The following is a 72,089-nucleotide window of genomic DNA, read 5'->3' on the forward strand; positions in this document are numbered from 1 at the left end:
CATCCCTTCACAATCACTGTGTACCCTTCATCTCAAACTGGTTAATTGAACATGACTATGAGTTCATAGTGCTCAAAGGACCTCCCCAGATATTTTGGGATGTTGTGGAGCAGGAGATTCCAAATACAAAAGGGGTTCCAGCCTGGTACTTGCATGGTTTACCTGTGAGTCGCCTGTTAAATCTCCTGTGAGTGTGGTTGTCAATTCAATTAAAAGACCTGAATAGCAGCGACAAAGTCTAGCAACATTTTCATACATACAGTATGAAACATGTCCTGACACAGAGACACACCTAAACACTAGCAGCAGTGCAGTTACTTCTTTTTGTGGTCTGGTCAGGAATTTATTATAAGCCCCTTAAAACCCTGTTCGTATGCATCACTTGCCTCCTCTCCTCTGCTTTCGTCCTTGCAGGCAAAGAAACAGAACAGACAATAGCACATGCATTGATCACCAAGGACGTATTTCTATCACTCTCCCTCCCTCGGCCTCTCCCTCGGTCTGTCTCTGTAATTTCTCTTTCATGGCTGTTTTTCCTGCGGTCTCCCGAGACCTTCTTAGTCGACGAGAGAAAACATAAACTGAACATTAAAACGCCCCGCAGCCCTTTAAACACTTGTCATTTGTCCTTTGTACAAATCATGGCGAGAGTTGCTATAGAGACTGCGCTTTTTATCTATCTTGTTGTGTTATTACTAATTCTTTTTTTTTTATATTAACTTTGCTGGTGAGAAAGAGAGAAAGAGGATGAGAAAAACAGACAGTGAGAGAGAAAACCAGTCGAATATGAGTATGGGGGAATGATCAAAAATGAGACGTTTAAAAATCCAGTTTGCCACAGGGTGAAAGATGAGAGATGAGTGAAGGACATGTACTGTGGATCTTTGTGGACAGATTGGCTAATAAAAAGCTTTTTTCCCCGTCAGATGGAAGACGTGATGTTTAGTTCACAGTTTAATGTATGTACACTCAACAAAAATATAAACGCAACACCTTTGTTACTGCTCCCATTCCCCATGGGATGGACGTAGAGACCTAAAATTCATTCCAGATACACAATATAACCATCCCTCCCAAACAGTGGTCACAAATCAGTCCAAATGTGTGGTAGTGGGCACATCTGCTATATTGAGATAATCCATCCCACCTCACAGGTGTGCCACATCAGGATGCTGATCTGACATCATGAGTAGTGCACAGGTGTACCTCAGACTGCCCACACAAAAGGCCACCCTGGAATGTGCAGCTTTTTGCGCTATTGGGGGTCTGGGGACCCAGAACCGGTCAGTATCTGGTGTGACCACCATTTGCCTCATGCAGTGCAACACATCGTCGCATGGAGTCTATCAGATTGTCAATTGTGGCCTGTGGAATGTTGGTCCACTCCACTTCAATGGCTGTGCGAGGTTGTTGGATATTCGTGGGAACTGGTACACGCTGTCGTATACGCCGGTCAAGCACATCCCGAACATGCTCAATGGGTGACATGTCCGGTGAGTATGCTGGCCATGCAAGAACTGGGACATTCTCAGCTGCCATCTGCCCTGAACAATGTGAACCATGATTCATCCGTGAAGCGCACACCTCTCCAACGTGCCAGACGCCATCGAATGTGAGCATTTGCCCACACAAGTCTGTTACGGCGACGAGCTGGAGTCAGGTCAAGACCCCGATGAGGACGACGGGCATGCAGTTGAGCGTCCCTGAGACGGTTTCTGACAGTTTGTGCAGAAATTGTTTGGTTGTGCAAACCAATTGTTCCAGCAGCTGTCTGGGTGGCTGGTCTCAGACGATCTTGGAGGTGAACCTGCTGGATGTGGAGGTCCTGGGCTGGTGTGGTTACACGAGGTCTGCGGTTGTGAGGTCGGTTGGATGTGCTGCCATATTCTCTGAAACGCCTGTGGAGACGGCTTATGGTTGAGAAATGAACATTCAATGCACGGGCGACAGATCTGGTTGACATTCCTGCTGTCAGCATGCCAATTGCACGCTCCCTCATTGCTTGTGGCATCTGTGGCATTTTGCTGTGAGACAAAACTGCACATTCCAGGGTGGCCTTTTGTTGTGGGCAGTCTGAGGTACACCTGTGCACTACTCATGATGTCAGATCAGCATCCTGATGTGGCACACCTGTGAGGTGGGATGGATTATCTCAATATGGCAGATGTGCCCACTACCACACATTTGGACTGATTTGTGACCACTGTTTGGGAGGGATGGTTATATTGTGTATCTGGAATGAATTTTAGGTCTCTACGTCCATCCCATGGGGAATGGGAGCAAAAACAAAAGTGTTGCGTTTATATTTTTGTTCAGTGTATTTTTCCGTAATGAGGCTCTGATTCTCACAGTGGTTTTACCATGTGTGTCTGCCTAAACTGCGTGTTTCTCCCATTGTTTTAGCGTACGTAGTGTGTATGACTGCCTGTAAGACTGCGTGTTCATTAGATTCCTGGTACCTGCACCCAGCCATGGGCGTTTAATTCAGCAAGCAGGCAGGGGCATTATCACACACTACCATCACTAATCCCCATGGAATGAAACACCGACACTTTGATGTCTGCCAAAGAACACCGCTGTAGTATTTGGAGGCGAGACCCTGCATCACGTACAAACCGCAATTAGCAATCTATAGCTGGACTAGAGCCAGGCAGAGTGGTGGAGGTGCAAAGAGGGCGGGAGAGAAGAAAGAAACAGCAGAAAGACACTGATGATAAAGAGCCAGAAGCAGGATGGTAAAGCATAAAAGGATGTATACTATGCATTTGTGTGAATATGTGTGTGTGTGTGTGTGTATACTGTCAATGTACATATACGGGGGTTGAAGTTGCTCGCAGACATATCATCAGTCTTTGCCAATGTGGAAGTGCTTCTTCAGTGATCAATGCAGGACACACACTGACACATACACGGCACTGATTGATACACATGCATGCGCTGTAACAACAGTGTTTCTGTCTCAGTAACAACCTGCCTGGAGCTTAAAGAACACAGGACAGTAAAGGAAGTCCTGGACAACAGAAATAAAGGCAAGTGGCTGCTGGGTAGAACACAAAACCCTGGACTTTTTGTACTTGACGAGGACGCCGAATGAAAAATTCAGGCCCTCCAATGCCGACAGGCTCTGAGAAAAGTCCTTCAAACACACGCGCACACATGCGTACACAAAACACAATTCCTCATGACACCTACACACATTCTGGTGAGAGAATGATATCGGTGCGTGCCAGTGTGAATGCGTGTGTGTTTGCGTGCATATGTGTTTGTGAATGCGTCACACACTGGAGCACGCAGGCTATAATACATACACCTCATGTAAGAGGATAAAACACCAAAAAAAAAAACCCAAAGACTTTCATCAAAGCAAGTGAGAGAGGATGTCAGAGATTTTTTCAAAAGATGAAAGAGAGGGATATTCTCTCATTTCGGCTCATCTCTCCCTCTCTCTCCCTCTCTCTCTCTTTCAAAATCCTTGAAGTATCATCCATGTTTCTATGACGAAGAGAGAGCGAGGAAGAGAGAGAAAGGGGGGTAAAAGTTATTTACGTCCCACGCTGTGTTATGTGGCCTGTCACTTCTCATTTTCTCCCAGGGCTGTCCAACTGGAAGACTTCAGTCAACTCTCTCCAAGCCTGTATTTGCTGAGGTAATTACAAAGTGACAGCTTCAAATCCTCTACCACACACACACACACACACACCCAAATATGGGTAAATATGGGAATATGGCTCTGTGGCCTCTCAGATTCTGTTGTTATTATTTGACTCACTTGGGTATAACACGAGATGAGCATCTCTTATTTCATTCCTTCAGCAGCTCTTGCATGAGTGACCCTTAAGTATTCCAAACTGCACTCAACACAATCCCTGGCCGATGATTAATATTCCTCAAAGTTTATAATAAATGAAGAAAATTGATGTATGTAGTCAGCAAAATGTAAAGCCTTTCTGTCGACTATCTGCATTCCCCATAAAACACGTGGGCTGCAACACGCACATGCATGAAAACACTTCCACCTCCTGTATCCACTTAGAGGTGATTGTAAGAACATCTTTGATCTTTTTTTTCCCTCCTTTCTTCTTCAAGGAGATGTATTGCCTGTACACATAATCCATGACAGACATAATGTGATTTGGTAGTATCTCTAAATGGCAGGGAAAACCAGCTGACAGAAATTAATAAGTTACTGCGGCTGTAAAGGAATCAGAGTAGGAGGGGTTGGGAGGAGATGGTGGAGGTGGTGGGATAACCTGGCAGCAAAACACACAGATCATCAAATTATCTTTTGAGGCATATTGTCATGGTGAAACTCATACACACACGGAGCTCAACCTGCCCTATCTGCAGCGGCACACAACGCCGGTCTGTCGTCTCCAGTTTGTATCATTACCACAAAACACGACCCTGATAGAAGTCATTGGCTTGATCCTGTGAAGACCTGAAGACCTATGAGGACTTCTGTGTCTTGTTTCTGTCATTACGACCCCGATCTCCAGAAGGAGTCATCAACTTAAGTGCATCATGAGGGCACATGAGTGGACACTAAGCTGCTCACAGGTTCTCGTGAACTGCAGTTTGCATGTATGCATTGCTATTTTCACTCTGGCACTTTTTATTATCTTGTGTAAAATGTAGTTTTTGAGGACATTTCTAATGTTAGATTAGTTTATATGCTCAGTTCTATCACTGAGTAAAGTAAGAGTGTTTGACTTGTTTGACTGTTTTGCAAAGTTACAAAACTCATCACATGTTATACTCACACAAGTTCTCACCCAATCTGGGAATATTTGTTGCTGGACAGGAAGATACCATTCAACAAACACGTTGTTCAAAGCATACTGACTGCCAAAAATTCACAACTTTTAAAACCTAGATTAGTATATAACGCACCTACACATTCTGAGATTTCAGCAATCCAAAATCTGCAAACAAAAGTTGCAAGATGGATCTAATAAACATGTTTGAGACATCAACTTTAATGCGAGCCTGTAAGATGACAACGCTAGGCTGCGATGCACCTCAGCAGATACTCCAATATATACTTCATATGACATATGATAACAAGGATGTTTCTCTATAGACTTTCTTCTTTGCTGGAATTGCAGACAGTTTTTTGCATGTTTTCCGTCCATCAAGTAATTTTAGTTTTCCTCTTTTTTTTTTATCGTCTCATTGTTTCATGCTCTACTTATTGTTGAGTCGAAGATTTAGGTTGGAGGAGTCATGTTATTATTTTTATTATTATCCTAAATTACTGATAGTTTCCCAATCTCTGGTTGCAAGTGGCCAACTTTAAACCTAAGAAGTGGTCTGCTGGATTGGTTAGTGTCGTCTCACAGCCAAAGGTTCTCTTTTTGAACCTCTTGGTTACCGGGGACATTTCTGTGTGCGGTCTGAATGTTCTCCCTGTGCTTTATTAGTGATTTTAATTTGACTGTAGATGTTGAAATAAGAGTAACTGGTTGTCTGTTCCTGTTTGAGACTTTTACATTCCCAAACTTCTCTGATTTGACTCGTGAGGGCTGTGTGATTTGGTTACATGTGATTGATAGTGCTGGCAACATTAGCAAACAGGCCACAACTGTCATCAGATGTTTACTCAAATTTCACTCTGTCCTGACTGATGCACTGAATGATATCACATCATCCTTTGCAAATGAGCTAAGCCAAGTTCAACACGAGAAAAGTCACAAATACAGAAATCACTTAATAACCAAAACTGTTCCAAATTAAGAAGAAGATCAAGAGGTCTCAAGAGAAAAGGGTTTTTCTGGGCCACCAAGGTTCCAGCTTCATCTATTTCATGAGGATGAGTAAATACATTTACTGCTCCATATTTGGTTTGACAGCCCATTAAATCTGGAAGGGCTTCACCTAAAAAAATCCTTACTGAATCTGAATCCAGACCAGAGAAGCACACCTAAACCTACCTGACAGATGGTCTGAGACTGGCTCATCACAAACTGTGCTAGTCACACTGTAAATTATACTCCCACTGAAGAAATCTTATTTCAGAATATGTGTCAAAAACATCTTTAGGGATAAACATAGAATAACTAAAAAGTCTGACTTGATGCAAACTCTAGCTGTGGATTAGACAGAAGATGCTGTTTAAGGCTATTGCAGACTATCTAGATCGTCAAACTCCCATTAGCCATGCCTCTGTGGTCCTACCCATTGTTCCTCTATTCTCTAAATCAACATTGCACCTCGATACGTGTGATGAACAGCTGCACATAGATGAGGAAAGCATTACGTCAGTGCAAGTTTGAACGCAGTGCAGTCTGATCTAAGTGCTGGTGGCGGCAGTTGAACTGTGTAAAGCACGTGTGCACATATTTGCATGCATGCATACTTACATACTTGTACAAGTATATCAGCCAATACGAGTGGTGCACAAAGCCCCCCCGTACAAGTCAGAGCAGCTCGATTACATTCTGATATGTACATTGACGTACAAATAAATACACTATCTTGATTCATCTTGCCATAAGAAATTTAAAAGGCAAAAACAAGAAGAAAACGACGCCGGACCGATGCTGAGAAGTCAATGTGAGCATCGGTGAAGGGAAAGGATTTTCAAGGTGGCTGTGTCGTTTATGTCCAGTGGGGACGGCTAGGACAGATGTGGCTTTATTTACTGCTGTTAGTTTGGATATAAGTGTGCGTGCATGTGTGTGTGTAAAAGAAAGAGGGCATGAAGAAGACAGACAGAAAGAGAGAGTGCGAGGGAGGGAGGTATGTCAAGCTCGCCAAACTACTCAGCAAGACTGATTTATTTGGCAACTGTTGGACGGTGGTCTGACTACAAGAGGCCACCTACTCCAGTGTCTGACCTGTGACCTGCTTCAACTTCTGAAACGAACTCAGCTGTCCTTGCTAAATCTACAGCTGGACAGGAGGGATGAATTCTTGTTGGGGAGAACACACATACATAAATACACCCATAAAACACACACACGCACAAGAGTACGAGCATGTGTCCTACCACCCTTATTCTTCCCTGTATACAAAGAAAAGAGAAAAAAAGTCTTTTAAATCGTTGCAGTTTAGTTGCGCTCATCAGTGCGGACTGATTCAGATTGATTGTAGCGTGTTAACAATCTGTCTGCGTTAACTTTATTAGATAGCAACAATTTGTCGACCTTCTCCAGCCTGTCTGAGAATGACCGCCATCGCTCCGAGTCAGACCACGACGAAGACGGGTCGCCTCCCACTAGGCAAAAAGAGACAGACAGATAGAATATCCATTGTTGCCAGTAAAAGCCACACACAGTAAAAGGCGGGAGTAGTTTGTATCTGAAGAGTAAGGCTTGTGTAAAAGTGCTTTAAGACTTCTACTTCTGACCTTTGTAAACAATTTCCTGATGCATTTATAGTCTCAGTCACTCATTTTGGTTCATAGTAAATAAATTGTTCAGCCTTTTCAGTGTCAAAAGAAGGATAATGCGCATTGGCTAAAGTCATGGTGGCTATGTACAGATTTTATACTGTGTATGGCAAAATGCAGGTTGGTTACTTTAGAAATCCCTCAATCAGCTAACGTGATCCCTGATGCTACCTCATGTATTAACCCTGTAAAGCCTAAACTATGAAATAACAGTCAGAAAATTCTACTGGAGTGTTTATGAAACTTCTGACAATTAAAAAAAACACAATTTGTTTATCTTAAACACACAAAGACATACAAGAGGGTTAAGATTAATGTTAAGGAAATCCTATTGACAAGTATGACACAGTTGGTGCTACAGGGTCAGTCTGGTCTCACAGTACAGCACAGTGTTGAACAACTGAGACGCCAGACAATACATACAACAGTACAATATAACAAAGCTAGCACTACCTGCAGTTCACTCTGCTGCAGGTACCATTAATAAAAGTTTTTTTTTGATGCTATGCAGAAATTCTTTGTTTACTTTTCTTTGTTTGGTAAATTAGATTGTAATTTGCCTGCATTGACATTGTAACGTGTTTACGCACTGCCTGTTATTCACCATCTCTTATTCTCGCCTTTTGCTATACAGATGGTTCTGGGCTGTGACCTTGGACACGCACACACCCTAACACACACTCGTGTATCCATCTGCTTGCACTTAGATTGGCTTAACCCTCATTCTCTCTCTCCCTCGCTCTCTCATTCTCTGTAGTTCTCATCTTTTCCTCCCTTTGTCATCCCTATTGTTGTTTCCATTCCTTTGAAACTTAAAAATATCCCAGCCCGATTGTGTTCTGTACATTGGGTTACCATGGTGATTGCCATGCAGAACAAGCAAAAGGAGTTTGTGTTTGTGTATGCATGTGTTATGTGTGTTCGTGTGCCAGTAGCAGTGCTATCAGCCAAGCACAGAGTCCAAAGCTATTTTCTAAGGAAGCAAAAATAAAAGGAGAAACACCCACCATCCCCTCTCTTTGGTTTTCCTTACCCCCTTTTCCTTCTTCTCATCTCTCTCAGTCTCCATCTTATTTTCTGTCCCTTCTCCCTGCCCTTCATCCTTATCTTTCTCGCCTGGCCCGTTCCCCTTTCTCTTGCCGTTCCATCTTTAACCCCACGTCTCTCTGCACCAGCCTTCAGATGCCCGCCATTGCACTACCGCACCCCATGGCAACAACCAAGAGAGGGAGCGAGGAGGAGAAAGCAGAGACAGATTGACAGGAGACTGCTCAGAAGGTCTTTTGGGAGTTGTACTGTACATGGTGATAGGGACTTAATGGCAAACCTCATCTGGCTGACACATTGCAGCCCTCTGACGACAGCAGCATCACAACATCAAGGTTTCAGCTTACACCCAGCTTACACCCAGCTAAAACCAGCGGCCTGTGAAACCAGCGCACACCACACCATAGTTTGCAACTGACTTTAATGAGGGAACCCACTCTGTGCTCGTCTCTGTCTCCTATTTTACGTTTTCATGGCGTCTCTCCTTGAAATATGAGCATCTAACTGTGACTTTATGCACATGTATATACATACTCGGTGAAGAGTGTGTCATCAAATTCAGTTGATATTATACTGCCATATGACATTCCATCGTGTTTTGTGTACATGTAATCACGCACATATGTTGTTCTCTCTGTGTGTTTGAGTATGTTTAGAGTTCATTCCCACTGATCAAGGGAGCAATAGGTTCCTTTAATCTAAGGGTGGTCCCCATGTGCATTCTCCACCCTGGGTTGATCAAGGGCAGAGCAGAGGGAGGAGCAGCAGAAAGAGCCTGGTGGGTCTGTTCGACTGACTGAGTCAGCGTGTTAAAAAGTGGATTTCAGCAACCTATTACACATAGCCAGGGATTACCAAAACCACAGCATGATATTGATTGATAAATTTCTTCCTAGTTTCAGTCTGTTAGGTGATAATGTACATCCCAAGGGAGTTATCAGATAACAAAGTGCTGAAACAGATTCAAGAAGAGAGGCAAAACAGAAGGCCTGATGCTTCTGCCCTATGGTGAAATAAGTAGAGAGACTTCTGGCTTGCGTATTAACAAATACTTTTAGTTTATTAAAGGCTGTGTTTTTGTCGTTTTAGTGATGTACTGTGTGAATTATAACTACGTGGCAAGAGTGAAAGATTCAACTCAGTTCAATTCAGTTTTATTCGTATAGCTACAAATCACAACAATGTGCTTTATACTGTAAGGTAAAGACCCTGGAGCCAAGACCGAAGCGAAAAAAGTAGCTCATTGATTAGCCACCTGTGGTTGGCTCCATAAGCGAGTCAACCCCCAGAGACTCTCATGTTAAAATGTCTGCCTCACTGGCATGAATACACATATTTACAATCTGACACAAAAGCCAGAAAATGACTATAAGCACGTTTTAGTTTGTATGACCAGTTTCTTCATTTTTATAACTATACAGAGCTAAGTCTGTCAAGGTTCTCAGTCATCCAGGTCATCGCAGTCTAAGGAGCTCCACCTTTGACCTTAAAACTGAAGAAGCTTCTCGGATGAAAGGTGAAATGTCTTCAACTTACCGAAGTCCAGCTGCTTTTCTTTCCAAGCTCCTTAGACTATACAGAGCTAAATTTTTACAGGTTTAAATTGTAATAAGATGACTACCTATTTCAATCACAGGGAGGTGTGTGTGTACCTCTTTTTGCCCAGTTCCATGCTAGTGATTGCCAGCAAAATCTTGCCACCTCTTGCCAACTGATTGCGGAATACACATTTCCCCCCAGCGATCAGGATGGTCAACACTGTGAAAAGACGTATGCTGCAATAAACCACAAATATTCTTTAAATCTGACTGACTGGTGTGTCTTGTTGACTGGATACCATTCATCAGGTTCAATTCAATTTAGTTCAATCTTATACCAATAATACAGAGAAAATCCCAACAATCAAACAGTCAGACGACCTCCTAGGACCACCTGGCAACACTGAGAAGGAAAGACTCAGGAAGAAACCTGGCCCCTCCCTGAGCCTGGTTCTGTTGTTTAAAACTGCTAAAACTCTACAGCACTGTTAGATGATGTGATGCTAAGATAATTACTAGTATTCAAGAGAAATGAAAAGAACAGAATTACCCCAGCTTCATCTTTCACATTACCCAGTTAATCCAAAATTATTAATCATGGCATAAAAAAAAGCCAGAAAAGAAAAAGAAGGACACTGTGGTTAATATGTAAAAAGAGAGGGATAGTGTAGCTCTGTGTTATCAGTCCTATCTTGGCAGTCACATTTAAGAAAGTGGATGGTGTCTGGATTCTGCTAAGCTTCTTCCAGGAAGTCCCGTGTTTCCTTGCTTAGTAATTACCTCTCATGGAGACTGACCAGGGTGAGAAATAAATCTCATCGTGTGTGGACTGGATAATAGGAGATCTATAGGGATAATGGCTTAGCAGGTGGTAGACACACACACACACACACACACACACACACACACACACACACACACACACACACACACACACACACACACACACACACACACAGACTGAAACTGTTTCTCAGTGAAACTGGTAACAAGCAGAGAAATACAGAGTTGAGACAGGCGCTTACTACTCAGCTCAGTGATGCAGATTCCTGCAGCCAAATAAAGTCTCCACCTTGCATATGTGTACACATGAAATGCATCCTTATTTTCTAAAGCTTGTAGCCCTTTGCAGCCTGATCACTTCTGATAAGGCTGTTCCATATCAACCTCCACCTTCTCAAAGAAACTTGTTTTAATGAAAGTACTTTCCTGAGTTTGGCCGATTTACTGGATTTTCCTTTTGCTCTCATCTCACTCTCTCTCTCTCTTGAGCTGGAGCAGCAGTGGCAGCAGCCCATTTTAAGAAGTGCTGACGCCAGGGCACCCAGCATTTCTGTGTGCATTCAAGGAATGAGGAATGTATCTCCAAACAGCTTAGAGAGAGGCTAGGAAGAGGGGGTAGAAGGAGGGAGAAGGAGAGATAGCTAGAATGAGCAGAAGGAAGGTTAGGACAGAAAATTAAATGGAAAAAACGGGTGGTGGAGAGAAAGACAATTTTGTAAAGAAAGAAAAAGCACAGAAGTGAGGACGCCCTGATGCATTGTACGGCACCTTCACTGTGAATGCTCCTCTGCCCTGACAGTAGACTGCTGAATCCCGTTTTTAAATGCTGACATTGAGCTTAATGTTGACAGCGATGTGCATATAAAGTTCAGAATGTTATGCAGAAAGAATTTGCAAACAAGCTGAAATCCATATGTGGCGGGTTATACATACGGTACAAAATATGTCAAATTTATTAGAAAGGGTATAACAAGTGACATATGGTGACAAAATGATGGGGGCCAGATCAACCCACAGACATTCCCAGACCTCGCTAATCCACAGCAGATGATGCCTGACACACACGTGTGCTCCATGAGGACAGTGGCTTTGATGAAAACCACCGCAGCCACACTACCATGAATATTACTTCCTGTGTGCTGATTTACTGTACGTGCATCTGTGGCATATTTGTACTGACCGATATCACGAGCTGGGGGAAAACCCTTCCTAAATTCGCCTTATTTTGACGCAATCTCAGAAAAATCAAACATCCCCTCGTCAGCCAACTGGCAGGAGCGCTGCCTTTGGTCAGTTAATGTGAAGAGTGACAGACTCTTCCGAAACAGCAACAGGTCAGGCCAAACCGCAGCTCTAGCTTTCTCACGGCTGCTCGATCACCCACTATAAACACCACATCCTCATCCATCCGTCTATCTGTTCGTTTATCCATACTTGCATCGGCACTTGTCGACCCTCAACAACCTCACAGATTCACATGTTAAAGTGTTGACCTCTTACACAGTCTTGTTGGGGTAAGCCTGACAGGCCAGAGGATGAAACGGGGGAGCTGTCATTGATTACAGGTGATTGGAAGCAAACGGTTCATGGAAAGGAGACTGTTGTGGAATACTATGAAATAAAAACACAGACACTTGTTCAGAAAAGAGGGAAAAAAACATTTAAGACAAAAAAAGAGCCAAATGCTTACACTAAAAAATGCAAACACAAATTTGTGATGAGTTTCATGTTGGTGGGGGAGTTTGGAGATTGAACAAATGGGAAAGGAGAGCACACTGAACATCACTTGGTGTCTCTCACTGTTGACTGAAGTCCACTGAGTCTGCTCAGAGAGCGAAGTCCTCCATTCCCCCGGTTCTCCGTTGTCATCCTTTGCCATGTTTGACTCTCCACTCTCCTCTTCAGGCACTCCTTGGCCATTATGGGAACACTGGGCACTGCTAGCTAAGCCACCTTGTTGACATCCTTCCCATGGCTCGCCACCATCACCTCGCTTTGTACCCTGAAACGGACAGGAAGAACACATCACCCACGGAGGTAAGCATGGGAACATTTCATCATAGGAGAGCACAGGTGACAATGGTGGTCTGAGACAGGTAGATGTATTCTATTATTCACAGCCCAGCAAGGGCGTCAGATCTCCCCGGTGATCGCTACAGAGGCTGGTGTCAGAGGTGACATCAAACAGACAAGAGCTTGGTGACAGCCGCCGACTACGCCGCCGATCAGGTAATTCCCAGGTGCCCCCGCAAAGGTCTCCACTCTGGAGGCACCAGTGGGATCAGGAAAGGCCACCTGGAAACACAGGTCAAAGCTTTGATCCAATCAGAGGAAAAATCCAGAAGGGAGAGGCTTTTATGAATGCGGGCAAGAGGGAAATGGTCGGCTGTCATTTTGTATTTCGGGAGCGTAACATGCAGCCAAAAGGAATCCAGCACCAGCAGTTGCTCCATCATTATTTCATATGCAGCTCACTTTAGATGCTTCTAGACTAACACACAAGGTGGAAACAAAAAAGGGCCCATGATAATCGTTATTGTTAAACCGCATATTTTATGAGGTCCCTCCCGATTAGAAAGTCAATTGCTGGTTATGTATTCACGCAGGCTGTGAAAAGGCACTGAGAGAATGACCCTCAAGCTTGACCTTGCACGCTTTGAACTTTTTCTCCTCAGCACCCCTCCTGTCTCTGTCTCTCTTTTTCTTTCTCCCTCTCCTTCTGCCTGCACTTGGTCCCAGGGAACGAATGCTTTGATTTGGCCCGTCCAGCTGCATAAGTAAACCACATTACATTTTAGGAATGTAAATAACAGAAAGTGCTTTTGTGAAAAATTCATTGGATGCTCCCAGCTGGACCACATAATTATTTAGAGAGCATATGTAAATACCTCTTACGATTATGGAGGAATGCATGCAATTTCCCTTTCAAGGCCCTAACTGGTCATTTGGTCTGGAGATAGGAGGTCACAAAGACAAAGAGGGAAACTATAGAAACACTGTGTGCCATAGCAATAAACCACGGTGATCTGATCAAGAGTTCCAAGTGCTCTTTAGACCCCCAAAGCGAGAGCCAGCGTCTATAGCTGGAGTGTCATATATATATATATATATATATATATATATATATATATATATATATATATATATATATATATATATATATATATATGTATACAGAGCATCCTGCGAGAGCTCCAGGCTGACACAGCTGCAGAAATGCTATGATATCATTGCAACTTAATACCATTCGTCAATGTTATGAGAGATAATTTGTCAGTACTGTCAGCAGAACGCATCGTCATCCCCGCTCACTAGGAACGCATCCACGTCAAGCTGAAAAACATACATGGTTTGTGGTTGTCAAACACAGTTCTGGACAAGATAACCCTAATCTTGATAGCATGATATCCTTAGACGAGTATATTCTGATAAGATCAAATGTATACTTTACACCACACAGCACATCTGCCAGATGTCGAGACGGGGATGAGCTCAGATTGGCTGCCATCGCTCATCACTTCCTCCTCGCTAAGAACTGTGCACACAGGCAGGGCTGACTTCCTGACTGTCTGGAACATTGCTTGTCTGTGCAGAAGAAGGGACATGTCTTTAGACTGACAGGGCTGCTCTTTGGAAGCAAGTATCTATTCTTCTATCGAGAGTAAAATATGCACACACAAAAAAGAAAAATCGCTTTGCTAAATACAGTGACTTTCAAACTTCTAGCTGAATTTCTTCTCATGTCCTTCTCATGTCCTCTACCATATATTCTGCTTTCATGCAGACTAACAATGATACAGACTCCGAATCCCCCCCCGCTTTCCCATGATCAAATGTTACAACACTGACAACCAAGCATCTCCTCAGCAAACACACAACTTCCCCAAAGGTAGGCTGATATGATATGAGTGAATATGTGGATAGCTGTGATCTTTTTCTCTGTCAAACATCAGTGTTTTCTCCCAAGACAAGAGAATGGTGACAAGACAGAAAAAAAACACACTCAAACAATAAACTGTGTCATTGAGGAGGTGATCGAGGAATAATAATTAATGATGGCCATGCAGCAGGACAAAGATACTCTCCAAAGACCAGACTGCTTTCCCCCGAGGGACAGAATGGGGCTTCAATTAACTGACAGGCGGATGTATTAGAATTTCTATCATGGGCCTTGGCGAGCTAGTGAGATTCAGGACTACAATGCTTTGAAAACCAGTGTGGTTTCCCCATCAAACGCGTCCTCTAGGGCCTTTGATCTGCTGGGGGGTATGTGTCCTTGGAGATATGCGTCTACTTCCTCAAAGCTCTTTGTTGCCAGCACCTCATTTTCCTGTGCTGAGGTTTAGTGCAACAGCAACAGCAGGCTCTGCCGCATTCATTCTCAGACAACAGAAACGGCACATCCACATCATGACACACCAGGTGATTTTAAGCATGCATGATGCTTGACACACTGGTGTGTGTGCGTGTTTGCATAAACATACAGAATAAATGTAGTCGATGAAGTACGATCATCTGAGGACAGTTTGTACAGAAACTATTTCTATGAGTTTTGAAATTTACAACCACCTTGTCATTAATTAAACCATATCAAAACAAGATCGAATTATTTTTGATAATATTTGATAGCCAAAGTCATCCCTTTAGCTTTCTATACATATAATTCAGTGGAATCTCTTAATAGTGATGTACGTGGACATTTTTTCTCATTTGACACTCAGTTTATCATCTCCAGTCTACAGCCAGTCTTTTGAAGCTCGCTGTGGAGTAAACTGATATCAAGACTTCCTTTTTCAGTTTACTACTACTACTAATAATAATCATAATAATAATATTCTACTAAAATTAACTTGACTGTTTCCCTGCATGCAATCAAAAAACATGTTTCTGCTATCCTGCAGATTCATATCCATATGCATATGTGTGTTAATAGAGTCTATAGTGTTTGACAGCTGACAGTCTATAAAGAAAGAGTTTCACCAAGAAGCAAAAAGGGGAAAAAAAGAGAGAGGGATGGCACAAACAAAGCATCCTAAAGTGGATGCTACAAGTGTGTGGTGCACTTTAACTGTCAGAGATAGAGATCTGTTGGATATTGATGTCATCTTTCTATTTCACTGCCAAGGCACATTCTCAAAAACTCTCAATAGAAGAATGGCAGCGAACATGGAGACGTGATCTCTGTTACGTCTGCGCTAATTGTTGCAAGGATAACCTGTAGAAAAACAAGTCTAAAATTTTGACTCACTGGTGAGTTAAATCAAAGGAACTCCCCTCCCAACATGAACACATGTCAGACTGAATGAATGAAGTGAAACAAAATAGGGTTAGTGGTGGGGCGATCGTGGCTCAAGAGTTGGGTGTTCGTCTTGTAATTGGAAGGTCGCCGGTTCGAGCCCCGGCTCAGACAGTCTTGGTCGTTGTGTCCTTGACACAAGACACTTCACCTACCCCCTACTGGTGATGGCCAGAGGGGCCGATGGCGTGATATGGCAGCCTCGCCTCTGTCAGTCTGCCCCAGGGCAGCTGTAGCTACAACTGTAGCTTGCCTTCACCAGTGTGTGAATGTGAGAGTGAATGAATAGTGGTATTGTAAAGCGCTTTGAGGGGTCCTGAAAAGCGCTATATAAATGAAATCCATTATTATTAGCCTGATAATCAGACAGAACTGCTGCATCCACACCTAAAGCTGGATGTGCTGAAACACACAAGGTGCATTCACCAACATATGAAATTTTGTTCAGTGTAACCCATAACTCTTGAGTAGTTTCCAGTGTACGAACAGGTTAATAAAAGACATGACTGAGATACCTGTAGGATTAAATTTGCTTGTCCCACAGTAGTGACAGCGGTTTCAGGTTTGTACAGGTTGCTTTTTGTCTCTTTTGAATCCCTCAACTTTACAGAAGTCCAGCACTAATCGCAGTACTATGTAGGAGGACTCCTTTGATCCACAATCAGCCTAAATGTTTCACAAGGTTTTGCATTAAGTTTAACTAAACTCAACATTGATCCCAAACCTGCATTTCTAAGAGGCCAAAGTTATTATGGTGGAAGTTTCATCACAAAAATTCAACATCAAGGGATTTTTCTGCATGAGGCTTTGAAATCTTGAAATTATGTAACCTTGTTCTACTTCCTACTCTCCACTAAAATATCAAGCATGGCAAAAAAACCCCAACTTGCTACAATCAATCTAAATGTTGGCTGTAGCAAGATAGCTTTTGGGGTAAAAGCCAGGCAGCCCCCTTACTGCTGCCAGAAACCCCCCCACATGTTCACTGACGTCAGCAGCCACTCTCACCGGCCGACTCTCCCTTGAACTGCTCGGTCAGTTTCCTGTTAGGTCCCGACACAATATGCACGAATGCTCCATCTTGCAGCGTTGCTTCCCTGTGAAGTGGTGTTCAGGTTACATTCCTCCCAGCTAAAGCCCTCGGCCCTCCCCAGCCACAGCCAATCTGTAAACTGTTTACACTTCACTTCCCACACCTGGACCGGGGCCAAGGCAAATCTGGAACAAGGCCCACAAGAGAGAACCAACAGATAGGCCCTTAGACTTGAGCAGGAGAGGAAAGATTGTGTCTTGGGCTGGAGTGGAATATTGACTCACCACCAACACCGCCCTGTTCTCTTTTTCTCTCTCCTAGAGTACAAGAGGAAGTTTGATCTGGAAACAGATCCATTTGTTCAACAGTCTGCTGGCCCACAAAACTAAGACATGCTGTGCTCTCATCACATAAATATCTTATTAAGATTTCTGATAACTTTTCCGATCATACAGCAACATCACATGGGACAGACTCCAGTGTTTCCTTGAGTTTTACTGATAGCGTGCTTCTCAACGCTCCGTGCAGATAGATTATATTTATGTATTTATGCACCACCCCTCATATGCCTCCCTTTTTGAAGTGATTAAAAGTCCCTTGAAATCACACGACTGATGCACCAGTGCTCTGCTGTACATCACTGCATAAGAGAGGATATCATAGATAACTTGTCTTTGAGTCGTGCTACTTCTGCCATGTCATTTTTTGTGCGCACTACAGCTCGTGTAAATGGAAGCCCAATCCCTGATACATTTTGTAAGTGTGATGTAAGACTGAGACAGAAAGAAATCTTCAGTTCCCCTGTGTTTGTGGGGGAAAATTAGGATTAGGAAAACATTCAATTGAAAGGATAAGTGAAAATCTGTTGAGTATGTATTATGACGTAAGAAAAAAAAAACCCACAAGAAATTTGTGATTTAACAAAGTGAGGTACTGCTGACACACACTTCGTGGACCCATTATGGTTTTCCTAATTTTCCATCGTATTCCCCCAACAATGAAACAACCCCCTTTGAGCAAGCACTTGGCAACAATAGGAAGGAAAAACTCCCTTTTAACAGGAAGATCAAATTGTGACTGGTTGGGCGTTGGGGGTGGGGGCAGCACAAAAGACATACTATGTAAGAGAGACAGAGATTAATAATAATTAACTATGTGAGACCAAGGAGTAACTAAACACTTGACACACTAAGCAGGAAAGTGCATGAGGGACGGGTAAAGAGGCCATGCTGCTAACGAGTCAACTACTAATTAAGCTAAGTTAGCGAATCCCTAGAAACAGTAAATGAATACTGTGAATATAATTAGCAGGTTATTCACCAAAGAGTGTGCTTTGGAGAAAAAACATATGAAAACTATGAAATAAGCCATTATCTAAGTTTTTATTTAAGTGGGCTACACTGTACCGTTTGTAAAAGGAACAGGAAGCGATACTATACTGCAGAGAGAGTCAACACCAAGTTCATATATAATATATATGCACTGTTACAAAGGTGGATATTCATATTAAACATGGGTTTAATGTGAAGTGAACTTTAAGCTTCAAATAACATCAGCTTAAAGCTCAGGCTTCAAACTGCTCAGGTTTTCTACAGGAGCACTGGAGCCCCACCCACCTGCTGTTAAAATCTTTTGTGTAGGAGGGGCAGCCAATCAGAAGACAGTTGGATTAAAAGAAGGAAGAAGACCTACATTGTCCTATTTCAGACCAAGGATGACAGCAAGTCCCATTATTTGTGAAAAAAGGATTATTTTTATGCAGTGACTCATGCAAAGCTCCTCTAGCAGAGTCTAATAAAAAAAAGGAGTTGATTATTATGTAATATATGCTCTTTAAATACTATGTTACTGTGTTTACTATATTAAGCTATGCTATTAACAGAAAGTCTACAAAAGTGCGCCATGTGAATAACAATTACTATGGGTGATGATTACATTTATTTCTGAAATAATGAGAGGGCAACATGAATTAAATACACTGGGGAATAGAGACCCACATTCTGTGTTATGCTTTGTAATAAAGTTTCACTAGATGAAGAGCAAAAATGTAGCCTTTTACTCAGCAGTGAGGGGAGAAGATAAATCCAAATTTAGTGGACTGTCTGACAGTCCTGCTACAAAATACTGGCCACATTTACGGTACAAGACTGGCTTGGACTATTAATTGCCCCTTTGTCCGATTTGCTGTCGCCTATGTATGTGGCAGTGGTAAAGAAAGACATTTTTAATAGCTGGAGTTAGAGCAAGATGAGCAAGGGAGAGTAAAAGCTAAAGTAAACCCATAAAACCAAACTAGTATGTCCTGCAGTCACATGTATATTGAATACCAATCAGAGGCATGGGGCTTGCCAGCATCGGCGCTGCACTCATTTCCAATGCGCACACTAGCTCAATCAGTAGAGCCCTGGTGGATAAAAAGGGATCGCTTGCCTGGCTCTCTGAATATTAGCTAATGCCACATTTGCAAGTCTTCAAGAGCAAAGGGTGAGTGGGTAGAGGGGGAATAAGAGGGAGATGGGAGAGATATGAAAAGATAGAGAAACAGAGGGATGTGAGAAAGGGAAGATAAAGACAGAAATAGTGTGAATGCAAGAGAAACATTTAAAAAACAAAACTCTGCTCTGTTTGGGACTGTTGGAAAAAAAAGATTATTTCTTGCAATAAATTGAATGGCTTTGTGGAGCACAAGTGATGGAAGTGACGCCTGGATGGGGATTATGCTCTTTTCATCATAAAGCCCCATCTGGTATACTAGCAAGACCACGTCTGTCCAGGCCTCTCGCCCTTTAAAGTGCCGGCTTGGGTTACACATCAATCCAGTCCTGTTGCAGCTGTGCTGGGAAAATAAGACAGAGCGATTCTACACATACATGGCAGAGCACATGCTAACACGCACACAAAGAAATGCTCATCAATTACAAAAGTGTGTGTACACATGCAAATAGACAGATGGAGGAACAGGGAGGCACACAGAAAGAAAGATTTCACGCATGCAGACACACACACACACACATATATACCCCCCTGCTCCCATGCCCCAGTGCACAAAGTCCCAACAGAAACAATGGCAAAAAACCAAAAAGGACATCTCTGTTTTTGAAGCATGCCTATTTCTAACTTGAAAGAGCCAACCATAATTAAAACCAATGGGCAGCAATGCGAGATAAATGAATAGCAGAGCATTCACCAGACCCCTCCTCATCTTTTAACTAAACCACTGGTCCGGTGTATGGCAGATGTTCCAGCTCCATTTGATGTGTGCGTGTGTATGCCCATGTGTTTGTGTGTACATTTCCACGAGTTTGTGTGTCTGCACTGACTGGCGGGACATTATCGTTTGTCATTTCCTTCTCCTCTGTCTTTGCAGATCCATCACGGCTGCGCTTACATACATAAACCTATCACGAGCTCAATTTTTCTTTTTCCTTTTTTTTTTATTTTTATAAGAACCAGATTTCCCCTCTGCATGTGCAACACATACAGTCACATGACTCAGAACTAGTAAAATAAAATACCTTCTGTTACATTACCAGAAGCCATTTGGACTTGTGTTACATCTAAAGAGCTGTGTCTAGGGATCTAATTAATATAATATTATTGAACATTAAATCAAAGTTTGCATGTTTTTTGAGGAACCTGTGAGTTGAAATCATTAAATGTTTTAGTCAATATATCTGAACAGCATTTAGACTTGTATTGCAGAGAGCTGAAAATGCAAATGTGATTCACAGCCAATAAAGAAAATAGAGTTAAACTATATAAAACCACCGAATTATCCTTTTTTTCCCTTTACAACTTCTTTAAAGGAGACAAGATTTAACTGATGGGTCACATTTCTCCCACAGATGTAAAATTATTCTTTTTAGACGATTTCTGCCTTTTAGCCACAAATGATATTAGATGTCACACATTACCTCGGAGGACGTGATTCACTCTTTAGCTACGTAGGACCTTTAATTCTCCTGTCTAAATTGGCTCCGGAGGATGATTGTTCATCTTTAGACCGTGTCATCCTCACATTGGACCTCATCAGCGGAAGAAAGGCCCACCATCATTATCTCGTGATCTGCCTATTTCTGCTCATTCCTACACCAATGAGGATATGAACAAAGAGGATAATACTACAAATGGATAAAGATAAATGGAAGTCAATTTCACTGGAATTAAAACAAGTGTTTGATTCATTTGGAAAGGAAGCGTTAAAGAGGAATTTAATTTGATTTGTTTGGCAGTTTGGTCTCGCCACTGACCATTCTGAATGAAGAAGTTAACGCAGCCTCTCTCTCTGTGCTTTAAAATAATGAACAATGGAGAAAGAGAAACAGAGGGAGATTGGGATGGGTGGGGGGAGCAATGTTATGACTCTATTGAAAATTGTGCTGTTAACAAATTGGTGGGCCTCAGCTGTTTTCCAAGACTTCAGCCTGCAGGTACATTTGTCTGCCTGTTTGCTTGTCTCTCGCTTCATTGTAGTGTTTCTTTCAATGCCGGACTTTCAGTTATATCTGGACAGCCCAAATGACAACGCTGCCGGCAAGAAAGAAGTAGTTGATGGACGAGAAGTGAATAAAAGGAGCCCGAATCGCCGCTCCAGCGCTCCCCCCCCACTTTCCCCTCCTCCTCTGTCAGCCGTTCTGGACAGCCCCGAGGAGATCAAACCTGTTTGTAATCCTGCTCTTCCTCTTCATGTCTGTGTGTTTACAACCTGACCACATTGCTACAGTACACTCCCTCACAGCTCTGTCTGTGCTTCACGTCTCTCTCTATTAAATCAGATGTAGGAAGGTGGGGAAGAAAAGGGATGCATTCATTGTCCTTGGCTGACAGATTTTCAGAAGGACGGTTGCACAGAGCTTGTTTTTCTGCACTGCACTGACAAGTGATAGGCAATTAATTTCCACAACCACTTCCCCCCATCTTCACTTGGTCATCAGAGAAATTTCCAGCCTGGGGTCTGAGTGAGCCGTGAAGTGTCTGCCGGATGGCTGTCGTCAGATGGTTGGTTCTACTTCTGGTTCACTCTTGGGAAGAATGCAGGCTGACTGGTAGGGAATGACGTTTCCTCTCGAGCAGTCTGAAGGCCTTGTTTCTCTTTTGTCCATGCTCGGGTTCTTTTCAAACACAGTAATTTGCGGAAGGGGACCCCAGCCACAGATCACAGGATCTGGATCTGTGGGGTTGGTGTGCAGGGGAACGGCCTTTGGAGCGCAGTCGTGGAACTTCTTCAATGGAAACCACATGGCTTTAGATGGGCAACCTCTGGGTGGTCCAATCAGCATCAAGAGGACATTTACTGACACATATGTCTCTAGCAATTGACTTCAACCCTGTGAAACATTCGCTTTTTATTCGTCTTTTTTGAGATGTTTCAAAATGTGATTTAGTGGAAGACATTAGCAGTTAATTACATGATGCCATAAATGAATTTCAAGCAGGTTGCTTTGGGTTTCCCAAGGGCCTTTGTGGCTTCTTTGACAACTTAATCAAGCCAACTTTTATGGTACTTGAGATCTTCTGAAAAACAGAGTTGTAATAGCCAAAACAAAAATCGAATAAACACTAATAACATTTGAAATAAATCGATAAATCTTTTCAGACAATACAGAGTTGTTAACATCTCCCCAGGCCTCAAGGTCAGAAAGAAAACAGGACTCACAGAGTTCACCACATCTAACCCCAGTCACTAAAACGTTGCTAATCTGCATCACAAGAACAGCAATCATCTCACTTCAGTGGCTTTCCGACCAAAAGCCCTCTCGGCCCGCAACAATCTGACATCATTGTCTGCAGACTCTCCAGAACTTTTGTGGTGTGTAATTCCAGAGCAATGGGAAAATCCCTTCCCTCCAACTCGGAAGTGAGCGTGAATAAGCAACATTTCACTGGGTCAGCTGGTTTCATGTGTAACTGACTATTTTTTCAGCAGAGACACACACTAAGATGCTTTAGAGCACAGAGGGAGGCTAATAGGAAATGTTAAGCTTGGATATTATAAAGCCTAAATGATATTGCATATTTATCTACAGGATTATTCTATTCTAAATGAAAGCATTAACAATGATACTGGGCAACTTTTGATAAAAATATCGATGACATTGTGAAGTTTTTTTGAAGCCGTCGCTGTGTTAATGCTCGAGTTCACAATCTGCAGTTGATCCCATTATCTCCATTTTAGTAACAAGTTGTTTGGATTGCAGTTGGCTTGGGGTTGCATGAAGGTTAAACAAGTAAATAGTGTTTTCCCCATGCCTTTAGCAGTGCTGATTATCATCTTAAATGGCATAATAGTACAGCAATCAGTTTGTAGTTTAGATCTTTGCCTGGATCCAGTTTCCCATTATGAGGCTGGGTCTGCTTCGGCCAAAATGCTTCAAAAGCTCATTCTAAATGGACAGACCAGGCCCCATAAAGAATAGTAGAAGGTGAAGGTTTGGCCACTCGGTTGGGCTGGATTAGAAATAGTGGCCTGGAGGAAAAAGTGATGTAACCTCTGTTTTACTTAAAGCCTGGCATTAATCTGAGTAGAGCCAACATTCTTAGCCTCTGACTTTGAATTCCCCTAAATGTGGTTCTGGTTACACAAGATTTTATACTTTCTCCTCAAGAAAAGAGCTGAGTCAAAATTAGTATGTAATAAAACCTACTATTTATCAAAAACAAAGAAAAAAAAAGAAACCGTTGTATCCACTGCTTTGTCCCACCATTGCTGACTGAAAAAGCCACACATGGAAAATTAACCAACAGTTGTACCCACAGTTAATTGGACCCACTTCATAATTTTCAAACAAGCAACTTGTGCAGTTTAAAACAATGAATAGGAAATACTTTGTAGTTCTCCCAGTTTTACATCATCAAGTGTTCTTTAGAAATGAGATGCCAGCACTTTCCCAGACATTTCCACACAAAAAACCCAAAACTGTCCCGCTGCATCACGCTGTTGAGCCGTCATTTGTAAAACTGCTAAACTAAAGTGAACATTTTAAAGAGTCAACTATGCTGATAAATGTGCTTTTTGCCATGCTGACAACTTTCATTTAATTCTCAAGTTTGAAGAGTCAAACACAGGCACTACTGGGGGTCAGTCTGTCAAATGGCGTCCCACAGAGACTCTGCGATAGAGGGACTGGAGCTGGGCGAGGGAGGGGTAATGAGAGGGCAGATAAGGTTTGGTTCTCAAATGAACTGCTAAAAAATAAATCCTAATTATTGCCATCTTACGGACAGGACAATATTCCAAAGAAAAGCAATATTATTTGTGAACGGCTCTAGTTTCTGCAGGTTTTTGAATAACAAGCTAAAGAGATGATGTCCGTAATGGCTACCTGCAGTGCTTGGAAAAAACCAGAGTGCGCCCCCACCAAGCTCTCCATCTTTCACAGAGCTACAAACAGCTTCAGCTTCTCTTTTGGTCTGCCAGCAAAAAAAGAAAAAGAAATGAAAAAAATGAAAGAAAAATCCTCCCCGCAGTTTGAAATAAAAGGCCTGGATCAAACTAACACCAGGAGAGTTTTTCGTGCACTTTGCAACCTGCAGTTTCTGCATATTAGCCTCTTCTACTCTTGGTCCACATCCCGCAGTGAAATGAATACAAAATTGCATTAAAGTTAATGCTACATGACATTTCCCCCCTTCACAAAATTTGCCTTGCTTTTTGAAACGGTTCTTGTGGCTGTGGAAATTTTGTAAAAACCACCTGCAGGAGTGATTTACCAATTTGCTAAAGTGCACCTAAAGCAATCCGATAGCTCCATCCAACAACCTGAAACATCATGTTAACCGTGCTAATGGCAATGTTGAACATGGCATACCGGCAGTAAAAATAAATAATGCATTAATACTTTGTATTAATGGCAGAAAAGAATCACGACTCTAAAAGCATCAGACATGATGGAGACCCCCTACCTGGCAGCCCCTGTATCCACGACCCCCACTGTTTGTGTATTTTCGAACCATGGCGGCCCATTGACTGCCTCCCCCGGATTGCCAATTTCCCGCTGGTGGTCCAAGGTTTCGCCTGTCCTTTCTCAGCATTGTGCAACTGGAATCGGTGCGTCCTCCCCTGTTCACGCTGCGGTTGTAGCTCCACGATCTGATTGGACAGCGCTCAGCGAGACTTCATCAGCTGAACATCCCTGTCGTCATGACAACTTGCCAATATCCCAACAGGGGTGTGTTTGTGGAAGGGTGGGGTGGCGGGGCACGGCTGCTCTCTTGCCTCCGAACGCCTGGTACGAGACAGCGATTCATTTTACATCATCGTTACCTCACCGCTGCTCGCTTCCCCCTTCCCAGACCTAGCGGGTTAAGCTAATCTGTGTAGCATGCGATGTTGGAGAATGCATGGGCCACTGTGCTTGCCACAGTCTGTGAGTCTACAACCAGCTGTCCCATCAGGGTTTCTCAGACCAATGTCTCGCACCACAGGATGCCAAATCAGCTTAAAACGATGAGTATAATCACTATTCTGTCACATGACATTGAGAAAATGGATGGCAAACCCAAAGTGAAGCTTCTAACTCTAACCAATGAAAAAGTTTGCTTTTCTTTTCAGTCTTAAGCCTGCTCCCCATATTATGATTTCCCATCCACACACAAAGGCAAAATTACAAAGGGAACTGAAGTTTAGACAGTTTTTTGGAAACCATGGAAACTTGACACAAACTTTTGAGAAAGACATTTTACTTTCTATTCTCAAATGGCCTTTATCCTTGTATCCCAATACTTGTCACCGACATCATTCCCATGAAAATTTGAGGCCAACTTATGCCAGACTAAAAAGACTATTGTACCACTTCATCGTTCTGCTAACTCAGCATACAGTTAAGTTCAAAGAAAGTGAAACAAATCTCAGAGAATCAGGCTGGAACAGAGCAAAAGACATCAACAAAAGACAGAAAGAAGAGAGAAAAGAGGGGGAAAGTGAGAGGAAAGTAAAAGCAAGGCATTATCTTGTTGTCAGCCATGCTACCAAGAGCACAAACAGATGAATGTTTGGCGGGTGAGACACCCGCTGTGCTGCTAGCCTGCTAGCCTGCGATTAGCACCAAGCAGACGAATGGTTCCCAGGGTTCTCTCCCAGTTACCTCCTGCCGAGCTGGAGACGATGACCTTGGCCGCTGCTGGAGTTCTCCTCCCCTGCTAGGAATGAATGGCGAGCCAGGACAGAGAGCCCTAGCCTCCGTTCGCTTTTGATTGCTAATCCCCCAAACATTGTACACCACCCGGCACCCTACCTGGCCTTCTAGCCAGAGGCTGCTTGGTGGTGGCCATTGAAAGCAGGTGATGAATGGGGCAGAGCTGCTGGAAGCCAGGCTCCCTGGGTAGCAGGGAAACTCTGTAGGCCCACAAATGTGTGTGGCTCTCATCTGTTTTTGTAGATTTCTGAAGATAAAAGGATGCCCCGGATCAGTCCTTGGTGTTTAAGTCTCGTTGAGTGGATAACATTTTGCCAACTTAGCCATATGATAAAGTATCAGGGTGCTGATGAAATGTAAACACAACTATTCACAACCCTTGTAAGGGTGGAGATACCAGTCCGTGCATGCAACACATTTGCTGCCACAAACTCATTAATGAAAAAACAAACAAACAAACAAACAAACAAACAAACAAACAAACAAACAAACAAACAAACAAACAAACAACAAAACCCTAAAAGCCAACAACTGGAAAAAACAATAGCTCCTCTGCTAACCAGAGGAGCTAGCATACGTTGATCAAGTGTGGTTTGGGAGATTACGGAAACCTCTTAAAGAGATAGTATCCTTTTTTTTCCCTACCACCACCCAGCATGGGTTTGAGCCTGAATGCAAATCTATATCAGCATTTTAATGGCTCTCAGTCTTTTTATCAAGTCGCTAACAGAGCAATCTGAGCATTTCGGGAACCATTCCAGGATACAATCTATAGAAAATTTGAATGACATGCATAATAACGCAATAATTTTCCCATGGAAACTTTTCATAAATATTCCTCGGTACATAAGCTATGCATTGTATGGCATTCACCGTGACGAACAGAAGGCACCAATACAATAACACTTCTCCAATGCGGTAACACTCGATACTGCTAAATGCTAAATGTTGTTGCCCCAGTCACATGGAATCCCAAATACTGCTAAATGCATTTCGGTGGCAGCAACACAAAAAAAAGAGTAAAAAATAGAGCAATGGCACAAAGTGAAAAAATGAAAACACAAACCTTCTCATTGTAACGTCAGCAGCATGTTCACGAGAGACTGCTGGATGCCAGACTCTTAAGGGGACCGAAGCTGAATTCAATGCCTCTTGTCAGGGGAGCTTGATGTGATTATCGCCCCCTGCTAGGGCAGCGATAGTGAAGTTGTCTGGCGCTGGCAGGGACGCTCAAACAGCACTGCGGGATGCCCTCCTCGCTGTCCCACTCCAGGACCATCGCTCTGGACGCAACAGGGGGTGGGAAGCATGTGTACATGTGGATGTGTGCGTGCATGTGCGCATGTGTGAATGAACGTTGTGTTGATATTATTGTTCTGCAGGTTTTCACTCTTGTTACTGCTGCCGTTTAGTAGCAAACAGGACTTCTGAGATGGGCTCCCATCACTGAGCTAAAAACTGCTGTTCAAGGTCAAGGTGCTGCCGACTGCCCACTTCTGGGCTTTTTTCTTTTATATATATATGCCTCAGCACACAAACCAATTTTAAGATATTCCCCAGCGTGTGTACATATTTGTGTTTGCCAGAGAGTGAATAAAAATCATTGTTCAGGCCGCCTAAGGATCATTTCCCTCCCCCTCTCTTCACCGAGGAGTCCGTCCCTCCCGGCTCATATCGACAGACACACTGCTGCTTATTGATCTATGAATTTGTACAATATGATAATAACAATACATCTTTTTTCGTGGCGGTATTGTGATGTGTCTTAATTTTTTTCCTTGTCTGTTGCATTTGTCTTTATCAAGTATTGTACCAAAGGAGTTGGATACAACATAGAATGCATCTGAACAGCAAACTGGGCCAAAAAACTCTACAAACAATGTGAGTTTTTGTTGCGCTACAACATATATGTTTGCTCAGTTCTAGGCTTGAAGGCATACATGAATTACAATAGACTTGATTAGCAAAAAATGTAAAAAGAAAAAAAAAAGCATAAATAAAAGACAGGGAAAAGAAGGCCTCGGGATAATGAAAGTTTCTCCTAAGGATATGTTTATGCATGCAGAAAGGAACACGAGTACAACAGCAGGCATAAAAAGATGAAATCTTGCAGCACAAACATGCGACACAGCAACAAAGATGACAGGTTTGATGGGGTGATGCATATGTGATTTGACCACCCAGGCACGAGATCAAGACTGCACTGCCTTTTGGGTTATCAGGGCATTTCAGTAAATTTCCCCACATTGTACCACCCAGCCCCCCTTTGCTTTCTGTGCTGTCCCCCTGGAGGCAAAGGGGGTAAAATAAGACTTCAAAGCAACTCCAAAATAGTCCTGACACAAACTCATTTCCTCATGTTACATGAAGGGGGCTGGCAGACTCGCTAGACTGTTCTGACTCTGGTATGTCTCAGCCTCCTGCTCTGTGCTACCTCATAACAAGCAGCGGTGACAGAATGCCATTTTGACAGCGATTATGGATAGTCTGACATAGACTTAAAAGGAGCCAGATGGGGGTAGAATTTACAAGAGCCTATCTGTGGGTCATGCTGGGCTCAGATGAGATGAGGAAATGGGAGCTCATTTAAGGGGATGCTATTAGCAGCGAGGGACCACAAATGACTGCAACTTGGAACTTTATTAAGACAAAGCAGCAAAGTTTAGGACAGCCTGCACATTTAGGCTGTAAAATTGCTATTCTTGACATTTTGACCACGGAGTTAAGGAAGATCAGAGGAGCTGTGTTTGTACTAAAAACATGGGTTAAAGGGTCAGTTCACCAAAAAAAAAAGAAAAAGAAAAAAATGGCTTACATCTAGTGGTATACAGCAGTGCAGGTATTTCATGTCTGCTTTTAAAACTTGTTTTGTCAAAGCTCCTGGTATGACACACAAATTGGGACGGGACACAAACTACGAGGCAAACAAACCTTTGGCGCGTGCCACGCTTCCAGCTTTAAATTGTTATATTTTCCAATATTGGTGCAGTTTGTGCATCGAAGGAGTGATGGCAAATCACACCCTTGACAGAATAGAATGCATTTGGTTCAGAAACTACAGTCATTATATTACCCTACATCTCTCTGTCGCGCAGTCAAAAAAATAAACATAGGTAAACATTTCAACAATTTTAAAGTAGAAGGCTAGCAACATGTGACAGAATGACAATATTTGAAACCCTAGGGTGAGAAAGGGGTTAAACATAATTGTATTTCTTCACTATGTGAAGTTCATGTTTGCCGCATACTGAACTGAAGCATGATGAGCGCTGCAGTGAGCGTGAGGGATGGGATAAGATACATTATTCACTTAAAATCTGAATGTATTTACTACATTCCATTCTGGTAATCCATTTAAAATTATTAAAAGGATAAAAGCAAGGATATATGACGACGTGTGCCTGTGAGTATGGACATGACCCAAAAAGCTGCGCAGATTTACACAGCCCTGAACTTAACTTGGCTGAAATTCAAGAATTTGACACACTTATTGCTAAGAAATTATAAACTGGCTTCAGATCTGAAGTATCATTTGGAAAGATACTGCCCTCGCTGGAGCTCTTCCCATCAAAAAGACTTTTCCATTTTAAAGTTTCTGAATGTTTTTCCTCCTTTTCTCCCCAAGTCTGTGGTGTGATAGAACCGATAAATGTTATTTTATCAGACATTTGATGGTTAGAAAAGCATCTGCAGGCTGCAAATGGTAGGAAATGGCATTATTTGGCCAATGGGTATCAAAAATATGACTGTTCATCGGTTGATGAATTTTATCCCGGGGTGGGGGGCAGGGGTGGGGGGGAGGGGGGGCACTGAGGTAATAGTTAGAACTGGATTTTAATAAGGGGTTTTTCCATCAAAAGAAGCAATTTTCCCAAACAATAGAGCTACTTTCTACATTACACCGAATCATTACAGAGTCATCTGCATGATATATTTCAATCATAGAGAAAATGAGCTAAGATTATTAATCAAGATTGGGCGATATTAATATTAGATAAGTCCAGGATGTAATATAGCTTGTATAATGAACCTGGGTAAATTCATAAGCCCATAATTGGTGCAGGCATTAAGTCTCCTCTGTAAATTGATATTGTCACATTACCATCAACGGCATCACCTCCAATTCTAGCTCCCGGACATAAACCCAGACCTATGCATTCTTCTTCTATTTGCCAAAATGAAATAAAGTTCATAAAAGTATGATTCATACAGTTCAACAACATAAAATAATGATTGATAAATAAATGTGTGTAGAAAAATGGATCGCAAATTTCAGGCGGGCGGAACAGAGACTCACTACATCACTCCACACTAAATTTAGATTCTATGAAAGCTATTGGCTTTTTTATTGCTTGAGGATACATTGATTTTTCTCTTTGATTGTGTTTTCCACAGACGCAGGAAGAGGAAAGGCAGCTTCAAACTGATGCGTGGATAGCACAGACATTTCCATGAAGAAAGGATCCAAAAACAGATACCTGGCAGGATGGAGCAACCAAGGACACGCGGTGAAAAGCTGCAGTGTTAGAGGAGTGACACAAACCTGTTGAGCGACTCTTCCTCCCTCCTGCTCGGCTGCTGGGAGGAGGACACTTGTTTCTCGCACGGAGGGATTTTTGATCTTTTTGCATTGGCATCCACTTCCTCCATCTACAAAGGCCATGAAAGGGAATGAGTAATTCCTCTATCTGTGTGTACGTGAGTGTGTGACTGTGCGTGTGTGGATGCTTGACCTATTTCTGCTGCACTGACATGAGGCTGGCATTTCTGCCTCACAAGTACAAATGGAGACATGGGCACAAGGTGGTTGTTGAAAGAGCTAATGTTTTAGCTCATGTGAAAGCATAAAATATGTGCGGAAGAGCATACATTTTTATCAACGTCATTCAAACTGTAACATTTCCTGGAAATATACATGCCCCGATAGGCTGGCTTCTTCCTGTCACGCACATGAAATGTGTGTTTGCAGCTGTAAGCGGTATGAATATTTTGTTTTCTGCGGTGGTACTGAACACTTGGAACACTTCAACAAAACCCACACAAACAGTTAAAATACAATAAAGCTAACAAAACGTAATCACCAGCCTGTCAGCAGTTGGGAACAAAGCTAAACAATCTCAGGTTCAAGTCATTATTGTTTAAGAGCTCAAACTCTAAGGCTTCGTCCACACGTACATGGGTATTTTTGTAAACAGAGATTTTCCGTTTTCATTTAAAAAAAACATCCCATCCACATGTAAACACAAAAAACGCTGTCAAGAACATGCCAAAGCAACAGGTGGCGATATAATCCTAACTGTGAAGAAATATTGGCCAATCAGAAGCCTTGAAGCCTGGGAGGGAAAGAGTAAACAAAGATGGTGCATAGAAGCAGTCTTTCTACAGTGGGGCAAAAAAGTATTTAGTCAGCCACCGATTGTGCAAGTTCCCCCACTTAAAATGATGACAGAGGTCAGTAATTTGCACCAGAGGTACACTTCAACTGTGAGAGACAGAATGTGAAAAAAAAAAATCCATGAATCCACATGGTAGGATTTGTAAAGAATTTATTCGTAAATCAGGGTGGAAAATAAGTATTTGGTCAATAACAAAAATACAACTCAATACTTTGTAACATAACCTTTGTTGGCAATAACAGAGGTCAAACGTTTACTATAGGTCTTTACCAGGTTTGCACACACAGTAGCTGGTATTTTGGCCCATTCCTCCATGCAGATCTTCTCGAGAGCAGTGATGTTTTGGGGCTGTCGCCGAGCAACACGGACTTTCAACTCCCGCCACAGATTTTCTATGGGGTTGAGGTCTGGAGACTGGCTAGGCCACTCCAGGACTTTCAAATGCTTCTTACGGAGCCACTCCTTTGTTGCCCGGGCGGTGTGTTTTGGATCATTGTCATGTTGGAAGACCCAGCCTCGTTTCATCTTCAAAGTTCTCACTGATGGAAGGAGGTTTTGGCTCAAAATCTCACGATACATGGCCTCATTCATTCTGTCCTTAACACGGATCAGTCGTCCTGTCCCCTTGGCAGAAAAACAGCCCCATAGCATGATGTTTCCACCCCCATGCTTCACAGTAGGTATGGTGTTCTTGGGATGCAACTCAGTATTCTTCTTCCTCCAAACACGACGAGTTGAGTTTATATCAAAAAGTTCTACTTTGGTTTCATCTGACTACATGACATTCTCCCAATCCTCTGCTGTATCATCCATGTGCTCTCTGGCAAACTTCAGACGGGCCTGGACATGCACTGGCTTCAGCAGCGGAACACGTCTGGCACTGCGGGATTTGATTCCCTGCCGTTGTAGTGTGTTACTGATGGTGACCTTTGTTACTTTGGTCCCAGCTCTCTGCAGGTCATTCACCAGGTCCCCCCGTGTGGTTCTGGGATCTTTGCTCACCGTTCTCATGATCATTTTGACCCCACGGGATGAGATCTTGCGTGGAGCCCCAGATCGAGGGAGATTATCAGTGGTCTTGTATGTCTTCCATTTTCTGATGATTGCTCCCACAGTTGATTTTTTCACACCAAGCTGCTTGCCTATTGTAGATTCACTCTTCCCAGTCTGGTGCAGGTCTACAATACTTTTCCTGGTGTCCTTCGAAAGCTCTTTGGTCTTGGCCATGGCGGAGTTTGGAGTCTGACTGTTTGAGGCTGTGGACAGGTGTCTTTTATACAGATGATGAGTTCAAACAGGTGCCATTCATACAGGTAACGAGTGGGGGACAGAAAAGCTCCTTACAGAAGACGTTACAGGTCTGTGAGAGCCAGAGATTTTCCTTGTTTGAGGTGACCAAATACTTATTTTCCACCCTGATTTACGAATAAATTCTTTACAAATCCTACCATGTGAATTCATGGATTTTTTTTCACATTCTGTCTCTCACAGTTGAAGTGTACCTCTGGTGCAAATTACTGACCTCTGTCATCATTTTAAGTGGGGGAACTTGCACAATCGGTGGCTGACTAAATACTTTTTTGCCCCACTGTATATGGAGGGACAGTACCTGCGTGTGTATATGTAAGTGTGTAAAAACTGCAGATAGCAAGATTAACAGGAACAGTATTTTGTGTATATTCGCCATTGTAGAAATTTAGCTCATGCACAGCATGACGTCAAAAAAGGCGCACACCTTTGACGTTGTGTGACTAAATCGCACACACATAAACACCAGTTTTCAAAAATCTCGTTTTTAAAACAATCTCTGTTTTTAGTCATCCAAAATGCTGTTTATGTGTAGACGAAAGGCTCAGACGCGTGGAAAACGCTGTGTTTTCAAAAATACCCGTGTACATGTGGGTATAGCCTGACTCTTTTTTATACAGTCTATATAGCTTTGGTTTTATCTGCAGGTCTAAATAGTTTAATTAGGACCTTTTTATTCCATGAACATAATAGAAGGCTGTCCACTCTTGACTGGGAATCAGTTGCTTCCCCAAACGGATGAGTTCAAATATTTCAGGCTCTTGCTCACAAGTCAGGGAAGAAAAGAGGCAGGCAGATAGGCTGGTGTAGCATCTGCAGCATTGCAGATGTTGTATTGATTTGTGGAGACGAGGAGAGCTGTCGATTTACGGGTCAGTGTAAGTTCCTACTGTCACCCACAGCCACGAGTGGTGGTCTTTGAATGAAAGAATGAGCTTCTTCTGAAAGATGTCTCGAATCTCCTTAAGAGATACGGTGAAGAGTTTGGTCATTCAGGAACTTCTCGGACTTGAGTGTTGAGTTGTCGAGTTTATGTGGTTTGGGCATCTAAGTAGGATTTTTCTTAGTGGAGGTGTTTAAGGAATGTGCAGCTGGAAGGACACCCTAGGGAAGGCCCAAGAGGGCTGCTGCTTAGACTGCTGTCACACCAACTCTCTGTGTGTCCTTCAATAAATCCAGGAACCTTCTATGTGATCTTCCTCTTTTCCTCCTTTAAGCCACATATTCATTATTATTCATTTTCCAATGTATCCATTTGCCTCTTCTTTGTCAGCCTTGCATCTCTAACTTTGTCTTTGTCCAGTGTGTGAATGTGTGTGTGAATGGGTGGATGACTGGATATGTAAAGCGCTTTGGGGTCCTTAGGGACTAGTAAAGCGCTATATAAATACAGGCCATTTACCAGGTCATTTGTCTTCAGACCCCACAACCTGAGCTGTTCCGTTCCTCTGAATGTCTAACCTTGTCCATCCTGGTCATTCCAATGAAAACCTAAACATCTCCAGCTCTGCCTCCTGTCCTTTTGTTTTAGTCCATGATCTCCAAACTATCAATCATAGCAGGTCTCACTCCCATCGAGTGGCTCAAGAGTTGGGAGTTCGCCTTGTAATCGGAAGGTTGCCGGTTCGAGCCCCGGCTTGGACAGTCTCGGTTGTTGTGTCCTTGGGCAAGACACTTCACCCGTTGCCTACTGGTGGTGGTCAGAGGGCCCGGTGGCGCCAGTGTCCGGCAGCCTCGCCTCTGTCAGTGCGCCCCAGGGTGGCTGTGGCTACAATGTAGCTTGCCATCACCAGTGTGTGGATGACTGGATATGTAAAGCGCTTTGGGGTCCTTAGGGACTAGTAAAGCGCTATATAAATACAGGCCATTTTTACCATTCCCTTTGACTCAAACTGCTATTGTCTCCACCCACTCCACCCTACCTTTACTCTCTTCTTTGAAAAGAAAATGTTGTAAAAATCTTTGTAAATGATCAATTTAATAGAGTTTTGTTAAAATTGGGAAAAGTCATGATGTATTATGGTGGAAAAAGCTGCTTCTATTATTCTGCCAAATAGGCTCCAGGCTCTCCAGCCCCCCTCAAACAGAGCATTGTTTTCATTTGACAACGTAAAATGTGCACGGGAAACAAAAGAAAACAGGATCAACTTCTCATCATCACAATAATGAGAGAGGTAACGATTCATAATTGGGCCCAAATGCATGTTTTGGCCATCTCAGGCTTAAAAGCACACACTCACACATGTAGCCAGCACTTCACCTTGAGAAGAGAAAAGAGGAAGCCTGTATCAAAGCGTTGCTGTGGAGCTGGAGACTGGGGGGAGTTCAAAGGGCATGTCAGAGAAACAGAGGGAATATGCGAGGGATGGGGAGGGGTAGGTGACATGGAAGACTGTCTTTGGGCTTCTCTGGGGTATAGCAAGGAGACTCTTAATAAGGACACCAGCTAATGAGGGACAGGGACATTCGATACACACAACCGTTCTCAACAGTCTCCATAACTGATGATATCCCTTTTTCACCATCAAGAGCTGAACAAGGCGTTCTCCGTGATCTCATAAAGAGAGCAGTCTGGACTTGATATAAAGGCCCCTAACGGGAAAAGATGGACCATGTGAGGAGCATGTTGTTGTTTACCAGCTTTCAGTTTCCTTCATAGCACAATGTTATTCAAAACAGGATGCTTTTTGAAATAATTATGCCGGGATGTTTGCAATTTCATCTGGTCATACAAAAACAATCCCTTCTTTGCAGCCAGATGGAACAGATCATTTCAGAAGGCTTAAGAATGGAAAATGCACTGTCCCACTTTTTTTTTTTTTTTGGATTGGGAACTAATTTGGGGAAGTTTTGACATGTCAGTAGGATACTTTTCTCATTTTGCAGACTAAAAATTTGGCTCCAGTTTGCCACGCTAGATCATCGGCTCCAGTGGAAGAAATTAAAACTGTTTATGATTTGGCTAATGATTGAGATTAATTTGTGGATAAACTTTCAGTTTTGGCCACAACGGATGGAAAAATGATTTCAAAGAGGATTGGTTCTACCCTATCGCTCTGCAAAAGCCTACAGGGAAAAAGGTGTGGGGTGAGAACCAACATTCCTGCATGTAGCCCTCATTAAGCCAAGTGTAGTGGGAAAGGCTGGTTTAGATTCATGGCCATTCCCAACCTCAGCTCACTTGGTGCATCTGAAAAGACCTTGTGATAGAAACAGCATGCTTCAGGAAATTAAATGCAGCTGCATCCCTGTTGTTTGTTTCCCAATTATAGCTTTTTTTCCTCCCTTTTTCTTTTTTATCCACATTTTTTTCAGGATTTGAGGAAGAAAACATTGTTGCTCTCACTGTCATCCCCTCTCACTAGGTTGAAATAAAGCTTTCCTGCACATATATCCGCTGATGTTTTCACACACCTGACAAGATGACATTAACCCCACCCCCCCAACCCCCGACACACACACACACACACACACACACACGCACACACACACACACACACACACATTAGAATTGCTATGGGATTTTTGGAGAATGTCTTTTTCAGCCATTACAGGGAAAACCAGGAATTTCACAATCGCAAACCCATGTCTTTGGAAATGGATGTCAAGCTTGCAATCAGTGCTGCCTCAGTTTGATCTTCAGAGCAGTCAGAGTGTGACTAATGCTGCTGACACATTTGTCATTGCCCCCATTATATCTGAACCCCTCCCAAAAAAACCTGGAAGTTGACTTGTTTATGTCAACTTTCACAAGTGGAAGTGTTTCTGTATCTACGCACTGTATTTTTCACTCGTTTGTCCTATCATGATTGAGCAGAATGATGTAATTGAATGGTTTGTCCCTACGTGACTGCTAAAAAAAGGAGTTTCCCTGTGTTCGCCTTAAATCTTTCAACTATAGGATGAAATTTTTGCGGTCAATCTGGGCCAGTATATTGACATATATTTTGTCAAGACAACCAGACACCATAGCAACCAAGACAACAGGGCTTTGAAAGAAGTGTAAGTTGTGGTATGTTGACTCAAATCGCAGCCTTCTTCTAAACCAAACCAAGCGGTGTCTTGATACAGGCTCAGTCATCCAGGTAAGGAAATCGCAGAAAGCGCATTCTGTTCAGCCAAACAGTATTTAATCATAATTCAGCATGAATTTAAATGAACATATCTAACATATATCCATCCATTTCAAACATATGAAAATAATACAAGTGAAGCATAAAAATGCATCACATGTATGACTCAAATATTGCTTTCTAGGGTCAGCCTTACAAGCTCATGATTCACTCAACTACCATCCCCTTCATCCCCCAGATGTGGACTTTTTTTAACCTGCCATGTGCACATGAATCAGCAGATACCAGTCTAAAGAAAAGAAAACTATGAACAATGGATGTGGAAAAGATCATTGTTTTCTATATCAGTGGGTAACAAGGACTCTCTAATGCACTTCTGTCAGATTGCATTGGATATTTTGAACTACATTAAAGTTAACTTCTATCATAAACATTCACAATCTGTTTATCCATCTCTTCACCAAAAACTGTAGTTATAAGACAGAGCTACTATGATGCTATGCATTCGTTTGTAGACTTTGGCATTTTTGGCCTGTTTCAATCTCAGATTTTTGGTTCCAGGTGTGATAGAGGACATGAGTGTGGATGGAATACCATATTATCAGGTAATGAATAAAGTAAAATATCAGCACTTCACCAAAAACTGGAGTAAAGGTTGAATTGATGGTCTGTTGGTGCAACCTAATGCACAGCATGTCATATTTTTCAATCAACTATTTAAATAAATAAAAATGCTTCCAAAAACATCCCAGCAAGCCTTTCTGGTTTTATACGGACTGGGAAAACAATCTATTTGGTTAACTCCATCTCAAATTAGTCTAAAGAAAATATTAAAAATTAAATATTAATGACCGAGTTGCATCACAGCGGGTGCCCTAATAAAAATTTAGAATGTGGAAAAAAAGCTGTGTATTTGTTGTGACTTGAAATTACGACTTGAAATTACTGAATTTTGAATGCGCACATCTTCATATGATGTGGCTCCGTTGTGCATACCAGCAGGGTATTACAGATTAATTTAGCTGAGCTTTGAACCTTGACTTATCATCCGTCGATGGGAAGACAGAAGTGCTCAAAATGCAAGAGCTTATTGTGTTAAAAGTTAAAACCTGGAACTTTTTCTTCCCAACCTGCTGCTGCTCATCAGCTCCCTTACTGCCCGGCACTCAGACACCTGCTGCATGTGGTTTCACTGCTGCTCGTACCTGCTGAGCGAACAGCTGCCCACACTGCCCATAAACTCAGCTCCTTCCCATCAGCACTGCTCTTTAACATCAGTGCTCTAAGGGTACTAGCAAGCGGTTTACTTGCATTTTTATTCCTATTATTCTGCACTGCCTCCTCTGCATGATATCTCATTTTCTAAGTGCAACTTTTAAGCACTCATAATGTTCAGTACTAAAGCTGCATGCAGTGATATAAAAAGCATTGGAAACCAACCTGAGTGACTGAAGCATCTACAAACTTACAGTCTGTGTTTATGACTATCAGAGGTTCACTGAGTCTGTGATGAACCCTTTCACCTCAACTGTGGTCATCAGATGGACTCCATGTGGCAGGATGTTCCAGAATATTTATTTTGTTGTATTTACAGATATAAACAAGTACAGTAAATAAAAAGAAGATGCATTGTAACTGTCACCGACACTCCAGATGACTGTACATCTGCCGTTGCGTGCCGGCATCCGTCGAAGTGGGCGCTCGCTGTCACGATTCAGGCACGATGTGGCTTCTCCTCTGTGTTGTCTTAGCTTTGACGCCTCAGCTCCACTTGTCACAGTTAAAGCACACAGTGTAAAACTAGCAGTGTTTTTTGTTTTTTTTTTGGGGGGGGGGGGGGGGGAGAAAGAAAAGTATGGAAAGAAAAGAGAAGTCTTTCCATACTGACACCTGTCACACTGACTGCGCTGTCTGTAGAATATCTGAAGTGGAGAGGCAGGTTTAACACTGATAATGTCAGCACTGCTGCTTCTCCCACATGAAAGACTCCATTGAATGTGTCGACTACTGTGAATAAGATTTGGTTTATAACTCTGAAAACAATAGTGTACACCTATATTATCTTTGGGCTGTGTCTCTTGATTAAGACCACCTTAACAAAGTGACTCCAATAGACATGATTTAGAATTATTTTCACTCTGCATGTCAGAACAAAAGCAAGCCATAAATTTCAAGGAACTCTCTGTAGATCTCTGCAGTGCAATTGTGGTTAGGCGTGGATCGGGGCAAGGGTACAAATCCATTTCTAAAGCTCTGAGTGGGACCACAGTGACCTCAACAATTGTGAAATGAAAGACATTTGGAGCCACCAGGACTCAACAATATATGAAGCACACTGCCAAGACAACACTGGAGGGCAATCAAGTCTCTGACTGTATTCGAATGACCCAGCCAAAGCTCAGATTTAAAACCCACTTATGCAGAGACTTCAAGGTGTGAGTTCACAATTGTTTGACAGAGCCTCAGATGATCAGTCTTAAAAGAATAAATGATCCAAATGCAGAAAACATTAACTGTAATTTCTGCAAAATTACAGTAAATTAACAGACATTAATGGTGTGCTATTGATGTTTCTAGATTGGACTACTGTGATTCATTGTTATCAGATGGGTTTGAATAATTAGGACCTATGATATCTGGATGGATCAGGTGACCCTGAATCCTCCCGTAGTTATGCTGCAATAGGTATAGGCTCCTGGGGGATTCCCATGATGCATTGAGTATTTCTTCTTCAGTCATCCTTCTCACTCACCAAGTGTTAACAGACCTCTCTGCATTGAATCATACTTGTTATTAATCTCTGGCTCTCTTCCACAGCATGTCTTTTGTCCTGACTTCCTTCTCTCACCCCAACCGGTTGCAGCAGATGGCCCCGCCCCTCCCTGAGCCTGGTTCTGCTGGAGGTTTCTTCCTGTTAAAAGGGAGTTTTTCCTTCCCACTGTCACCAAAGTGCTTGCTCATAGGGGGTCATATGATTGTTGGGTTTTTCTCTGTAGGTATTACTGTAGGGTCTATCTTACAATATAAAGTGCCTTGTTAGTTCCTATTGCTCTAATTTGGTGCTGTATAAATAAAATTGCATTGAACTGAATTGAAATGAAGATCTTAAAAACTTCAATTTACCATATTGTCCAAATAGAGCATGCCACTCTTAGACTGTAGGTTTGCCTATCATCTTTGGGGTATTTAAAAGCAGAAAGGGAGGCAGAGGCTTCAGCTTTCTGACAATGCTTCAGTGGAACCAGCTCCTAGCTTTGATTCAGGAGACAGACACCCTCTCTACTTTTAAGATTAGGCTCAAAACTTTCTTTTTTGATGAAGCTTATACTTGGGGCTGGATCAGGTGACTCTGAACCATCTCTTAGTTCTATTGCACTAAGCTCACACTGTTGGGTGCTCCTATGGTGTACTAAGTAGCTCTTCTTCACTCATTTACATGTTTATACACTTACTGTTCAAAGGGAGTTTTTCCTTCCCACTGTCGCCAAGTGCTTGCTCATCACGGGTCACACAATTGTTAGGTTATTGTGATTTGGCATTATATAAATAAAACTAAATTGATCTGAACTGAAATTAAATTAAATGACACATTTGAGACCATACTTTCAGTATGTTATAATGTTTATGAACTTTCATCATGAATTGTTCTAGCGAGAAGTGTGCATATTTGGATGAGAAAGAGGGATGCTATCAGTCAGCATCAGACAACTGCATTTCATTATTGAAGCACAGATTTGGAATTCTGGTTGTACTGCACAAGTCATATTTGTTAGATTAATGCATTAAAGGGAACCAAAAGACACAAATACTATAAACAGGTAAAAGAGGTCCAGCTGACTATTTCAAATTAGCTGAGGTGATGCCTACTATTGCTACTGCAATGATGTATCAAGTTACCCCTTAATACAACTTAAGTGGATGATTTACAAACAAAGTGAGCCCTTGTGCAGTTGTTACACAGCAAATAGCTATAGAGACACAAACCTTTTTTATACCAGACTCTGTTTATTTGTGCTGTAAAGTTGGACATTTTAATATGGAAGTATATTGGACTGACTTGCTATTAGAGCAGCCTCAAGTGGCCGTTTAAGGAAATGCAGGTTTTAACACTTGCGCATTGGCTTTATTTTCAGCCCTGGGGATTGCAGCTTAGTCTGAATAGTTTCTGAATCCAATACAAGACTTCAATCAGCCCAGAATAAAGAATCTTTTGTCTGAAGAGACTCTCTCCATCTCTCCGGAATTATCTTTAAATTACGGTTGTGTTTTTGATTTCTTATTATTCATTTAATATTGTTATTAAAAGCGCATAGTAATCATCCATGTTTGTCAGGGTGCATATTCTGCAATACGCAAGGCAAAAAAAAAATGGTTTTCTAAAGTACAAGACAGGAGACACTGTAAATTGTCATTCCAATGATCCGTGGCTTTTTCACTTAAAAGGAGTTTTATAGTGAACCAAAGGAAAGTATACAGTAAACCTTTCAATTACAGCCCATAATCATAACTCAGGGCCGTGACAGCTCTGTCCGCCTATATTTGGTCATGGTTTCTATTTATCCTAATGCCACACTAAACAAACAATATCTTGCTGAAGTGCCAAGACATAAAACAGATGGACCAAATCCTATGAAACATTATATATAGCTTCATGACATTGTCATACAGAATAGTTGCCATTCTCCTTCTCAAATGTGGCCCTCCAGGGGCAGATGCCTCTCTCTTTTAAGTCCTGCTTAATGTTTTTGATGCACAGCGAAACAGTGGAAAGCAACAATAACAGGAAGTACTGCCAAAAGAGAGGGAGACAGAAAGAAAGACCATCTTTCAAGACCTTTCCTCGTCATCCTTTTTTTCTTTGTAATTTTGGTTTCTCTCATGTTTAACATCAAAGATGTTGAAATTGTTTTCCCCGATGCTGTGTACTCTGTAATTATTAATCTGCCTTGCAAGACGACTGCCTTTGGGGCAAAGTCAGACACAAAAGGCCCCTCTCTAGATCTCTGATGTGGAGCAGCGCACAAGGAAGAAGAAGAAGAAGAAAAGAGGAAGAAAATAATGTGCAAGGCTGCCACCAAACTAGAAGTGTGAACTTTCAGACAACAGCTGTAAACTTCGAACGACACAGAGAGAGAGAGACAGAGAGAGAGCAAGAGCAAGAGAGAGAGAGAGAGGAACAAAGTAAAATACTGTTAGAAAGAGAGAGGGTGAGGCAAGGCTTTAAAAGTGCAGTGCTGTTATGACAGTGCCAGGTAAAGAAAAAGTGACTAGATTCAGTAATGAGGTACTCATTACTATACTACCACACTCGCTCAGTTCTGACACACTTTTTAACACCTTGAGCTGATTAGTCACCATTCACAAAACTTCAGCTTGTGGATTTTCGACTATTCTACTCTTTATATAACTGGGTGATTTCAGCCATTCACTGGCAGCTGTTGTGTTAGATTGCAAGTTTCATTAATTCCACAATTTTACTAATTTCACAGTGGGACAAAAGTACATTTATTTTCATTTCACCTACATATCTTCTCACTTAATTTCTCAGACCACTTTGTTTCTGCCTTTGTAATAATAGCAATATTAGCATTACAGCAGTGGCATTCCATCAGGGCAAGCAAGGCAAGCAGTGCTTGCCATGTCAAATCTAAAAATAAATATTCATTAAAACGTGCCAAAGTAAATCAGTCTCTCTCCTTTCATCTCACACAGTGCTTTCATAAAGCGCCTCCCCAATTTGCATCAATTCTTTATGTTAGAGCCATCTTGTGGTTGCAGTTAGCTATTTTTGCTAAAACTGGTGTTTGTTTTCTACTCATTAAAAATTGTAGCTGCTCCTGTTCTACGGGCATGTCCATCTCTTGTTAACAACGATAACTTGAGCTGTGCAAGCTGAGAGGCTAGCAGCTGTTTGTGCATGTGCATTGTAGATAAGCTGCTGGTTTTTGACGGTAAAATGATGGAAGACCAGCTTGTGAGACAAGCTTCTGCTGGCTCAGCTTTCACTGTTCTGAGATCAGTTACAAACTGTGCTTTGTATGGAAACACAGCTAGCGTTAGCAAGTTGATGTGCTTCCTCTTGCTAACCACTTTGACAAACTGGTGTGATGCAGAGAAGGTGGAGTGTCAGAAAATTAATAACTTCTTTGGTACATTAAAAAGGAAAATTTCAATGATTATAGAGGGAGCAGCTCTACCGACGTCTGGTCCAATAAAACAGGCACGGTTCAGGCTCATTAGCACTTTCAAATTAGCATCTATGAGACTGTAATATGTTCAACCAGCTTCTTTGTCAGCACACCAACTGAATTTTTCATTCATATTTTAATCTTCCCTGTAGATATTGACAGTTAAACACGTCACACACTGCCCAGTCATTTAAAAGCAGGAGATTCTTATGAATATAGTTTAATATCTTTAAAAAAAATCCAGATATAGGCCTTTATTTCTGAACTCATGAACAACAGGTTTTTCTTTCAGAGATATTGGTGTACCTCACAGCACAGCCTTTGCAAACATATGATTTATAAAATATTATGGTGAACATCAAACAAAATATAATTTAGTTTAAATGTGCTCAACCGTAAAAAGCACGTAGAGCAGTAAAATCAATTTAATACTTTGTGGAACGGTTTTTCTGCATAATAATTTGTTTCGCTTTTCATACTTTTCGGTGGCCCTGAAAGGCCAAACAGACTGCAACTTAAGAAAACACCAGCAATAGGAAAAACGCTGCAAAAGCACAAAAAACAGAACGGAAATAGGAAAAAACACAAGGGAAGAGTTTCTGGGGAGACAATAACCCGACGGACTAGTTGCAGGAACCCAAAACATGGTAGGCGTGTTTTATCATGATTCATATTATACTGATGACGTATGTTTAGGCTAATAGTTAGGCTAACACACGTATCTCTCATCTTTTCTTTCCTCACAAAAACCGATAGATCCTCATCTTCTTTTAAGTGTCTCCTAGCGTAATTCTTAGCATATTTTGGTTCCTGCAACTTGTCCGTCGGGTTATTGTCTCCCCAGAAACACTTCCCTTGTGTTTTTTTCATATTTCTGTTTTGTTTTTTCCTGTTTCCGTTGTTGTTTTTCCTATTTCTGTGTTGTTTTGTGTGTTTTTTCAGCCTTTTTCTTATTGCTGGTGTTTTCTTAAGTTGCAGTCCGTTTGGGCCTCTCAGGGCCACCGTATTTATGCCCAAATTTGCAGTAATACAGTTTTATGTATAATGAGGTATTTTCATAGTTTTTTGTGCATCTTTTGCCAAAAGTATTATTTGAAAAATTTATATTTATTTCTATTCAATAAATATAAATATTTATATTATATTTATTTCACTCTGTTAATGTATTAATATTTTACAATTCTTCAGCCAGAAAGGAGTGCAGAAGAGGATAATGTCCATGCAGAGTGAGACAGGCAGCTTGTTAAATTGGTAAGTAGTGAAAGATGTTTCTGTTTGTTTTGTTTGTCACTTCTTGCCTCATGGCATGCCACTGATATACAGTATATAAACACTATTGCTACGTTAGGAATCGCAGCCTGTTCTCATTTAAAGGACGTCATATATTGCTGTTTTGTCAAAGCTGCTTGTGTCTGCTGGTACCATGCTTACGCACAAGGGGTCATTTACCAGCTTAAACAATGTCAGAAATTGCAGGAAAAAAGGTGGTCTATTAAAGATGGACAAAGATTGTACTTGAGCGGAGGAGACTGTTTCATAACCCCTTTGGGGTCTTTGTGGTTTGTACTTTGTTTTTGCTTGCTTTTTATTTTTGCTTTTACTCATTGCTTGGTTATGTTTAGGAACCAGAAACTACTTGGTTAGATTATGGTTTGGGCTTTGTCGAAGCCACTGGCGTCTCAATGATACACGCACGGTTCTCTCGGTGGAAATTAGGCACGCGCATCGTGCAAAAAACTTCAGTCCTGTCCTCGTTCTCTGTCATGACATTTTGTAAAAGGAACTGTCAAATTGAAGCACAAGGTGTCCTTTGGCACTAGTGCGTGATGCATCGAGCTTAAGGCAACAATAATTAAAGCATATTGAGGATGACTAAGCTTCAAACTTGCACGCATTGAGTCACATTGAGTTTCATTGCATATTTCTTTGGTCTTTTTTCTAAATATTAAGTAGCTTTGGTAGCTAAAGCAAACACTGCAAAAGCAAACGAGTGAAACAAACATAAAAGTATCCAAAACGGCCATTGCTCTTGGCTGACAACCTTCTGAGTTCACTGCCACGTTACCAATTTCCCAGTGACAACTTAATTGCTCATTAGGAGGGGACAGTGACCTTTCTACGTCTAATTCTGCTGTGGCCGGTTGTGTCATGTCTGACACCATATGTTAATATCTTGCACGTACCTTTGCATCTAACAGCACAGCAGTATTTTCAGAACCAAAATGGAAACCAGTTGGATATCTACAAGTCTCCCACAAATTGTGGTAAGCTGATAATTCGTTTACAGATTGGTTTACTTTTTGGTACCTGCGTTGCTTGTTACTCGGTTTTCTTTTCAGTGCCTGCTTAAAAAATTGCATTATGTTGGGCCCAACGTCTTATGCCTTTCACAGTGAGTTTTTAGAATTCCAAGCTGAGCAGTTTTACCTTGCTTGACTGTGCATAGCTCTACGGAGGAGGGCGAGCTGACATGGTGGCTACACTGAGGTGCTGATAGTGAAATCCCATTAGCTGCCCTCCTACTGACGCCAAACTGACATCAATAGGAAGAGCCAGAGCAGGTGGGTGGTCTGTCACTCTCGCAGCGCTCACTGGCAGAAACAACCAGCTTGTACGCGCACACGGCTGGGGGATCGCTAACACATTGCTGCTGTTGTGCCGTGCCTGTCACTGATAGTGCCTGTGTGTATGTGTGGAGTGCCGCTGACGATGGTGGTGGGGTTTTGTGATTGTAAAGGAAGCCCACGATTTCATTGTGATGGACAATAATACAGAGCAGAAATAATCGTACTTTCTAGTCATAGCCAAGACAGAGGTGGAAGGAGACAGATAGAAATAAAAGAGCCACAGAATTGAACAAACCATTAAGAAAGGAGGAAAAAGGGGAATGCCAGTTCCTACGTGGCCACCAATTTAAAATGGTTTCTGGTCAGAGGAAGTGGGAAGAGTGGATGCCCAAATTAGAGAGGTCCTGGTTGGATCTTAGGAAACCCTGTCATCCTCAGAGCGTCGGCATTCCAGCGAGTGAGGAGCATGGAAGCAGGAGCCACCCGGACAATGTTTGGGACAGACGAGATGGGCGGGCCCTGCTTCGTGGCGGATTTTCCAAACCTCCAAAACCACAATGCAGCTGGGAAGAAGTCTATCGATCACGGCTGAGGCTGTTTGCTGGTTCCTGTCAAACATGCTGCCAGGGAGGTCCCCAATAACATTCGGATGTAACTGTTGAGATGAATATACTCCCTGCCCTCATAAAGTTTTTGATCTATGTTTACACTAATTCCAAATGAAGTACTGTGGGGCTTGGATTATTTTCTTTGGAGGGTGAATACCTTTGGGTATTATACAACAAATTTAAAAGGGCATTGAAGAGATCTTTTCCATCTTTCTTGCCTCATATTATAGCGCCTGCATCATATTAAAGCTCTGCTTTTATTTTAGCCATACAGTGTCGAAAATAAAGCATCTCAGTTGTTCTTTGTTGGAAGCAGTTTTTCCTCCAGGTACAACTGTGTTGCTTATCATGGTGAGCAAGTGGGAGTGAAAAGTATGTGGTTTAAAGTAAAGCACATGAACATATGGAATATGTGGAAAATTATTGAAGAATTTGTGGAGCAAGACTTATCCAGAGTGAACTCATCCAGATGGAACGACATTCAAACCGAAGCCAGATCAAAAGAAAATAAAGGAAAGAAGAAGAAAAAGGAGAAAAGGCAGACAACTCAAGCAGAGTAAAGAGAAAAAAGTTATATATTCATCGCCATCAAAACAGGCTTCTTTCTTCCACCCCGTGAGACTACACACTACCACTGTCAGCTCTGCAAGGCTTTTGCTTTCAAGGCCCACGTGTATATATGCATGCATACATTAGCCAAATGACAATCACAACGATAAACAGCAGAGCAGAACAAAAACATAACAACCGGCTCGCATCTTCTGCCTGACAGCAAAGGTCACGGGAGTCAAGATGAAATATGACGCAAGCATAAGGCGACGAGACAGCTCGCCACAGATATTACATATCAGATGAATAGTCAGGGGGAGAAAACAAACAACTCCCCTTGTAATGAACCAAATCTTCTTCTTCTTGTTTACAGCTGAGGGGCCTCGATTTACCAGTGGAAGGGAGATGAGGGCTGGTAATGGCGATAGGGGGGTGAGGCGGGTGATTTGAGAAGGGGGGGCAGCGAAGGAGCTTATGTTATCTGTTAGGCTTTGCCTGTCCAGTGCATTACAAGTCCTGCATCGCTCATTTCATGGCAAGTGTACTGGAACAGATTATCGCTGGCTGGAGAGAGTGAGAAAGAGAGAAAGGGAGAGGGGGGGATCGGAGGGGTGGTCGGGCCTGGTTTTGTAGTCAGAAGATGAGCAGCAGAGTGAGCAGCCTCCAAATCCCTGATTATGCACACCCCTACAATTGCTTCACATTATCCAGCGATTTATTTACTTTTTTTATTTACTCTGGCATTCAGCAGGTTTCTCTCGCTCTCTCCACTGTCCATTTTCTAAAATCATTTCTCCGTCTGCTCTACAGAAAGAAACAGAGTTTCCTCCAAGTGAATAAGCAATCTAACTTTTCTACACACACCCGTAAACACCGACGCTGATTCACATGCTTAAATGTTTGGAATTTCGCCCTGGCGGTTCGTTCACCCCACCTGTATCTGCTTATCTGTGAGACATTTCTCAAGAAAGTACACATGGTACAGCATAGTGTGTTGTATGTTGTTTGCAGAATCAAAGGTTTACAATCACTCAGGCCACATGGGCAGCTCGGGAGGAAGCCATTTTGTGGGTTTTCCCCCTGCATCTGTTGATCCCCGTGGATACATCCTGCCACTTGTGCTCTATGAAAGATGAGATGACTGCAGACCACCAGGGGTGAAGATGGGATGCCTTCGCCCCAGGGGGAGGCAACAACTGGAGTCATTTGCTGGCCTAAACTTGGCCTGGAGAGGTAATACGATTTTTTTTAGGTTGAAAAGCCAAGGATGACCTCTCGGTCTGTGGCCACTCTCGTTTTGTGGTCAGACCTCTCCCCATTTCTCAGATAACATGGCTCTTTAACGTTCAAAGCTCAGACGATTGCACAATGTTGAAGCAACAGAGCTGATATGGGTCAAGCAGATCTTCAGTGTCCTGTGATCAAAAACTAAAAATAGTAAACCTACTGTGATCACTTATGTCAGTGACAGCTCGTTTAACTGCCTTGTCTTTATACTAAAGCTGAGGGGTTTTATTCTCAACATTTTCCACTGACAAATTAACTTCTCATTAGAGAAATTATTATCAGTTTAACGAACAAAGCCACACTCCTTTTCTTTAAAGTGAGAGGTGCTCAGATGACAGGTAACGTGCTTTTTTTTATGCATTCGTGAATTCACAAAGGCTTCACGTAAAGACAGCGTAGGCTGAAGATGTTCCCTTTAATGATATAAATGATGATTTAACGTGTTGTATTCAGGCGCCACACTGGGTAAATTTATCCCCCAGCACGTTTGACGCATAGACGCTACTATTACTGGAGAGCATCAAATGCAGGAGTTTCAGTCACAACCACTGGCATCTTCGACATACGCACAAGGCGTCCTTTTACATCAATACGTCGATGAGGAAAAGTCGATGCCAAGAGCCCACGTTCACGTTCTTCATTAGATTTTTTTTCATGCGCCGTGTTCAGCGTATCACCAATGTATAACCTAAAAGACACCAAATTTGTATTTACAGTAAAATTATATTCAAGTCAAGACTAAATATGACCTGGAAAAACTGCCTGAAGGGCAGGTTTTGAAATGATACATGACGTGCAAGATAAACAACCTGCACTTATAAATTTGACCTGAGAAATCCATCAAGATCAAACTGGGTTTCCACATCAACCTGATTAGTCTTGGTTTACCTGCCTCTGCAGCACTGCATAAAACTTGGGGACAATACCTTTTGATTGGCAGACTGTCCTTCTGTCCCTCTTTTCAAGAAGGACAACTGGAGGGTGCCCTCGAATCTTAGTAGGCACACACCCCTCAGCCTCCCCAGGAAGGTCAGGGTGCTGAAGAGGAGAGTTTATCTCTTAGTTCATCCTCGAATCCAGAAGAAGTGGAACGCTGGACCAGCTCTTTGTCATCTTGACGTTGTGTGAGGGTAGTGGACATTTGCCCAACCAGTCTATATGGATTTTTTTCAGGAAGGCATTCAGTCACATCCTTTTGAACATCCTGTGGGGGTGTTTCAGAGTATGGGGTTGCTGTTCCCAGTGAGAGCTGGACTCCAAAAGGATCAGCCTTTGTCACCAATTCTATTCAAAATGCTTATTGTTAGCTGCAGCTAAGTGGTGGAGGTCAGCCACTTTGGTGGCCACAGGATCAGCAATAATGTGATCATCGTGTTGTGACTTCCATAGAAATAAAGTATTATATTCATATGTTATAACAAATCCGTGACGAGATTCTCATCGTTTCATAAGCACAGGAAGATGTTTCTGTGTAATTTTACATTTTTCTAAAGAAGCGCAGAACGTGTAACACTGGATGTAGAGAAGACTAGATCATCAATGATTCTTACATGATGATCATACATAATGTTTGTAAGTGTCCATGATATAAGTAAACTGATACACGGTGGTTTTTCCTGTGCATAGAATAGTGGTCTTAATAATAATAAATCTCACGTGCATTTAATTGCCCATTACGCCATGTTATAAATGAAGCTCGCCTCCACAGGCTAGCATGAACCATTGCCTTTTTGTACGAGCACCCACCACAGGGGTGTGCCAGTAAGACAGCGCTACTCTTTCTTCTCTTTTTTCTCCTCGATCTGGCCAGAAGACAAAGCGTTCAAAGGAAGAGAGAGGTTCTTATCTGAGGCAGGGAAAAGGTTTTAAGCTGAGAAGCTGGAGCAAAGAAACTTAGAGGTTGTTCTGCTTTCTCCCCTTTGTGTCTTTCTCTCTCCCTCGCTCTCTGTCTGTCTATGTGTGTCTCTCCCTCCTTCAGTGTTCCTGAGGGAATCACGCAGTGGGCCGCATATTTGTGTTGCTGTGTGCCCACTTTATGCCGCGCTCCCCCGCCGAGCGAGGCTACGCAGCATGGAGTGAAAGGCCATGCTGGAATGCCCATAATGCAGTGTGGAAACTGTGACTGCTTTTGATTTAAATGGTTTCAGATGCGCCTTTTGGAGGTGCGCAGTAAGAAAAAGCTGGTTGCTGTGGCTATTGATATGCACAAAAAGAGTGTTGAGGCTGTTAAAGTCGCCCCGTAGGCAGGATTCAGGCAGGATTTGCCAAAACATCACTTTTATCCTTATGTAGTATCATGTTTTGGTATGCAGAAAGATGTTTTTAGTAGATTATCATGATTTGCACGAGTTCCTTCACATAACACCTTGTCTTTTACCCAACCCCCTGAACTAATATATTATACTGTCAAATTGCAATGTGAAAATTACAGTTGAGCTTTGAACTGCAACAATAAGCATCCGTCTGCAGCTCAGTTCTTTTTAAGAAAAGTCTTTGAAAAATCTTCTGAAAGATTGCAGATTGCTTTTGATTACGTGGGGTTTTAGTAGATATCCCAAAGGATGAAAAAAAATCAAAACTCACATAATGGCAACTCAGAAATATACCATACATTAGTGCGATTTCTATATCATCAGTGCACTTGAAGGCACAGTTGGAACATAAAAGCATTTTTCATGATGCTTAGACTCTTATGGGGAGCACATTTAACAAGAACATAAGCCCGTGAAGTTTTTAATCTACTTTTTTTCTCATCTAGGGTTCTTTTTTTCTGGTCTTTGACTTTGACCAAGTGAACTGTGTGTAAGTGGGAGCAAAAAAAGATGCCACCACAGAAAGAACTCCAGCCAGGATGTGTGTTCAACCATAACACTAGGTCATTTTAGCAGCCAGCTGATTGAACATACAGGAAACAGCGAGCTTAGCATCACCTACTGAGATGTTTTTTAATGTTCACATATCATCGGAAGACAAAGAAGAGATAGAACACAAAGAAGCTATATTTGTCCTCATATGAAAGACGATATGTATGATCGCTTACTTTCAAAGAGGGTTGTTGTCCAGGCTTTTTGTGATGTGGTTTTGTGGGCTGGTCTAAAAAAATGAAGGAAATTAAATGAGATTTACGAAATACATTATTTTTTTATCTATTTTTTATTAAACAGCAGGCTTAACAACACAATGAATTCAGAAAGAAGATACACTGTAACTGAATTTGCCTTTTCTTACAGATATTTGTTTCTGAGCCAGGCATTATTTCATGGTAGCCAGTAACTGAAAATAATGTCTCATAACATGCTGTTATGATGAAAAAATACATTTTTATTTCATTTATTTACCTGTACCTGCTGCAATGTTTTTAATGGTAACTGTATACTGTAATGAAAAACGTATAAAATCTACTTAGAATTAGATTTTAATCTGAAAAACTGAAACAATTTGCACTCAATTTATAAATTTGTCATTCTCTTTTTTGAGTAAATTTAAGTAAGTAAATTTAAGTTGGAGCCAGATAGAAACAGGAATATGATTAAGTCACAGCATGTAAGGTGGACACGGGGTTTACAGATGCCCTGAAACCACGAGGAATGATATATGTTTTTGGTTTTCTTTTTTGCACACTTGAAGAACGCTTGAAGTCCTTTTTATGATCCTTTTTTAATGTGCTGACAAAACAAAATTCACTAATTAATCCAAATAATTGTGATTTGAACTATTTTAATCAATAGTGAATCTAGTCAATGTAGTTTGTCTTGGAATTTGAACCCCAAAGTCACAGAATGTGTCTCGTTTTTCTTCATAAAGACAAATTAATGAGATCTTGAATGAAAGATTATACTGATTTCCAGGACCCAGAGGAGCAGATGCAAAGTTGGACATAAAGTCACGACTTCAGCCAGTGGAAACAGCTGTGAATGGGAGGGCTGGAACCACTCAACCAAATGTGTAAGCATGTGTCCAGAATCAGAGAAAAACTGAACGGACTTCTCTCGCTTTCAGTTTGCTCGCTCTCATTTCAAACTGCTTTTTTTCTTTTTCTTTTTTGTTCTTTTTGTCTGCTACACAAAAGTAATTTACTTTGCCAAGTGGTACTATTGTTATGTTCTACACGCTGGGAGATACTGTTAGTGTTAAGCTCACATATACCCGCAGACACACTCACAACAACACAAGCGCAAACCTCCCTTGCCTGTACCTGCAGACAGTGTGGAGAAGAGATAAGGCTGCATCAAATGCACAACACAGTATTGATTTCCATGCCAACCAATCTCACCCAATCAAAAAAGGTCACGCTGTGTAGAAATCAAAAAGGGGCCTCTTTGTTTCAGAATTGCATGCCGGGTAGCCTTCAGGCAGACCAACTCAGTGAGTGAGACAGTTTGAAGCGGAACGTTTTTCATCTGTGGCTAACCACCTCGTGCAGCAGGCAAAATTGGAAAACAATATTGATATCTGACCAGTGTAATGGCTGAGATACCAGTGTGAGGAAACACTTGTTTTTTTCCGTCTCCTTTCTTTTGAGAAAAGTAGTCTGGCTTTCTCTCCTGCATGGCAAAAGTACACCCATTACAAACACCGGTGTCAGCGTGAATCTAATTTTGTCAGCTCCGTGCCATGCCTTCCAAACTCAATCTGTAACCCTTGTATGTTTCCGTGACTCACTGAGACATGATTAGCAAGGCAACAATTCAGATCTTTGGGGCTGGTGGGCGGATTTCACAGCCTTCCTGTTGCTCAGTGTGATGACGGTCAAGATGGGGGCTTTGGAAGTTGTTTTTGATGTGTTTGTGTTGTTCCATGCTGGGTCCGGGTCACCCCTACATGCATTAATGAGCTGATGCGGCGTTTGAAGTTGGCCTTCAAATCTCCTTTGGTGTTCTGGCCCTGGTGTCCACCCCTCTATCCTCAGACTTTCTTGCTCTCAAATCCACTCTTTACAGACACAGTCAACATCACAGGCGCAGGCAGATGCTCAGTCATTTACATCGCCAGCAGGAGACGCGCGGCCTCACTCTCCTGCAGCGAGCTACTGATGATGAAATGAGGAAGAATGTGCATCTCTGTTTTGTCAGATGTCACTGGCGCGGAAGAGTTATGCACAAGGTATCGCTCGGTATTGATGCCTGACACAGAGTCTACACTTGAAGGCTGGAACGTGGAGCAAGTCACAAGTTAGTCATCCAGATGACTGCGGTTTGTGTTCTGTCTGGGAGCTCTGTGCTTTGTCCTTTGCTTTCACATGCTTTATAATGTTGTCTTTGCTTCGTGGTTTAGGCACTAAAAACTACTTGGCTAGATTTAAGCAGTAAGACGATTAACAAGATTCAAAAATGTCCCTTGACAAAAATAACCATGCTTGTTGAAAAATGAGCCTGGCCCACTGGCTTTATAATGTGACCCCAAGCGCTCTTTACCAGTGTCTGTGTTTGACAAGTCAGAAGTATGAGACATGTCTTACTGTGACCCCAAAGGATACTTCTCAGTAATTTTGAGACCCAATTAGCTTTGACAGCATGTGAAAATAAGGACTAGTATTTAGTTCAACCTCCTAGGACCTGGCATCCACATATGTGGACATCACATTTTGGGTTGAATAGACCAAAATACAAAATTTCGCTCTACCAGAGCCTGATGTCCACTGTTCCATCGAAATTTAAAACAAATGTCCTCATATGTGGATCTCGTTTTTCACCGAAACAAAAATCTGGTAAAGAAAAAACAAACAAACAAACAAACAAAAAATCAGGTAATTCTTTGTTTTTCCTTCATCAGTTCCCAATCAGCCCAAATAGCAAAGAGAAAGTAAAAATGCATGCCATGAAACAGTTTGGGTCTTAGGAGGTTAATATAGAAATCTGTGACAATCCAAACCAAGCCTAAGCCTAGCCAAACAAGCAAGATGGAAAAAGCAAGAGAAAACAATAAAAATAATATCCCAACAGGACATGAATTCCCTTTACATCTACATTTGACTGGATAACAAAATTGTGACTTGGAACATCACTACTCCTTCAACCTCCAAAAGCAGATTTTGTCACGTCTCTTTGTGATGCCATCAAATGCTGACAGAGGAGCAGTATTTGACGCCCTGGGATTAGATCGGATGGCACTCACGCAAACAGTGAGAATATCAAATACGATTAAATAAATAAATCCTTTTCCTCTCTTTAACTTTCAGTGAGTTGTTTTACCCACTCTTTTGCCAAGGCCCCCTCAAAAATCCCCATTTTTGTTCAGGCAGCCAGTGTGGCCTTCCAAATGCACAATTGCTTTCCTCTGTGAGCTCCCCTGTTTCCTGGTATGCTAATTTCCTGTGATGATCAGAGGGACACAGGGATAAAAGTGCTGTGCTTTAAGCACTTTGTAGTTTTTATGTTGTTGCCATAGTAACATGAAACTGGAGGCCAAATCAATGTGGCTTCTCTCATTTGCATGGAGAAATAGAAACCTTAAACAGAAACAGAAGGAAAAGAAAGGGAGGGAAGGGTGAAAAGAGGCAAAAAAGAGGGAAAACATCCCACACTGCAGAGCATCAACTTTCTTTCTGAACAAGCTAGTTTAACAAGAGTAACTATTTGTGTATATATGGCAAACACTACTTCAACAACAATTGCTTATTTAAGTGCAAAAACACAGCAACGCCCCAACTCTTTCTGCTATCTGAGAGCATAGCTTCCATTCTGCACAGTTCACTTGATATGCATCCCACATGCTGCTCACTCCACTTTGAAGTTGTTCACGGGGCTATGAGGCTATGATTATCCCATCCCTGACAAACCTTCCATTCCCGCTCTGAACTATGTACTGCCGACTGCAAGAGCTACGAAGCAACAGCCCCAGCCCTTACTACAACCGAGTCCGAGCCCCATTCTGATTCAGCTCATGAATGCCTAATTAGTTGTTAATTAAAGCTTGGCTCCTCCGTATGCCACTCAGGCTATCTCTGCATTTATTAGGTTCCCAGACTGGGCAGCTGTTAATGAATGGTGTATTTATTCAGACCAATCTGTTTGTCTTCAGAGTGCACCCCTGCATGACGAATACACGTGTGGGTATGCTTGAAATGATTGCGCAGTCAAAATGTGTGCAGGTAGCGCAGATCTATCCTCTTCCACTTGCTATTAACACCAAATCCTTCTGTCTAATTACCATTCATTCAGACAGATTGGAGGTGGCACCAAATATGTATGCATATTCTGTATGCAGTCTCCTCCCATGCATCCATTACTATGCCCAGCTGACTCCAAGGGTTGTTAGCGACACAAAACGGTTCAACTGCGCCTGCATCAGCTTTATAATTTATCGTGCAGCAGTTGAGGTTAGTGACAGAAGGAGGCTGATGTCAGATCAGCATTTGAGGAGCTCCCACCCATGAAGAGAGAAGGGAGGGATGTGATGCATATGAAAGGAGGAAATAAGATCAGGAGTTTCTGGGTGATATTTGTAGAAGAACTCAGATGAATCTTGTTATCTCTGTCTGGTCAAGAAGTCCTGCTTTTTGTTGGTGCTGGCAAGTGATGAAAATAAAGACTTAAAAAAACTCATTCAAATTCAAAATCCACAGGATAATCTTAAATATTTAGTATTTAGTATTTAGTATTTATTTATTTATTGTCATTGTCAAGAACAATGAAATTGTGTTTGGGGCTTCCATACAACCCAAAAAAAAGAAGAAAATAATAAATACCCCTTAAAACCCAAGTGTACATATTTAACCCAGTGTGACTCCAATGCAATAAGACAATCCTTAGCAATAATGTTCGTAGAAATTCAGACAAAGACCTGAGAAACATGACAAAATACAACAATGCAACCCATTCAATATTATTGTACTGTGAGATATGATATCAGATATGATGGTTATCTATTTAAGAAAGAGGGGGGGGGGGCAGGAGGGGGAAGAGAATAAAGATATGATGCACCAATGCAGACCAGTTCATTGCTATTAAGAAGTTGGATATGGTTATTGTCCGTGAGAGGGGGGCAGAGAGTTCAGGAGCCTCACAGCCTGTGGATACAGGCTGTTGGCCAGTCTGGATGTTCTGGCCTGTATAGACCTGTACCTTCTCCCTGAGGGCAGCAGATGGAAAAGGTGGCGCGCAGGGTGATGTTGGTCCCGCAGGATACTGTGCACCCTCCTCAGACAGCGAGTGGGGAAGATATTACTGATCTCTGGCAGACTTGTTCCAATAATTCTGCCAGCTTCTTTCACCACCCGCTGGAGTGCTTGCTGATCGGCCTTGGTGCAGCTGGGGAACCACACTAGAAATCCATACGTCAGAACGCTGCTGATGGCACAGTTGTAGAAGTTCAACATCAGAGATCTGGGAATGTGTGCGCTCCGCAGTCTCCTCAGGTAGTAGAGGCGCTGTTGGGCCTTCCGTACAACTGAGGTGATATGGTTGCCCCAGGACAGGTCCTCGGTCACAGTTACCCCCAAGAATTTAAAACTGCTCACCCTCTCCACCGCCTCACTGCCAATGAAGAGAGGCAGATGGTTGTTATGACCCCTCTTCCGGAAATCTACAATGATCTCCTTGGTCTTTTTGGTGTTTAAGACCAAGTTATTGTCGTGGCACCATGACTCTAGTTGTTGCACCTCTGTCCTATAGTTTGTCTCATCATTGTTGGATATAAGTCCGAGCACTGTAGTGTCATCTGCAAACTTAACAATGAGATTGGACGCGCAGGAGGAAATACAGTCATGGGTGAAGAGAGTGTATAGCAGAGGGCTCAGAACACACCCCTGAGGGGCACCGGTGTTGACCACAAGGGTGGAAGAGGTGTTCTTACCCACTCTGACACTCTGTCTACGGTTAGTGAGGAAGTCCACAATCCAGTTGCACAGAGAGGAGTTAAGTCCCAGTTGGTGGAGTTTGGGACGGAGTTTGTATGGCCGGATGGTATTAAAAGCCGAGCTGTAGTCTACAAAGAGGAGCCGTGCATAGGTGTTCCTGTGTTCCAAGTGCTTCAGTAATGTGTGCAGCACTGTGGCGATCGCATCCTCGGTTGACCGGTTCTCCCTGTATGCAAACTGGTGCGAGTCCAGGGATGGTGGAAAAGCAGCTCTGATGTGTTTAATGACCAGTCTCTCCAGGCATTTGGCGGGAATGGGGGTGAGTGCCACAGGTCTGAAATCGTTCAGACATGTGACATTTGACTGTTTTGGGATGGGAACGATGGTTGCTGCTTTGAAACAGGATGGTACCAGTGAACAGGACAACGAGGTGTTTTTAAAAGAAAGAGTTCAGCGGCCTAACATTAACACGGATCACATACTGTATATCCCCCCCTCGGGTTACAGCCAGAGGTTAAGTCCATTTAAAGAGAAAAACTAAAGCAGATTTGGCTGCATCCCAAGGAAACGTGGTGTTTGTAAGGCTGGCATGTAATTACCTCCCAACAGCAGCCCACTTAGCACTGGGCTTAGTCTTTATAGGCGCCCATAATGCATTGCAACCATTAGTCATTCCACATAGGTTGTTAGTCATCTTGTTGCAGTCAAGAAAACTAAAGATCATTTTGAAAAAGGAGAGGGGACACATAACTGGAATACTCGCAATCCCAAAGGGGAATCTCTGGGAATTTGCAGAAGTGGAGTCAGAAAGTCACTCTAAACTGGGTCTGCAAATGGAATTTAGAGATGAAAGCCAACTCTGTTTGCCATTCTTCGCACAAGGGGGCAAATTACCAATGACGTCGCCATTGTTTTCTGTGGCCAAACACATTAGCTTTAAATGAGGCTCTGGCTCTGTGACTACTGAATCCTCTCATCAGGCTTGAGTCCTCGTGATATCCTAGTGTGATATCTCTCAGGCAGGAGCCGAATAAACACAGAGTAAACACTGACATCATACGTGGGAGCCGATCAAGAGTGACATCAGCAGGAAACGTTAAAGAGCAGTGCCTAGTTTCGGGCGGAGGCTGTGTTTAGTATTAGCTTTTAACTCTCCCCTTCATAATTTCCTTTATGCAAAAAGTTACACTGGCCTCATTCTCACAACTAAGCATGCATTTTTTTTTTAATCACACAGTGCCCCTTTTTGCCAGTGTAAAATACCTACATAGCATTTTCTGTGTTACAATAGCTTTTACTTTTCACATCAGGAGCTGTCTGTTTGGTGTGCCTAATCTTGGGCTTTTATTTCAGTTCATTTTAAAGAAGGTAAAATAAGAATGTAACTCTATAACTCAAGGCAAGTGAAAAGATAAGGGAGGGTGAGTAACAGAACTGTAAATGAAAGATGGATGCCGTTACTTGGTCTTTACCTGCTGTATCTGTATGGAGTGTAAAGTTATCAGCTAACACTAGCAAGCTTGGTTCAGGCTGCACTGAATAGGTAGACACCTGCGTATCAGTGCTAAGTAAATAAAAAAACTAGGATCAAACTCATCAAAAATAGAGCATAGTTTATTACTACAGTTAACCGCACAGCAGGACGTACTATTTGTCAGATTGCTTTTAACAGGCTCCAACAGGCTCCTGCATAACTTAAAGCCTTAATACAATTTAAAGAGGTGAGGTGTTTTTACACCATCCCCACCCACCCAAAGGTGTTGTCAGCTACAGAAACCACCAGACTAATCATGGCTGCTTACACAACTAATACAAGTCTGATGTGGGAACATAAAATATAATGAAAATTTTAGACTTTTGAGGTATAATTTTAGTTTTTTGGGGGGAGGAAAAAGTATGTTTGAGAAATAAATTCCTTAAAACACGTCTTCAGATAATTTTTTTTAACAACCCTACTTCTCATTTTTCTTCTGCCGAATTTTCCCAGATCTCAAAAATTACTTTTAGACCCGAGTTTTAATAAACCAGACGAGTCCTTCAAATCAATCACGCTGAGATGTAGAGGAGGGGAAAGGTTATAGTGCAGGTGTCATCGTACAAGAAGAAAGGCAGGTGTGCAAGCAAGAACAGACACACATACACACGTCTCCGTTACAGCTTAATTGACACTGCACCTCTGGACATTGACCAGGTGTTGCCTTCATGCTGTTCACATACCTGTCCCCTCTCAGCCACCTGACTGTGGTGAATAAAAGCCCTAATTAATTTAGGCTGGAGCTTCCCCTTTCAAACCTGTCCGCTGTTTGCTTTGATCTGTTTGCACTGCATTTGATCTTTAGTGAGGCGGTTAACAGCACCACTGAATTAGACCATCAGCCCCAGACGAAGTCTGTCCTAATTACCGTCCTCTCTACTTAACAAAAGGCCCAGGGCCTGAGGCCTAACCAGCCCATCTCATTTATAACCTGACGGAGGTGCTTAAAACTGCAAAATACACCCCTGATGTTGATTGTGTGTGTTTTGGCTCATGTTCATATTCAGCAGCGTCACATTTGACACTATAGTATGTCTCAACCTTGAGGTATGACAGTTTAAGGGTTTTTTTTCCTGCTTGGATTTTATAATTATGTCTGCATTTTATAGTTTTATTTGCCTTTTAGTTACAGTTAACATTTTAGCACTTATGGGGGAAAAAATTGCTCAGATGTGTGGCAGTTATAATTTTTAACCACTTAATATTCAGGACCACCATAATGCTACTGCTCCTTTGAGATGGAAATCCCCTCTGGGTTATCCACAGTGAAGCCATTGTTGAATCTCTTTATTGGACATCTAAGCATTTCCCCCAGAGTGATATATCTGTATTTGTCCATAAGCTGTTACAGACACACAGATAGTGTTATTCAGCTTAACTGCCACACATCTTGTACCTACTTATAGTAAACAGATTCCTAGTAAAACATGTCTCTTTGTTTTTTCAACAACGTACTCATCTGCTTATCTAACCGATTCCTGTTTTTGTGGTAAGCAAGCAGTCACGACCTCTTTGCTGAAACCTACATGTGTGAATCATGGGACAGATCACAGGCATGCTTCGAAATCTGCATCTTATCTGATTATCTTTTTTAAACATGGCCTTTGAGTGCAACTGCTTCAGCACATTCCCACAGAACATGAGGGCAGTTAAAACGAAGCGGCACAATCACGCTGTCAAACCCTCATTGTCTGTTTAACAAAAATCTGCCACGTTTCCGTGTTCCTCTCATAACCTGAAGGCGCTTGGAAAAACGGTTGAGCTGGCATGAAAGACAAAAAAACGTTCCAGGAAACAGCTGCAAAAAAATGTAACGTCGTTTTCATTTAACTTGATGTTAATTGTCAACACCTAATTGTTTAAAAAAAATACATATGTCAAAAAAAAAGAAAATCATGCTGACTGAGATAGCAAAAGGCTTCAGTAGAAAAGCTGATACTAGACTGTTGTGTTCTACTGCTTACATAAAACATTTTATGCCTGAAAGTGATATTTTAAGCATCATTTTTCACATTAAAAGTGAAGCCAATGATTCTTCACATTTACATCAGAATCAGCGACCTACACAGTTTCCTTCAGCTCGTGGAGACTTTAAGCATTTTTCAACTCACTGTTTGGTTTTGCTGTAATTTTATTTTGTTTTTATTGAATTCATTAACCCTTTTACCACAGAAAAAAAGAACCAAACAAAAAACACAGGTAGGCAACAAAGTGGCGTAGCCAAAGGACCAGGAAACAAACAGGAGAAAATGGACAAAATAATGAGTGCAGAGCTGAGTATCTTGTCATGCTGGTACAAGAGAAAAAATGACCAATGTACAACAAATCAACCCCCCATAAGGAAACACTATGAAAATTTGAAATACTAGAATAACAATAAAACCCCAAATCTTTGGATAAGTGTAATTTTTTTTATAGTTGTATGTTACTTGGCAGTAATTAGAAGGGGTTTTTTTGTATCCATGTGATGCATACAGTCAGCTTTTTACCCAATGTTCTAGTTTTAGTTAATATTTTCCATCGTCCAAATAAGGTAATATATTTTAGGTTATTTTAGAGAACTAAAGCTCATTGTTTATATTCTACAGTCCAGATCAATCTGGAGGTCAAACAAAATTCAATCTAATTGTGTTGAAAACATATTTAGAGTTCTGAAGTGTGTATTTAGATTAACGATTGTATTTCATTTCAGAACATGTATTAAAAATGGAAATGTTTTGTAAGAAGAGATAAGATTTCTTTAGTTTTTCAGCAGGTAATTATCCACCCGTGGTATTTCACAGATGAAGCTTGTTGTAAGTATCGGTGCAGTCAGTCGTGCTTGTCTATTGTGTTGCCCAATGCGTCTGAGAGCTCTTTGTGTGGCTGCTGAGGAATGTACTGTATGCACATATGGATATGGTAGATATACCATTTGCGCATAATGTGAACAATGAGCGCACGCTTGGCCTCACACAAGTGCAGACATCAGAGAAGCATTTTGGAATGCAGAGCGCGCAGGTTTATACACCTGATGATGAAAGACTTATTTGATTAAGGCTTTAAGGTTCAGAGCCAGGACTTGATGTTAATGGATGGTGTTGATGGAAGTTGAACACGTCTCTTTAAAGTAAAATTCATTGTTACTTTTAACTTTTTTCAATAGTGGATTTGGCCTACATTTATACAATTAGTGTTTCAGGCTTTTTTACATGCTAACAAAATGTCACGAGGGGCGAGACTTGAATACGTAGAGTTCAGTCCATAAATATTTGGACAGAAACGACTCAGATACAGTTGAAGTGCAGACTTTCATCTTTAATTCAGTGGGTTGAATGAAAACTAAAGCATTTGTAAACACAATCCCTTCATTTCAGGGGCTCAAAAGTAATTAGACTAATTAAATAACGGAAAATAAAATGTTCATTTCTAATACTTGGTTGAAAACCCTTTGCTGGCAATGACAGCCTGAATTCTTGAACTCGTGGACATCACCAGATGCTTTTTAATGCTCTGCCAGGCCTTTACTGCAGCTGCCTTCAGTTCCTGTTTGTTTGTGGGCCTTTCTGTCTGAAGTTAATTCTTCAATAAGTGAAATGCTCAGTTGGGTTAAGATCAGGTGACTGACTTGGCCAATCAAGAATATTCCACTTCTTTGCTTTAATAAAGTCCTGGGGTGCTTTGGCTTTAAGTTTTGAGTCATTGTCCATCCGAATAATGAAACGCCGCCCAATAAATTAGACAGCATTTAGCTGGATTTGAGCAGACAGTATTTCTCTGAACATCTCAGAATTCATTCAGCTTCTATCCTGTGTCACATCATCAATAAACACCAGTGTCCCAGTGCCACTGGCAGCCGTGTACGTCCAAGCCATCACTCTGCCTTTACCATGTTTTACAGATGATGTGGTATGCTTTGGATCATGAGCTGTTCCACACCTTCTACATACTTTTTGGGGTTTTGTTTTTTTCCAGAACCATCGTGGCTTATTTAGATGTTTTTGGTTGTTTGCTAATAAACAAACAAACAAAATCAAATCTAGCTTTTCTGTTCTTGAGGCTTATGAGTGGCTTGCAATTTGCAATGAACACTGTATGTCTTTTCATGCAGTCTTCTCTTTATGGTAGGCTTGGATATTGATTCGCCTTCTGGAGGCATTTTCAAGAAAGTCCAGTCGCTTTTCTTTCTAAGCTCCTTAGATTACAATGACCTGGATGACTGAGAACTTTCACAGACATACCTTCACAGAGAGCGTTGTTCACTTGGTTGGCTGTTGTGAAGTGGTTTCTCTTCGTCATGGAAATGATTCTGCGATCATCCTCCACTGTTGTCTTCCGTGGACATCCAGGGGTTTTTTTGCATTGCTGAGTTCAGCAGTGTTTTGTATCTTTCTTTCTTTCTTTCTCAAGATGTACCAAACTATAGATTTTGACACTCCTAATGTTGTAGCAGTTTCTCAGATGATTTTTTTCTTTTTCCGCAGCTTAAGGATGGCTTGTTTCGCTTGCATGGTGCACGCCTTTGACTGCATGTTGTCTGTTCATAGCAAAAACTTCCAAAATGCAAATCAAATCAATTCCAGGCCCTGTATCTGCTTAATTGACAATTGCATAATGAAGGAATTGCTCACTTTTATCCATGAAATAGCCTTTGAGTCAATTGTTAAATTATTTTTGGTCCCTTTAAAAAGATGGTGGCACATGCTAAGGAGCTGAAACTCACAAACCCTTTAATTTGAAATCCAAATCCAATTTAATGGGTACCCTCAAATGAAAGCTGAGAATCTACACCTTATGCCCATGTCCATTATAAACTTATAATTGGAACATTTTTTAGCAGACAGGTAAAAAACAAAACTTGTGTCAGTGTCCAAATATATATGAACCTAACGGTACATTACTCTTCTTTTTTAAGCATATTCTTCTCGTTTGTGACATCATAAGGCATAATCACATATACTTTAAACACGAAAACATTTGAAAGTTAATAGAAATTGTTTGACAAAGTAAAGAAAGAAAGAACGAGGCCTTAAAGTGAAAACAGAATCAGAAAGGTGATGTAAGTGTCTGATGTACAAGGAAGTCCCTGTCAGCAGAAATACTTGTTTCTACCAACTGATTTTGGGTTGGGTGTAAATGGGACATTCCTGCAGGCACACATCATATACACGTAGTTTAACCTTTTCCGAGTGTCACTTTACAACACGAAATCACACAATGGCATTAAGTGACGCATATATGCAAATAAATGCAGTAACTGGAGATTGCTCATGTGTTCAGCAAAACAAGCAAAAAAAAAGCTTGTGTCCAAAGAGTGTATTTAGCAGACACGGACGAGCTTTAGTATTAACCTTGTGTACACTTTAAGTTTACACAAAAACCTGAAAGAACTGTTTGTCTCTTTGGATGCAAAATTCTTCACCATGTCCAGCAGCTGCAACCTGGTTTCGTGTAAAAAGTCAAAAAGAATGGAATAGAATTATTAACCTAACCTATGTACTGGACTAGGGGAGGAAGCTGGAGAACTCATGCAGGCAAACTCCACACAGAACATCCCCAGCTGGTTTTCCATCCATCCATCCTCTTCCACTAATCCTTATCAGGGTTGCAGAGGAGTGGGCGCCTATTCCAGCTGTCATAGTGCGAGAGGCAGGGTACACCCTGGACAGGTCGCCGGTCTATCGCAGGGCTAACACAGACAGCCAGCTAACAATTCACACCTATGAACCATTCAGAATCCCCAGTTAGCCTAACCCCACTGACTGCATGTGTTTGGACTGTGGGAGGAAACCTGAGTACCCAGAGAGAATCCACACATGCAAACAGCACGCAGGTAGGACCCATCCACTTGGTGGATTCAAAATCAGGACCTTCTTGCTATGAGGCAACAGTGCTAAACACTGCACCAACCTGCCATCGATATATCTATAATTAGTTTATCAATCGTATTTTATGTTCATTTAGTATATTCAGTGCAACCATCAGCCATGGCAGTAGCAGCTGAGAAAACCTCATGATAGGACAAAGCAGTTTAAAAAACTATTTTCCTGAAACCAGGTTAAAAGTTGGACTTGTGATCAATAACAGCAACAATACAAAAACCTCTGTCATTCTCAGCGGCCATAAGGAAACAAAATTGATCAAAAAGACTTGATATAGTGTAATGCCTCACTGCATGATGACAGAAAATTGATTTTGTCATTTAATAATGAAATTAGACATATAAATACAGTATGTAGCCTTTTTAGTCATTTTCCAGTTGCATGTTTATCATTTGTGCTAGTTCAGCAATTAGGCTAATTGGAAGGAAAAATGATTCAAAGGGTTACACTGCTGAAAATAAATTGTCAAACAGCAAGTTATTTATTTAGGTAACTAAAAATGGCCTTTGAATAGTTAAATAACTGATGCCATCTTGAACAAACTCTTAGTTATTCTTTTTTGAATAATGGATAAAGTTTTTTCAAGAGCAGATTATCAAGATTTTCCTTTCAAAATGATATAAAACCAAACACTGACAGTTTTTCTTTCCTGTCATATCTGACCACCCACGCGGTCCGCGTGCTCAAAGAATACGTTGGCCTCTTTGTCTACGTGCCCTTGAGGAGCTTTCTTACTCAAGGCATCATCATCATCATCTGCATTTGATGTCGTCAGCACGCTTGCATACCTTTTGTTGCTTTTTTTTTTTTTTTTTTGCCGGCCTTAATTCACAGTCACAAAAGATGAGAGGAACCCACAGCATACCAGCCAGCGAGAGGAAGAGTGCTAAAGAAAGAGTAATGCAAAGGCAAAATAAACAGATTTCAAAGCACTTTTTTTTATCAAGACATCAAACGTCCTATGCGATGAAACAGCGTGCTGCGGCTCGCTTGAATTGACACATTGACAACTTCAGACCTATGATGAGAAGAAAGGAGTGGGGAGCAGAAAGATGGTGGAAGGGAGGGAATGAGAGAAAGGAATGAAAGAGAGATCAGCCTAAACTAACAACAATAATGGAATGATAGAAGAGCTTAATTTTGCCTGACAGACGGTGCTTTCATCAGAGTGTGTGCCTTGAACTGCACCTTGATTAATTATTAAATAAGGTGGCCTGCTCTTCAGCTCTGGCCCTCATTTGATGTCCTTGCAAATGTGTTTCTGCTGACAGATAGAGGTCCACTACTGGTCCCTGTTTACACATACTAAAATACTAGAACAGAAGGCAACTCCCATTGCTGTGCTATAAAGCATGACGTTAGCTTTGATGGTATTACAGCTGCTTGGGAGAAGTTTTCAGAGTCCGATTTCAACCTTATGCAAAGATATACTTAAGGAACAATATGTTCTCTATGTGGATTTATTTGTTTGCTTTTGCACATATGGGGAAATCTGAGAGGTATTAAAGGATTATTTAAGACTACAAGAAGTGTGTGGTCTTTTGCTGTATTGCCACATGTAGCATACTTTTCCATAGTGGTTACTGTAGCCAGTTATAGCTCTTTATTCTAGCATCCTTGATGTTCTGTGGTGGTAAGTAACTGAGCACTTTTTGTGTAGTTAATTGAATATTAATCAATGTTATTTCATATGTCGACTCCACTCTGCAGCGATCTATCGTACTTTTTACGCTTACTGACTCTTTTTCAGACTACAAGTTTGCACATGGGTTGTGTCGTGTCCAGAGATGGGCAGTAGCGTTACTGTAATCCGATTACTTTTTTCGAGTAACGAGTAAAGGAAGGGATTACTATTGCAAAAAAGGTAATAAGATTACTGTTACTTTCCCATAAGCATGCTGCGTTGCTTTTTTTGCGATTTTTTTTTTCTTCGTGGCAACAGCTGTGTGCAGATCAAAAATGGATAATATATCGAGTGCGGGAGAGAGTATGAGCGTGCAGCGTTTAAAGCGTGGAAGTACTGACCCTACTTTGAGTTTGATTCTGTAAAAAGTGACAAAAACATTAGCGTCCACTGCTCTCTGCGTGGGAAGAAAACTTCTTTTTACAGCGAAAAAACCCCTAAACGTCCGAGCAAGCACAGAGTACGCTGCCGCTGGAATGTGAAATTCACAGAGAAACTGCTGTATCCTTCCACTGACCGCTGCGGCACACCTGCACCAGGCAAACCTCCGCCTGCCCCACTCCTGCTATACAGGTTAAAGTAGAGCAACAGGACTGCTGAGTCTTTGATTTTATTTATTTTCTGCTGTGTTTTTCTTGCATCTATTTGAAAGAGTGAGTGTAAACACAAAAAATATTTTATTTTATGTGCTGGAATGTGCAGAAAATAGGTTTAAATGTTAAACATTTTTCTTCCAGTCAGAGAATGTTGCATATAATTTAATGTTTGCTTGATGCATAAAGTTAAAAGATTAAAACTAATAAAACAAGTTTTAAAAGGAGACTTTTTCATTTGATTACATTTTATATGATGGATAGACTATGTGCACGTTAGCATATGCTACTTCCGGTGCGGAAACTCCTGTGGGGAGCTTTGTTTCCGGTGTCCTGTTTTCTGGTCCAAAACAAGTTAGGCAAATGAATGAATCAAGCGGCGATTTACATTTCTATAGATGTCTTGTTCATCGACTTGTCGATATTTTTTCCCCGCCCCTAAGAGCAAAAGAGAAAAGGGATTCAAATGTTATATTTCTCAGCTGTCCCTCGTTTATTGCGGGCGTTATGTTCTAAAAATAACCAGCAATAGGTGAAATCAAGTAGCCAATTTTATTTTTTGACGGTGCAAAACATTTCGTGGACATCGTGGACATACAGTACTGCACTACAGAGTCACACTGCCAGCGATCGATGCAGCGATTCTGTACTGTACAGGAGAGACGTCACGGAGGAGATCGTCTGCAGCGATCAGGACGCAGGACACAATGTGATGTAAAAAAAGCATGCAAACTTGCACTAAAAAATCTGCGAAACAGCGAGGTGAAAGGTAAACCGCGTTATAGCGAGGGACCACTGTAATTTTGAAGGTAAGTCACAACATACCCTTCGTAAATACTAATGTATAGAAACCGTTACCAGCAATCGTTCATTTTTTGTGTGGCTTTTTTTCACGGTTTGTTAACATGCTGTGTAGGTGTGTACTTGACTAGCTGATATCGACATAACAGGGGAAACATCTGGTTTGACTTCACCTGTAGTTTGAATGCTGAACATTTGACTGTTTAATTCATAATAACTGTCACTATACAGAGATGTGCTTCTGAATGTGGACGATGTGTCTTCTGATTTTTGTAATGCAGTTCTGCTTGTGTTGAGTGATGTAAACAACTGATCGATCTAAACTCTTTAAAGGTCAAAATTGATCATTAGATTTTCTCTCAAACCAGGAAGTTAGCATTTTCTCGTGCACAGGGTCTATTATGCAGAAAAAGTAGAATTGGGCTGAAAGATCTATTGCTTTATAACCTATTTAGGGGATAAATCATGTTTTAAAAGTAACTAAGTAACTAATTACTTTTGAAAATAAGTAATCAGTAAAGTAAGGGGATTACTTTTTTGTGAAGTAATCAGTAATTAGTTACTGATTACTTTTTTCAGGTAACTTGACCAACACTGGTCGTGTCAAAGCGTAATCAAAGGATTGCTTTATGGCGAGCCCACCAAACATTTTTAAATATTTTGTTGAATGAACTTCGAAGCTGTCAAATGAAGCTTTTCAAATGGCTGAAAAACTAAAAAAGTTGAGCTGCTGTCTGCAACACCTGGCCGTCTGTTCAGTATCAAACAAAAAACACATGCATTTGCTTTTTTTTCATGACAAAAATGTTGTTTTCCATGTTTCCTGGTTTGTAAGTCAAGCCCTGATTGAACCTCTGTTTGATGTGGAAACTGCCCATCCTCCTTGTAAGCCCATGGATCTTTTGGCTGTCAGACCTCAACCATTTTGGGGCAGGAACATAACTTTCTAAAAGATGATTAATAAAGGAGGTTATTGACTTAATCTTTTTGTGATTTAAATGTCGTGCCATGACCATAAGTGTGATACAATAGGCTTGTACTCAGTGTGTTGGATGTAACATGCTGCAAAGTTACACTTTACTGTAATCACATTACATTTCTCTAAAGTAGATTCACTGTGCATGGTGTTTACTTTGAAGCCTCTTTAGGCCGATTAGTACTTCGCTTTGTGTTGTCAGTTTTGTGGTCAAACATGCACCCTAAAAGCATTGTGTCCTCATTTGTTTTGGTGTGTGGGACTGTATCCTAAGGTTTATATTGTTAACTGGAAGCTTGTGCTGCACTGCGCCATAGGCATGCAGAGATGAAGCAAGAGCACACTTTATGAGGTTGCATAAATTATGTCAAACTGCCTACAGTTTATAGTATGACATATGTAGTATGCTCCTTCCAAATCCAGACATGGGAAACAATAACCCAGCCCATCACTTGACAAATTGAAACCTCAAGATTTTGCAAACCTGGTCAAAGCATTCTTTAAATGCTAAAATCTGAGCTGATGGCCTCAGTCTGACGCCAGATCACAGGAAACCTTGCCTCCACCTTTCCTTTCTCCCTTTGGTTACTAGTGTGAGGCCTGCATCTTTTTAGCTTTGATTGTTTTGGGCATATCTGGCATAGCTGCAGATTTATTAATATTTCTCCTAACTCAGTGTATCTGGAGATTGTCCTACACACCTAGTTAGCTGCATCAGACAGCCCCCTCAATATGGCGCACATAAAATATAGAACAAGAAGCAGGTACACAACATAGTTTGAACAAGCTCACTGATTTCCACATTTGTCCTTAGATAAACTGTCAGATTTTTTAGAACATCTCCTGTCTATAAACTTGCACTTCTACTCCTCCACTAAGAAAAAAATAGAAATTAGTGAATATAAATAAGTCTTCTTGGGATGAGAGGTAGTAGTATTCACTAAAGCCTTTGATCCAGCCTTAACTAGATAGCCTTGACAAGTCCAATTTATGACTGCTTTTCCCCACAATAGCTCATTGTGTGGAGAGCTGGAGATGATCTAATCACCACTGCCCTCTGAAGTCTGAGAGAGGAGATGAAGAGGAAACATAGTGGAAACATTGTCATCCATCACTTTTGATGTGAAAACACATGATGGCATCACCTTATCTGATCTTTCTTCCAAATTAGTAAGACCAAATGAAATGAAGCAGATCAAACAAGACGAAGGAGTCATTTAATTGCATTACACACCCACACTGCACTTCCTTTGGTAAGCTGTCCTGTTTGTCTGTAGGATTGGACATTTTGATGAATAGCTGCATAACAATGCTCCTGCAGATGACAGTTTGTTGAATAGTTCATATGGCTTTCTCTTAGCTCTCAGCTCTCTGTTCACACACAGCCACAAACATCCACCTGAATACATACAGACTGATGACAAATTCCAGGAAAAAGCGAAACAAGCCAAAACATCTTGGCAGAAAAGCGTCTTTCATCAGCTTGGCAGTGATTCTCCGATGTCAAGCCGATGAACTTGACTGGATGGATAAATACAGTTCTTTCATTTGGTATGCTGCTGATGATGGTGGTGGTGGTGGAGCGCTGTCCAACACCATTCTGGAGCCAGATGCATTAAACTATAGATTCATGGCTGAAACTGTATTTGTGCATAAAAGCAGAAATGTGCATGTGGTTACCATTTTACCAGGCACAATCTGATTGCAGCTGATCAGTAATATTGCCTGAACAGTCAGTTAGCGTTAGCCAAAAGTTAGCTAATGCTATTTAAACTAAGACCAGCTTTACTGTTTATTTACAGCATTGTCAAACTCATCATTCAGTGACCCCTCATGCCCTGTGATTACGGGCAGTATCACTCTGGAAAAACTCATCTAGGTCTACTTTTGTATACATCAATGAGCCTTACCCTTTAAGAGCACCATGCCAGTAAAATGCACCTCACACCATAACAGAGGCACTGGATCCCCACACTCAAAGTGTCAGGTTCTTTCCTTTACTCTCTCACCCGTCAAAATAAGCACACAGAAAGTGGTCGATGCACAGATGCTTTAAAACTTCAGATAAACCTGGTTACCAAAAGCCAATCAATGTCGCCTTATCATCAGCAGTCCCTTCACTCTGGTGAGAGTTCAGATGTCGGCTACACGCTCAAAGACAAAGCCGAGCACAGATACCGACTCGTGCCGTCCTCTGTCTGCGGCACCTAAAAACAAGGCAGATTCGAAAATGCCACCTTGTGACTTTTTGGAGGAGCTAATCTATTCTATTTAATGTAGTTCAGAAGGGCCCAACATTCGCACTGAAGACACAAGGCAGGATTAATCCTCATATAGCGGTGGCAAGATGAAAGGAGATAAACCACTTAGCTTCGTTCTTGGATGACTTTATATATTTATTTCCCTCAAGTCTCTTCCCAACGTTTGAAAAGGGATTTAGCAGCAAAGACACTTAAGTCTGTGGAATTTAATCTTTTTTCCTCTTTCAAGTAAGTTGTGGATTTTTTTTGTGCGCTGTTGAGTTTTATGAACTTTCGACAATAGTTTGGGGAGGGCTGAATGACAGAATTTGATGTGTTAACTGTGGCCTAACATTAAAAAGAAAAACTTCTTGAGCATTCCTGTACAACTGTCATCAGAAGTTCTGCAGCTGAATCAAAAACACTGCATTTCATGCAAACTACTTTGGCTTTTGGGTTTATTTGATAGGTCACCGCATGTGTTTGTTCTTTCTGGTTCAGACCTCTAAATAAATAATCCTCATAATGTGAATGCAGGTTTCCTGACCCCAGAATGTGTCGCAAAGCTTCATGCCCGACTGTCAGTCTGACCTGTCTGCTCTTCAATAGCTTCCCACTCCTCTACCGACTCTGCGGCGCTTGCGTTCTGAGCTGAGCCTGCTGAGTTGTGCCGACCCCGGGATCTGGCCTCCGCACATCAAAAGCTCCGTATGGAGGATGTTAATATTTGCTCAGGTGCGTCTCACGAGTCTCCCTCTCTGAGCAGAGAGTGCTCCGAGCATATAAATATATCAGAGGCCAAAGGGACGTCTGGTCCTGCTGTCCCTGTGTGTGAGAACAGGGGATGGGAGTGGATGACATTGTGTGCTGTCGCCAAACAAGCCCATACACACTCGCATACAGAGATTTCACTCCTCCTCCCGACTGCTGGGGTCGGTAGCCTTCATTTGAACCCCCTCTTTCCTTTCTTCTTGGTGGCCTTCTGACCTGGGGCTGCCCCTTGGTCAGGGGGCACATGGACAGGACAGCTGGGGACAACAGGAGCCCTGTCCCAACCAAATCCCCTCCTGCCTCCTGCCTTTTCCATCCCATGGCCCTTGTGTTGCCTTTGAACTTGTGCCGCCTGATACTGAGGCAAGACCCCACCTCCCGAGACATCCACTGTTTATCCAATGCTACAAATAAGAACAGAGTGGTGAGATTAGATACGACTTTCCCCTAACCTTTGGTGTAAGACCTCCATCTCACATCTGCATCAATTCCATCTGAGTGTCACTGATTAAAATGACTAACAGAAAGCCTGGGCTCCATCTCCCAATGCTGCTTGCACGTCTGTTATTTGGATGTCAGGTTGACTTGGCTCGCCATGATGGCTTGTTTACGCTGAGCTCCACAAATAAGATCTA

At 41.8% G+C, this 72,089-nt stretch overlaps 3 long non-coding RNA genes across 3 annotated transcripts; 2 read left to right on the top strand and 1 right to left on the bottom strand.

The window, feature by feature from the left end:
• Nucleotides 1-1,379: 1,379 nt before the first annotated feature.
• On the top strand, nt 1,380-10,240 carry LOC146668757 (uncharacterized). The gene is made up of 2 exons (XR_014912178.1): nt 1,380-3,646; nt 8,566-10,240. It is a non-coding gene; the product is annotated as an uncharacterized LOC146668757 (long non-coding RNA).
• A 2,405-nt stretch (nt 10,241-12,645) lies between these two features.
• Nucleotides 12,646-25,242, bottom strand: LOC146668758 (uncharacterized). Its single transcript, XR_014912008.1, has 3 exons — nt 24,990-25,242; nt 14,210-14,343; nt 12,646-12,760 (listed from the first exon to the last, which is right to left on the bottom strand). It is a non-coding gene; the product is annotated as an uncharacterized LOC146668758 (long non-coding RNA).
• LOC146668759 (uncharacterized) lies at nt 12,662-32,337 on the top strand. The gene is made up of 3 exons (XR_014912007.1): nt 12,662-12,795; nt 12,879-12,987; nt 30,617-32,337. It is a non-coding gene; the product is annotated as an uncharacterized LOC146668759 (long non-coding RNA).
• The last annotated feature ends 39,752 nt before the right edge of the window (nt 32,338-72,089 follow it).

This window comes from Rhamphochromis longiceps, linkage group LG6, assembly GCF_057381845.1.
Source record: "Rhamphochromis longiceps isolate RC_006_pf linkage group LG6, R_longiceps_female_GT1.1, whole genome shotgun sequence".
NCBI classification, from domain to species: domain Eukaryota; kingdom Metazoa; phylum Chordata; class Actinopteri; order Cichliformes; family Cichlidae; genus Rhamphochromis; species Rhamphochromis longiceps.